Source organism: Pecten maximus, chromosome 16, assembly GCF_902652985.1.
Source record: "Pecten maximus chromosome 16, xPecMax1.1, whole genome shotgun sequence".
Taxonomy (NCBI): Eukaryota; Metazoa; Mollusca; class Bivalvia; order Pectinida; family Pectinidae; genus Pecten; species Pecten maximus.
In genome coordinates this window covers 23,934,158-23,995,196 of record NC_047030.1, presented here as the reverse complement: position 1 = coordinate 23,995,196, position 61,039 = coordinate 23,934,158, and the positions used below count along the sequence as shown (strand labels likewise).

The following is a 61,039-nucleotide window of genomic DNA, read 5'->3' as shown; positions in this document are numbered from 1 at the left end:
GTAGTTTTGATATAAAATAACTCAAAACAAACAAATGGAGATTGCACAAGTATTTACTCTTCTGTTAGCCCAGGAAATATGGAGGTGGAAGGACACAGGAGTTACATCATAGTAAATGTGAAATGTATATTTTGCTTTCAAAATGTCAAACGTCAACTTAAGCAGTTTGGAAAGATGTCGTTTTGATGATTATGGGGGATTTATTGTCACCATTCTGGACCCTTGCTGACTCGGTGTTTCAATTGACCTGGCGGATTTATTTCGTTGTGTTAATTTTCTTGGAGGGAGGGTACAAAAAATTCAGTGTGTTCACTTTGTAGATGTTTCTTTAAACTTACCATACTAAAAATTGGGACAGGTAAAAAAACATTGATACGAGTATTTGTGGATCATAAGTGTGTTATCTGTTATTGAAGTTCCACTTTTTTGTAGATTTTATTTTCAAACTACATTAACGAAAAGCCTGTATTTTTATGGCTTTCTCCATGTATTTTAGATTTTGTTTTCATATTCTTATACACGAAGATATATTTTGAATTTAGATCAATTTTGTTGCAAATAATACACAAAAGGATTGGACGAAAGTTATCACAACTTGTCAATGTCCTCTCAGTAATATAGTAAAACTATACGTATGGAAAATTAAAAATGGGCTAATAATAAACAACATATAATTATTCTATCTTAGTATCTTAAACAGAGGAGAAAAAGAAAAGGAAGAGGGAGAGATATATTGTAAGAAAGAAAAATACTTGTAAGTGAATAAAGATAATAAGATAACGGGCTGGAAGATGATATTATGAATATTTAACATGTATATTGAACATTACACGTTCTTATATAAATCTTTCGCTATCAACAATTTTGGAACATGTTTACAGATAGCCTCGTTTGATTCTAAATCTAAGGTATTATCACCATACATAATACTTTCATATGTAATATAGTTCTATACCACGATAGATATGTAAATAAATACATAATTTTCTCTTCAGTTAAACTGTTATGAGAACCAAACATAACAAACTGAATGGATTGCAGAATTCAATAGATTCTCATCTCATACTGCAGGATTGGAAAAAAAAGCAACACGAACAAACATTTGCCGGATGCAGCCCTTAAAGGGCACTGTAACCCCCGAGGGGGTCATCATAGCTATTTCACATTTATTTTGCAGGTTTGGGTCGACGCCTCGACACAAATTATGTGGTCCTATTCCATAGGAATCGGAGCGCTGACTGCTCTGGGCAGCTACAACAAATTTCATCATAACTCTTACAGGCACTGTATTGTGTAGCTTACATGCTTGCTCGCGATATTTATCGTATTGTAGAACACAGTTGTTTCCATACTATTTCTAACTTGATATTTTCTCATATAGATATCTTAATAGGTTCACATTCCCTTTTATCTGAATATTCCACGTTACTAGTATAAAATCATTGTTAGTTTCCTAACATAAAAGGCAGTACCCGTTGAAATTTTAATGTACTTTTTCACCCGCCGCCATCATCATCATAAGTTTATCTAGTCCATCCTCTGTCGTCCGTCGTCCGTCCCTAAAACGAATTGCTATTTTTGAGAAATACTGGAAGGATATTTCGCAAACATCATTGATAGGTTCATCTTGATTCTTATTTATGGCCGTTCACTTTTGAGACCTATCCGGAAAAATAGTATGGCTGACAAGCAGCCTTATTGGATTTTGGCAGTTTAAGATTTTTATCGCTATTTCCTGAGAATATTGAGGATATTTCTGAAACGTTATGTGTAGGTTCCCGTCACTCCGTTTGTATGCTCATTTGATTATGAGATTGATCAGAGAAACAAATCGCCATATTAGAATTGATTAATGTCAGTCATTATTTCACAGAATTAAGTTCTTGATAGTTTTTTCTCAGATTTGCTATGAACATGCAGGTTCCAATTGCTTTCAAAATAGTTAAGAGAAATGGTGATATGAGAAAAAGAAAGAATATATCAGTCTTGCATAGTTACAATAAAGATCATTCAATGGTGGGCGCCATGATCCCTTTGGGATCTCTTGTTTCGTAGACGTTTTTCTATTTCAGAAATCAAACTGGGACCATGTAGATGACCACTCAAGTCACTGATACGATAATTAATTGGTCATCCATGATTTTTATAGATGTATTCTAAATGTTTTTTTTATTCCAGACAAGAAAATAAAAATTTTGGACTGTATTTTAAGATGTGATTTCGCTTATTTACAGGGACGTTACAATATTTGCTCTGATAAACTCCGGGACCAGTATCTTCGCGGGGTTCCTGATCTTTACCATTCTCGGACACATGGCGTTCCTTCAGGACACGACTGTAGATAAAGTAGCGTCGTCTGGTGAGTGTGATATACTTTACTATGGTTCGAACAGAAATGTATCACAGGGACTTGGCACGAAAAAACAACACACTCTTCATATATATGTGCATTATAATACATATATATGGTTCGTGGGTTGGGAATATTATTACAAAGTCCGTGTGTTAAATGCCACAGGGACTTGACACGATTTCCCGACACACGGTCCATAATTAATACACACATATATGTACTGGATTTGAAAATCGTGCCAAATCCCTGTGTTGCATACCACCTGATAAACCTGTTTAATGTGATTTTCTGTTATTGATATATTTGAATGGTCTGTTTTAGTTGTTCGGAACAGTAGTGTTTTATGGGTACATAAATAAATGGTTTTATCTATGACTTCTAGTTCCCATTGTCGACAACAGCCTTTCGGAATTTATTAGGAATTTCCGCCGTTATATGAATTCGACGTCAAGCCATGCTTGATTCCCGAATTATTCTACAGAATGACGGAAAAACCAGAGGATCTCGAAAAAAACATTGACGTGTAATTGTTCTTTGATTTTATTGACTTTTGACAACCCATTTCCGGCATGAAACACTTTTTCCTATTGGCTAAATAGATAAATTACTCTTGTCCATATGAACAATATGGCACAGTGCTGTTGACCGTCTGAGACTGCAGCCATGTAATTTTATAGTTAAAAACCCTATATCACAATGCTTGCAATTACTAAATGTATTTCAAATATATTCATAATCCTTAAATACCATGTTAAATGTAATTCATTTCGTAATGATACAAGCAATGAACTTTGTACTTTCTTGCAGGTCCCGGATTGGCGTTCATTGCCTACCCTAAAGCCGTGTCCCTCATGCCTGCAGCTCCCGTGTGGTCAACTCTATTCTTTATCATGTTGATATTTCTAGGAATCGACAGCCAGGTACTAAAAATATGAATTATTTTGTGAATAACAAAGCTGTCTTCCTTTAATTTACCAACACAACAAACAACAGTTTTGTCAATTCGGCTGTTAAATCACGCGCATGGTTATATTTACGCAAACAACTATCACCGTCATATCAGGTCAAGGGTCATCACAGTGCGATACAGACATACATATCCCAAACCGAGGGTAGATATATATATAGAATAAAATATCAAACTCTAATGTCGTGAATTGATATCGTTCTGTCGACACAATGGAGAAACTACCTTTCTTAGAAAAGTTTAATTTAGTTAAGTATTGTTTAACGTCCTAATATCAGCTAAAGTCGGTCCTTGTGTGCGAGATGCATGCGTGAAGCGCATGTATGTGTGCGTGAGTGCGTGCGCACGTGCCTCAATGAAGCATTCTGCCGAAGACATGCATCAGCAGCGGAAACCTCACCCCGTAGCATTATACTAACAACAGGCAAATCAGTCGTCTTACTCCTAAAATACTGACCGTTAAGCCAAAATAACAACTATTTTTATAGACTCTGCTATGTCTTGACAAGGGGACAGAACTCAAATCCTTCATCATCGGCGCGAACGGTCAACTAAATGCCAAATGTAAGGCATAGTAAGGGGAGACATTAGGAAGAAGAAAATTCGTTTAGAAGGAAAATACTCCAAGGTTGCCTCTTACTACCATTCAGTGGATAGCCAGCACAATTCGTATGCCCTCCGTGTAGAGCATTTCTTATAAAAGTTCATCTCGGTAGCAAATGCCTGTTGTTATTGTGACATCGATATCAAAACAGCTGTGGCGTATGAATTTTGAGAGAAAATGATGATGTTTTCTAATAACATAGTAACAGTTTTTAACCAATGACACAAACTTAAAACATATCAATAAATTAAAGTGTGAGAGAAATCTATATCCGAAGCGCTCCTTTCATTCTCGTGTAAGTAAGAACAATATGGTGTACAATGCCTATGCCCTGGTATGTATGTCCGATACAGCTACGTTACATACAAAACATTTTAAATTTTCGTCGGAATTAGGTGGAAATATGTCAATCAACTGTTGTGTTCTAAAGATATATGTCGACAAATTTAAAATCATAATAAGATAATTTCTGGTAAAACTAGCTTAATAAAAAATTTTGATGCTGTATACTCTTGGTCTCTTCCTACTTGCCTCCTTAAAAGAATGTACACACATAGGTTTTAAAGTAAAGGAGAAATGAGATTTTCACTAATTAAATGGTTCACCTAAACTGGGCGCCGGAGTTTGGAGCCGTTTTGTATTTTTGATAACACTACATCAGGTTGTTGTGGACATTCCGCAGATAATCCATTTTATATCAGCATTGATGTCCCTTTTTTTAGTTTCATTGGGGTATGAAAAAAATTGCCTTTGAAACAAAATAATAATTGACATCAGCGCTTATAATTAATTTTTGAAATTGATTTTCGAAATTAAATCTTGTTTTATGTACAATTGAACTGATCTTATAACGGATTATTTTTCACAAATCAATACGCAATGTCAATGGCCGTATTGTGACGTCACATATTTCGCGCCATTTTTTTTTTTTTTTTCATAGAGGTATGAAAAAAAAGTTCTCAACCAATCAGAAAGCCGCATTCTGCGTACAAACACTGGGCAATTAACTATTGAATATTGATATCATATATATGTATTTCTTTCTCATTCAAAAGCTACTAATATTATTTAAACAATAAGGTATCTCACTGCACTCGTTGTTTATTTCAGTTTGTACAGATGGAAGGGTTCATCACTGCGATTGTTGATCAGTATGCGCATGTGCTAAGACGGGGATACCGGAAGGAGCTGTTCATTGCACTAGTGTGCTTTGTATCATTCCTTGTAGGGTTGAGCATGGTGTCAGAGGTATGATCCATTTCTATCACTCATACAAAAGCTTCTTTAATAAATAACTTTTATCATTACAGTTGAGTCTGTCCAATCGACCATTTTTATTAGGCGACCCTCTGTTCTAAGAGACCATTTCAATTCCTCCTGAGCGTTTTCACTATATATTTTAACTCTGTTAAACGACCATCTGACAACTCGACCACAAACCGCCTGTGATGACAATAACTCTATACTAAGCGACCAGAAGTCTCCAAAATATCTTCCATTACCATGTTTGCCTTGATAACACGAAGTAGTTTTACTTATTTCTGAAAAAGACATGGAGAGGAGACGAAGAGACGTTCTAGAATTTTGAGGATTTTCAGACGTTTTGACTTGAGTGGTCGCTTAATACAGATTCGACTTTATTTTGAGGAATTTTGAGACTTCATAAATATTCACATAATATCTACACAGAGGTAGAACATGATAAATCTGGTCTCAATTACATGAATATCCCTTAACTTACGGAAACTGCTTATCATGAATTTTCCCATAGGAAATCCTTTCAGAATTTAAGTTCCATCGCTAAGATTTCCCCTTAAATCCAAATCATGATTTCCTCTAGAACATTTTAAGTTTGGAGTTTCCTGAAGTCTTGGGATATTTATGACACCGGGATCAGATCACCTTGACACTAATCTTATCAAAACAATATATATAAAAAAAAAATCTTGCTTTTTTTTAATTTCAGGGAGGGATGTATGTTTTCCAAATATTTGATTATTATTCTGGAAATCGGGTAATGCTTCTCGTTGCGTTCTCGGAATGTGCAGCAATAGCCTGGATTTACGGTGAGTTTGTTGAATATACTCGACTATCATGTTATTTATTAAAATTTACATTAGGTTCAACAGTTTCCCATTACCTCAATGTTAATGCGGGTTGCATTTATTATCCTATAGATGCAGTTAAGATTACATGACGGGACTGTTGCACCATTTTGATCAACTTAACGATTTGTTCGCACACTGTGCTTTGTATGAATCAAGCGCAGCGATGATTCCGATAGCGAAGAATCATGTTATTATGACGTCATTTTGGTGATATGTTGATCTTCATCGCGACAATGCTTTGTACTAGGTGTCAGATGGTTTCCGAATAGATCCCAGAAACGACTTTGATTTGAGGATGCTTTAGTTTCAAAAGAACATACAGTCAATGAGGGAATCAATGAAAAAAAAGACAATTTTTTTAACGAAAGTTAGAATTCAACACATGTTAATGTAAATATTACTTAACGGGCGCCATTATATTTATCTGTCACACAGATAATATTGCAATTGACAATAAATGCAATCTAATGAGCGTTTATAAGAAACTAATTTCAGATCTAGAGTTATTCTGTCCCCAATACATAAGTATGCTGCATTGGACAATTCTATTGTTATATTTTAGGTATTGTGCTATAAAATAGACTAGTATTTTGTGTCAATCACGAATGTTCCGTCCATCGGTTGATTCTGCAATTTACTGCTTACCACCTTCCGTTCATCAACCAATTATGTATTCTGTAAAACGTGTGGATTGATTTTATCCAATGTTGTTCCAGGAATCAATCGATTCTACGACAACGTCGAGATGATGTTTGGATGGCGTATCAGTCGGTATATGTGGGTAGCGTGGACGATTCTTTCACCAACGTTTTGCGCAGTAAGTGACAATCTGAATTTGTTTTGCATCTTTCATCAACGTTTGTGCAGTTGTGTGTTGTCATTCTTATCAATGTGTGTGAAAGAGTGTTTGGTATCATTCATCACTTTTTGTGCAGGAGTGTTTGGAAATTTTCTTTAATGTTGGAGCAGGAGCGTCAGGAAACTTTCCTCAATGTTCCTGCAGGAATGCTTGGAAATTTTCGTTAAAGTTCGAACAGGAATGTTTTGAAACATTCGTCAATTTTCCTGTAGGAATGTGTGGAAACTTTCGTCAATGTTCCTGCAGGAATGTTTGGAAACTTTCATTAATGTTTATGCAAGAATGTTTGGTAAATTTCATCAATGTTTGTACAGGAATATTTAATCAATTTCACCACAATTCTGTACAGGAATGTTTTGTGACTTTCGTCACAGCTAGCACAGGAATGTTTGGTGAATTATATCAAAGTTTCTACAGGAATGTTTGCTAACTTTCATTAAAGGCTTTACAGCAATTTTGCAATCTTTCGGTAATTTTTTCTTGATGTATCTGTTCAGGTTTTGCATCAAATATCTGATAATTTTCCCCTATTACTAGGGTGATAGGAATTGAAATAACCGTTTGTCATTATGCTTTATTCATAAACATCTGTATGCCATAGTTACATATCAACTACTTAATTCATACAAGTAGGCATAATTGTGCTTCTGTTGTACATACAGCATGATATGAGAACTGATACAAACAACTGCATTATTGCATATCAACTACATATGAGCAAGGAAAAAAGAACAGATAACTCTGTAATGCCTTCTCAACTATTGTCTAGAGCGCCACTAATTTTCTGAAAATGTGTGAATTGTATATTGCGAGCACTGCAACATTTTTATACAGCATCGTGCAGTTCAAGGTTGTACAAACGTTGTTAAGGAACACAGTCATGATTACAAAACCTGATAGTCAGCAAAGTTTCTGCTATAAACAGAATTTATTGCATGTTCGTTGCTTTATCAGCACAGTGTTACACTCAGAAATTGGCCGCCTTGTAAAATGTGTCTACCTGTTTTATGTGGTTTTTTTTCCTCATCAGTACGGTGACACACCCAGAATGTCACCACCATACAAAATATATATTTACCTAATTTAGATGTTTTTCTCTCAGCACGATAACAAACCCAGAAATTTTACCACCATTTTAAATTGTGTGTCTACCTTTTTGCAGGTGTTTTTCCTCATCAGTACGGTGACGTATTCAGAACTGGATTACAAGCGGCCGCTGACCACGTACCATTACCCTAACTGGGCTGTGGCTATCGGCTGGATAATGGCGATGTCCTCCACTATCTGGGTGCCAGCTCTCATAATTCACAAATTCATAAAATATGGATTTTCTTTGAAGGTATGTCGGATAACTCGATATATATTTCTTATTGTCCTTTTTCATGTAGTTCATTTATTTATTTATTTCCTCCTCTTTATGGTGAGGAAAATATATTATAAAACAAATTTGTACTGTAACATGCGGGTATGTAGAACTAATACATACATTAGAATCAACATGTTGTCCTCGTTCATTGTATTTATTTATTATGTATTTATCATTTGTTTCTTTCCTCCACTTTTCGGATGATGAAACTATATTATGAAACAAATGTGTACTATAACATGCGGGTATGTAGAACTAATACATATCTTAGAATTAAACATGTTATCCTTTTTCATTGTATTTATTCATTTATTTATTTACTTATTTATTTCCTCCTCTTTTCGGATTATGAAAATATATTATGAAACGAATTTGTACTGTAGCATGCGGATATGTAGAACCTATACATATGTTAAAATTAAGCATGTCAGTATTTAATTGTACATGTACAGTCTACTTACCTACGTCACTCTAAACGTCAAACAAATGTTTAATCCATTTCGTTACAGACATTTAAGCTGATGCTTGTCCCAGCTGGTCTCAAGGACCATCAACTTAGACCGGAAGACAGAGGAGAAAAATCGATGCATTGCTTACAGAATGGATTGAATTGAAGACTTAATTGTCCTTAATTTCTACAGTAATCAAATAAACCATTAACTGTTTGTGTATCATTGTAAACAAAGTGTTGATATTAACAGATGAATTTAGCAATATTTAATGGAATATTAAAGGGTTGCCTCGAACCCCTGTTTGTTCAACAATGCTTACGTTTCGATCGTAGCCTAAGTAAGCCTTTTATAGTACTTATAAATTATATTATTCCTACGCTAATAAGTCTGGTGCAAGATTGGTCTTTGTGGCTAGACTCCTATGATTCGTATTATCTCCTCCGGTCAGCCCTATTTTACATACTCATTATTGTACCTGAACATCTGATATCTCTCGCACAGCATTACCTGTGACGTCTGATGTATATCGTACTATTATATATACTCATATAACATATTTCTTATTCCATTGTGTATCTTATAACAAATAAAAGAAGTTTAATGAATGTATGTTGAATTGTTTTCGGTGTGATGAATCATGAATTATTTTAAGATTCTGACAGCTGTCACGGGAAATGTGCGTCTGTTAATTTAGTTTGAGAGAGAGAGAGACACAGAGACACAGAGAGAGAGAGAGAGAGAGAGAGAGAGAGAGAGAGAGAGAGAGAGAGACAGAGAGAGAGAGACAGAGAGAGAGACAGAGAGAGAGACAGAGACAGAGAGAGAGACAGAGAGAGTGAGAGACAGAGAGAGAGACAGAGACAGAGAGAGAGAGAGTGAGAGACAGAGAGAGAGACAGAGAGAGAGAGAGAGAGAGACAGAGAGAGACAGAGAGAGAGAGAGAGAGTGAGAGACAGAGAGAGAGTGAGAGAGAGAGACAGAGAGAGAGAGGGGGAGAGAGACACAGAGAGAGACAGAGAGAGAGAGGGGGAGAGAGACACAGAGAGAGACAGAGACAGAGAGAGAGAGAGACAGAGAGAGAGACAGAGACAGACAGACAGACAGACAGACAGACACAGAGACACACAGACGGAGAGACACACAGGGAGAGAGAGAGAGAGAGAGGGGGGGGGTAAGGTATGCAATTTAATGAGGTCGATTGGCACATACATTGATTAAACACCAGCTTAATTACTTCCATAAAACAATCAATTGTAAGATTATGTTGATGAGATTATAACGGAAACTCTAATACTAATTTCTAAGACAGACAATTGCGGGCCGTCCTATATCTATTGTGACGTCATAGATTATTTTCGACGTCACATTAGTGTTATTACAGATTGTCTCGCGCTATTTTTAACATGGCCGTATTACATTTGGAAACAGGCCAGTTATGTGATAAATGACTTCCATTTGCATGGCGGGTGTCGCCGATAATGCAGAAGAAATTCCGGAACACCTGGTTTTAGTCTCTTTCAAGAGTTTATGCATGTTCATTTATTTCTTATATTTACCTCGTTTTTTGTTCTCATTTGTGGATTAGAATGGCATAATTGATGATATGAAGGTATATAGCCCATTGTCCTTCTAGAACACCTGTTGTTGTCTCGATGAATTGTTCAAAAGACACAAGATATCAGCATTTCCAAAAATAAATTCGGGGTTAGATTTAGAGTTAATCAAACTGCAACATAACGTTGTTTCGTCCTATTAGGACTTTTCGGTGATGCTAAGGGAGGCAATTAAAAACGAAAAACTGGCTGACAGAAATGCTTTAATCATAGCATTTACGCGGCGTTAGAGGAATTTTGTTATCAAGAAAAGTGTGCTTCTGAAAGTGAATCTAAGTTTATAGTGTTCTTGCTAACCCTTCGCTATTGCATTTTTTTACTTTGATATCAGTCCAGATTAGGGCCTTTTTTGTGATGTTGTCTCTTTTCACTGCCTCTTCGGTGTTATTTTGGTGTCTCCCCAGTTTAAGGTTTGCACTTCCTAGCTTAGATGTCTCCCCAGTCGATGATGTCCTGATGTCAGTGTTGTTGTTGTTGTTGTTGTTGTTGTTGTAATATTCGGTCTTGTTTCCTTCCTGCCTGCATTTCGGTTCCGAGATTTTCCTTCCGATTCGGACGTATGGTACATGTATGTCATTCTTATTATAGTTAGGTTATAGAAACAATTCTTTTGTAGATGTTTGTAAATAATTATTTCTATACATAAAAGTTTTTAACGTTTTAATACACCTCAAAGATACAAATCTTTTCTTTCAAAATCCTAAATGTTGCAGCATTATTTCATTCATGCCAAGGAATTAATTCAAATATCTTTATGTATTCTAAACAAAGGAATTTTGTTTCGATTTCATGGCCTTATTCACATTATAAATGGACCATTGAAATTAAATATACATAGGTTAAAGTTGCAATCTTGAATGTTTTTCTGATTTAATTAAAACAACTTCCTCTGTGTAATAGAATGAAAATTTATTGCAGAAAACTCACAATTGCGTTTCACATTGCGATTGAGTAGGCATAGTATATTCACAGACCTACTGATCTACATCTTTTGTCCAGAAGGAGCAGATACGAGTGTAACACCTCTGAAAGCACAGATAATTTCTGTCTCCGTCGCAGGAAATGGCAGATATATGTTTGTATAATGGACACCGCGGGACACATCGATTTATGTTAGATGCACATGATAGATACACGTATTGTATAATTGTTTACCACGGTTGGACCGCACAGACAGCTGGAATTGAATACCCGTGATAGATATTGTTAACCACGCCTTGATAGTCACCGACACCGCGGAAAGACAAAAAAAAAGATAGATTCCCATATTTATTTTTATAAATGGACAGCATTATAACATCTGCAAATACATCGATAAGGGCAATTGCGAATACTCCTATGTGTGACAGATATATGTATTCAATAAAGATACACCGAGGAATGGTGCCTGCTGATTCACCGAGGAATGGCATCAGCGGATACACAGAGAAAGTCAACAGTGGAAGAACCGAGGAAATACACCTGTTGACACATAGATGAATGAAACCTGTGGATACACCAAGAAATGGCGCCTGCGGATATACCGAGGAATGACATCAGTGGATACACCGAGGAACGACATCAGTGGATACACCGAGGAATGACATCAGCGGATACACCGAGAAATGACATCAGCGAATACACAGAGGAATGACATCAGTGGGTACACCGAGGAATGATATCAGCGAATACACAGAGAAATGACACCTGCGGATATACCGAGGAATGACATCTGCAGATACACCGAGAAATGACATCAGTGGATACACAGAGGAATGGTGCCTGCTGATTCACCGAGGAATGACATCAGCGGATACACAGAGGAATGATATCAGAGGATACACCGAGGAATGACATCAGCGGATACACCGAGGAATTACATCAGCGGATACACCGAGAAATGACATCAGTGGATACACCGAGGAATGACACCTGCGAATACACCGAGGAATGATATCAGTGGATACACCGAGAAATGACATCAGTGGATACACCGAGGAATGACACCTGCGAATACACCGAGGAATGATATCAGTGGATACTCCGAGGAATGACATCAGTGGATACACCGAGGAATTACATCAGCGGATACACCGAGGAATGACACCTGCGAATACACCGAGGAATGACATCAGTGGATACACCGATAAATTACATCAGCGGATACACAGAGGAATGACATCTGTGGATACACCGAGGAATGACGTCAGTGGATACACCGAGGAATGACATCAGTGGATACACCGAGAAATGACATCTGCGGATACACCGAGGAATGACATCTGCGAATACACCGAGGAATTACATCAGCGGATACACCGAGGAATGACATCTGCGAATACACCGAGGAATGACATCTGCGAATACACGAGGAATGATATCAGCGGATACACCGAGAAATGACATCAGTGGGTACACCGAGGAATGACATCAGCGAATACACAGAGGAATGATATCAGCGGATACACCGAGAAATGACATCAGTGGATACACCGCGGAATTACACCTGCGGATACACCGAGGAATTACATCTGCGGATACACCGATAATGAAACCTGTGGTTACCCCCGAAGAATAAAACTTGTGGATACCCCAAGGACTGGCACATGCAAATAAACATAGCAAGGAAACCCTCGGATACATCGATAAGTGGTAGATATAATTCATAAAGAGTCGGCTGTTGTTACACCGATGAAGGTAACTGCTGATACACCGATGACTGACCTTGGCAGATTATGACAAAAACCCGCTTTTCTATTTTTCTATAAATGGGTATGTATAAATGAAGGAAAGCATATAAATGAAGAGATATATTTATTTCTGTTTATTGATAAGTGCTTAAGCTATGTGTGGATGAGCATGAATGTTTATGATTAATGCTTAATTCAATTGAGTATTTTTGTAGATGTTAGGATGTTGTATATGTTCAGAAGATGTATTATGTGTCTGTTTTTGTGGAACAAGTATTTGAGTCTGTGTCATGTATGTATGTGCGTTTGTGTTTGTGGGGTGGGACACTGATATGCTTCTGTCTTTGGGGGATGTGTATGTGTACGTCTGTGTTTTTGAAACATTATGTGTGTCTGTTTTTTATTTTTTTTTTAGGAGATGGGTAAGATTGTCTGTAGTGTTTGGACGAGATGTATCTTTATGGTTTTGGCATATGTATGTATACACGCGTACCTTGGTGTTTTAGGGAATGAGTTGGTTTGTCTGTAGTGTTTGGACGAGATGTATCTTTATGGTTTTGGTATATGTATGTACACAAGCGTACATCGTTGTTTTGTAGGATGGGTAGACTTTTTCTGTATTGTTTGGACCATAAGTCTATAAGCGAACGCGTGTTCCGTACAAAGAAAACAGCTAATACACAAAACTACTCTTCGTTTCCTCTCGACTGTGTTACGTCCTCCTCAGATCAGCCAATGTTTTCTGCCCTTTGTCCTTAGATCTAAGCTGGTGTTCCTTCAGACCCATCGGTACAAGCATTAGCCGTAAAGTCTATAATGAAACGAATGGCCGGTTTAGACATATTGAAATTCCAAATATATTACTTCCTTTCAAAGGATGATTTTTACTGGATGCACAAAGTATTACAATTTCTTCAGAAACGGTTTAAAAGTGATAGAATAAACATCAGAAATAGAAATACTGGCAACAGAAATGTGTTTGTAACAAATTAAAGAACCAAATCTTCCTCTTTTTAAAATTGTATTTCAAATATAATTAAAAAGAAGGAAATTTACTTCGAATTAGCAAATTATACAATTATTAAAATGCAATTAAAGAGGAGAAATATTGTTTTTTTCTATTTCGAATAAGCGAATTATACGGTTTAAATACAATTAAAGAGGAAGAAGGTTTTTTATTTCGAATTTGCGAATTTAACTGTTGAAAGAGAAGTAGTTATTTATGTTTTTCTATTAAAGAATAATACGTTTTGGGCACAATTGAAGAATACATTTAAATCTTGTTTAATCATCGTAATATGAGTTGAGGACAAGTTTTGATAATTGCATCGCAAAAGAATATGTACAGTACCTCCATGCTAAACCCATATTTGAAGAATTTGTGTAGAATGAGAGCTGGAATCCAGACAGCCGATGACATGGCCATTATCCAGCCAATCGCTACAGCCCAGCCTGGGTACTGGTAGGTCAAAGTTGTCCGCTTATAGTCCAGCTCAGAGTAGGTCACTATACTTATTAGGAAAAACACCTACAAAAAATATGGATCATATACATGTTGTGAGGAAGGCGAATTGCTATTCGGTAGGCGATAAACTGTTCTGATGTGCCGTTACGTTGTGTGACACGTTTAATGTCTTATCAGTTTCCTGAACAGGTTCGAAATATGCACACGTTTCTCTTGTTCCTTTTAGTTGCATATTATCCAAGACACAAAACTGCCTGGATAATTAGGCTAATGCATCCCTTTCTCTTTATTTAGCATCCATCTTGGTCATATTCATTTATCTTTCAAACGTTCTGGGCTTGAACAAATTTTGCTGATATCACTATAGAAACATCAGTACTAGCGTTGTATTGTTTAGTTTGAGTACTGTATTGGTTTAGTATGGTATTGTTTAGTTTGGGTACTGTATTGGTTTAGTATGGTATTGTTTAGTTTGAGTACTGTATTGGTTTAGTATGGTATTGTTTAGTTTGAGTACTGTATTGGTTTACGGTTCATCGACAATTAGAGTCAACCAACGCCAAATCAGAAGGACGTTTACTGAAAGAAGCACACCAAAAGCAAACTAAAATGTTTCAAGGGAAAAATCTAAAAACACTGATATCATACGAACTAGTTGCAAAATACATTGTATTTTATAGTATAGTTCTTTTGCACGTCAATTATTAAATACGTGTGTCGTATGTATAATACTTCAAAAGATAAAGTACCTCAATTTTATAATTTGAAGTGTCATTTGATAGAGAGTTTAAAAGTCAGAATGATCACCAATGTAGCGTTGCTATTTATGTTACTTACTATACAGAACATTGGTGTCAGAACTGTCCACGCCAGCCACATATAGCGATTGATACGGTTGCCGAGCATCATTTCAATGTTGTCGTATATTCGATTAACACCTGAATAATAAATTATTTTGTATGTAAGTAAAATATGTAATACTTATACCTCCAATGTTATTGATAATGGAAGACGTTATTCTGTCAATGGAAACGCCGTTGCAATAATTATACTCTTCAATACATTGATATAACAACATTTAAACATATATCGTCAATGGCTGTAATATATCAACCTTCATGACGTCACATTATACTGTTCGTAGGGTTGATAAACCGAAATACAAAAATGCATTAAATGTCTATCAATTACAAATTTATATCAACAATAATATACAGAAAGAAATGCCAAAGCAACATGAACATTAATTCAATATCACAAAACCACACCGCTCTAAGGTATATATATTAATCATTTTTTATAAATACTACAACGACATCTCAATTACTCATAATGTATTCACCATGAATTCAAATCACATCAACAAATGAATTACTCACCGGAGTTACTCACGTGAATTACTCACCATATATTCAAATGCCATCAACATAAACAATACTCACCATATATCCATGCCACGGCAACACATTCAGCAAAGGCCACCAACAGGATTACCCGATTACCGGAGTAATAATCAAATATTTGAAACACGTACATCCCTCCCTGGAACACATGTATACATAATTATAGCTTTTAGGAGATCGATGCCATCAAAGCAGCCAGGGTCAGACGAGGACGGGGTATACATCATATACACCAATGAAACGAATTAAACTGTTATGTCGACACGTATTATTGACAATGTGGGTGAATAATCTTAAGTAAGGCGAACGTCTCGTATCCATAAAGTTATTTAAATTGAATCCGTAACAGCCGTTATTATGTTCAATTCAATAAGTTTTAATCTAAATAGGATATTGTATTAAATACATATAGTTAGTATGCTTGGCAACTGTTCTTTGTATTAAAGCAGTGGATATATTTCGGTAAAGTACGTAAATTCTTTAGGTAGTATCCTGTTGAGGGCCGCGATATGGCTGAGAAACGGGCCGATCTGTGCTGTCCTGGTTGTGTTCTTGGTCAAGACAATTTACCCTAGTTGGTCTGGATGGCGTTCGACGTGATGCTAAGAACCTAAAGTTATTATAAATCAAATGAACGAAAAGTCAAAAGTCTTAAAATAAAATTAACGATATTTACCTCTGCAATCATAGATAGACCAATGAGAAAAGAGACTGCACACACGATAGCTATAAATATCTCCTTCCGGTATCCTCTTCTAAGAATGTGGGCGTACTGATCTACGACGGCAGTGATGAAGCCTTCCATTTGTACAAACTAAAAATAAAAATAACAAAATGAATGCCTTATCAATAATTGCCTACCCTAAAATTGGAAACATAAGTCTGTGAAAGCGACTTTGAAAGGCTACTGGTCAACAATTTATGGAATGAAATAAATTCATATGTAAACATACTTCTTGTTTCATTTTTTCACATACAATTCATCAACTAATTTTAATGAAACTAAAAGAGTTTATAGGTGAGTTATCTCCCTTCAAATGCATCTATAATGATACAGTGATATGACTTTTAGCATCCAACCATTGTGTTGGCGAGTAGCCTGACAAATGTCTACAAGTCAAGTACATTAAAAGTGTCAAACAAATTGTTGTTAACCAGAAAAAATGTTCTTGCTCTTTACCGATGTCAATTTTATTATTCGTAAAATATTTGAAAAGACCCGTAATGAAATCACTGCGCCATTTAGAATGTTTGTATGGAAAATATTTGGTTTGTTTTAGGGTTGTTTTATTTTTGATAAATTTCTAACAACTTAATTGTCTTTGTTCTTTTGATAAGTTTTCTTTTGCGAGTATTTCTTTATTTTGTGTTTAAAAGTATTCCAGTGATTTTGTTGGCCCTGGTGGAAGCGCACGAAGGACCTGGTGTGGGAGGAACCGAATGCGTCAGGAAACCTCCACTTTGTTGAAAGGAGAGTGTGTTACCAGTGTAAATAGACGACACAATCTCTGTGTAATAAAACGACTGTTGAGTGTTCCGGCTCGAATAAAGTAATAGCATGAAATCACACTACAAGTCAAAGGCGAATGTTTTCAATAGAGAATCACTTATTTCTTCGCAATGTTTCTTTATTTCAAAACAATGAGTGTAATGGTTCTGATAATAAACTAGGTGTTTGCATTTCCTTTTCAAAAAGTACCATGTCATGGAAAATTTCACGAAAACGTTTATCCATAGTAAGCACAAAAACTAACAGCAGAGTAATTAAAACGATATAACAACTGAGAGCGTTTGAATGTTGTGCCCAGCAAAGAATGCTGACAAAAACGCTCAATTTGGCGAAGTGAAATCTACCTTAACGTTATCAACAAACTAGCTTGGTGACTGGTACGCGTTTCCATGTCCCAGAGTATGTTTATTAATACTGAATATTGAATTAAAGAGTTGCTCATATGTTTAACACGATATAATATTCTCACAGAAAAGAGTGTTGAGCGATTAAGAAATGTGAAGCTATAGACAACATCCTGGTTCTCAATAGAAGGATGAAACTTAACCCAAAACTGACTTTGACTTGCATTGCGCATGTCCCGATAAAGCAGACAATATTAATCCCTCCTAACCACCCCTCTTCTTGTACATTTTAAACGCTTCCATGCAAATGAATATTTTGTTCAAATCTTGCCGTTGTTTTATCGATTTTGAGCAAGAATCACGGCTTCGTTTTCATGTCGTTATTTTCGCTTTGGCTTGTTTTTGTTGTCGTGGCTTTGTTTTTAACTTAATATGGTGTTAATTAATGACCATGCGAAATCATTAAGGATCATTACCCATCATATTTTATTTGAAGACAATGAAAGAATCTTCGTATGATTCATGTAATTATAGTTTAAAATGTTGATAGTTTGGAAACCTAAAAATTGTATATTTCTGGCTGGTCAACTTGGAAAGAAGTATATGTATGACCATTGTGATTAAATCAATCTCTTGGAAAATCCGCTGATAAATATAGCTAGACTGAGATTATCATTACACCTTGGGTAATTAATACAGAAGCCAAGGTCAATACAACAGTTGAACCTACATTTACAGCGTGTAAAACAAGAACTGTATGTATCAAAAATGTTTGAAAATGATAAACTGGTGTTTTATTCAAAGTTGAATCTGAAGCCATAAAACTTATATCTTGATAATCAATCTAAAAACTCAGGAAAATATTTTTCCTGGTAATAGGTATTTGCATAAATTGCCCAAAGGAGCATCAACAAAAATCTATTCTTTGTTGAAATGTATGAAGTGGTTCTAAAAAGTAATTTCCTTCAACATAAGTTTAAAAGAACAAAAAAAATATCATGCTAATCAACATTGAAACGATAATCTTGAAAAAGATTATTTTATTGTCTCAAAAGCTTATGGAATTCCGAAAGTAAGAATGTGTCGTTAGAATTGACATGTGAAAGAGGTCAAGGACAATTCTTCAAGAGAAAACAGATACATTGCAACAACAATACAAAATAACACAATACAAAAAGGTAAGGTATCGCTTGAGATTGATGATGGCTTCTCAGTTCATGCATACGATGACAGTTTGTATAAAGATGATCAAGAATGTAAATTATGCCAAAAATAAAACTGCCTTGTTTCACGCAAACTTCAGAGCAAATTTGTCTGCTTAATATGCATACATCTTGATAAACCACTATCAATAAATACATTCAAAGAACATGACAATTAAATCAATAACATTACTTGATAACGAGTCTACCTTTTCCCTCGGTTCAGTTTAAACTGAGTCATGAAGACTTCCGGTTCCGGATCATCCGTCTGTGTATCTGTTATCAATGTGTTGTACATAAGGACTTTACAAACCCTCTTTTTTATTATTGGCTCCTCCCTGCCGACCTGTCAATAACTCTTACAATACAGTAGATCATAGAGGCTCCGTCAAACATAGCCTCGGGCTTACCTGGTCCGAGATGTCGAGTAAAACTCTCTACAATAGGTAGCAAACAACGATCAGATGGAATGACCCTGGGTGATATTTTTGCACAGTAAAAAAATCCCCCTCTAAAGGCTTGTATCAAAATTTGGTGTTAGATAAACATAATGTATCTTTATAAGTCTCGAAAGTTGTTCCTCTACACATCAAAAACTGGTTTGACGGGAAATAAAATACCCCTTCTGTCATCATTCCATACATTTAATTTTGTAAAACATTGCTCATTCCACGAGATATGTATACGTATGCTTAGATTTGAGTAGATTTTTTTCCGTGAAGCTAATTTAAGACTGACTTTTGGGGATTCTGTCCTAAAATAGTCACGTTTTCGGTTTAAAATCAAGTCTTTTTGCAATTTAGCATATATTTTTGTTTTATATTTCCAAAATGACTTTCGCAATAGGTCTTCAATTTGACGAAAATGTGTTATAGTGACAAGTTGCATGTCTCTTATACAATAGGAATAGACATTACTTGATTATTACATAATTATGTATATGTATCATTTGCACAGCGAAACTGCTGCGTAGGAATTTCCCAAACAGTTTTTACATTCTCCGAAATAAGACTAATTTACTGTGGCCCGCGGGCAGTAGTATTGTAATGATGTCCACAACTCAGGTCACGTGATATCTATGTTTTGCAATTATGTCGTTCTATAGCAAAAACATTAGATGTCGTCAATTGTTAACATATAACACATCAAAGATGTACCCGTTACTCTATCCACTTTGATTACGTTAAAATCAATAATTAATAATCGTAAGTAACTTATTAATTATTTGTATCAAAACGGTGTGAAATATTGTATACTGAAATAAATGTGTAGTAAGTCTGGAAATCCTGTATTTGGTTTGTGTACAGGTAAGTTGGTTTGCCTGCGTAAAGAAAAAGGGAAGTTTATGAATGCGATATCATGAAAGAGCATGTCACAGGACAACATCCTAGAATGAAACGGTGAAGTTTAAGGCAAGATTATTAATATAAATAACTTAAATATACCTGAAATAAATTCAATAATTGCACACCCATCATGTCTAAAATTGATACACTTTATATATCTTATATATCATTTCATATCAACCAAAAACAATACACATTTCAACGTATTGTCGTAACAAAAGTTATCGCTATTCATAAACTGCTAAACTGCATTATAGATAACAACGTTATATAGTTTTTGTTGATATCTATGACTGCCCTCTAAAAGGCTGACAAGACGTACAGACACATACGTGGAAAATTATCCAAGTATTTATTAAAGAATGTAATCAATATTGAAATATATTTGGGTCATTTTATAAGAGAATTTAGTTAGATAGAGAGAGACAGACAGACAGAAAAACAGAAAGACAGACAGACAGAAAGACGAGAGGAATACAAAGTATGTAGGAACAGATAAAACATATTCACAAAAGATACACAAAAGGACAGAAACAAATTACACATTTAAAGATGATAATGTGAAGTTCAATGCTAATAACTTCATTATAAAGTTTTAATACTATGTGATATGGTTGGTAAATATTAAGATATATGTGTAGGATATACATTTCAGCTTATCAAATAAGCATGGGTGATACAGTGGTTTATTTTCAATATATTGACCAAATACTTTTTATATCTGACAAATATGTGGGAGGTGAAGGAAGGGTATTGATATAATAAATGAGGGGGTTAAATAGGGCTACGTTTAATCAATTATCAAAAAGTATTGTGAATTTAATAAAAGTTTGAATCTACTGTGTTACACGTTGATCAAAGTAGTTCATAGAAAGAGATCAGGAAATACATGCGAGGTCTTTTTTCAGTACATTAAGTTGATCTATATTGGACAAAGAACTGGTGTAGGCAGGATGATTCTTCACTCTTGAATAAAACATTACCTGACTATCAATTCCCAAGAAGATGATCATGATGAAGAAGAGAGCCGACCAGACAGGAGCCCCTGGCATCATAGACACGGCCTTAGGGTAGGCGATGAAGGCGAGACCAGGACCTGAACACGTATAAAATTAAATCCATGTCTAAATAAGTATACAAATGAATCATGGCCTAAATAAATACGAAGTGAATCTAGCCCTAAATAATTAAAAATATAATCCATCCCTAAATAATTAAAAATAGAATAGTGAGAATAATTCTGAGCTTTAGTTATTTTACAAAAAAAAAAAAAAAAAAAACAAGTTATAACGTCGTGCTAGTGGTATTGCTGTGGGAGGAAACCAAAGCTGTCGGGCAGGTGACCCCTGTACCTTTTCACGTCTGATAGGGAAATATCGGTTTACAGAGTTTATTGTTGTGAACCTTGGGAATATTTTTATTTTTGTGATCCTGGAGAATGTATTCTAAAATTGTGAGTCATGGGAATACTTTTAATGCTGTGAACCATGGGAATACATGTTAATGTTGTGAACCATGGGAATACTTTTAATGCTGTGAACCATGGGAATACTTTTAATGCTGTGAACCATTGGAATACTTTTAATGTTGTGAACCATGGGAGTACTTTTAATGCTGTCAACCATGGAAATACTTTTAATGCTGTGAACCACGGGAATACTTTTAATGTTGTGAACCATGGGAATACTTTTAATGCTGTGAGTCATGGGAATACTTTTAATGCTGTGAACCATGGGAATACTTTTAATGTTGTGAACCATGGGAATACATTTTAATGTTGTGAACCATGGGAATACTTTTAATGCTGTGAACCATGGGAATACTTTTAATGCTGTGAACCATGGGAATACTTTTAATGCTGTGAACCATGGGAATACTTTTAATGTTGTGAACCATGGGAATACTTTTAATGCTGTGAACCATGGGAATACTTTTAATGCTGTGAACCATGGAAATACTTTTAATGCTGTGAACAATGGGAATACTTTTAATGCTGTGAACCATGGGAATACTTTTAATGTTGTGAACCATGGGAATACTTTTAATGCTGTGAGTCATGGGAATACTTTTAATGCTGTGAACCATGGGAATACTTTTAAAGTTGTGAACCATGGGAATACTTTTAATGTTGTGAACCATGGAAATACTTTTAATGCTGTGAACCATGGGAATACTTTTAATGCTGTGAACCATGGGAATACTTTTAATGCTGTGAACCATGGAAATACTTTTAATGCTGTGAGTCATGGGAATACTTTCAATGCTGTGAACCATGGGAATACTTTTAATGTTGTGAACCATGGGAATACTTTTAATGTTGTGAACCATGGGAATACTTTTAATGCTGTGAACCATGGGAATACTTTTAATGTTGTGAACCATGGAAATACTTTTAATGCTGTAAACCATGGGAATACTTTTAATGTTGTGAACCATGGGAATACTTTTAATGCTGTGAACCATGGAAATACTTTTAATGCTGTGAACCATGGAAATACTTTTAATGCTGTGAACCATGGGAATACTTTTAATGCTGTGAACTATGGGAATACTTTTAATGTTGTGAACCATGGGAATACTTTTAATGCTGTGAACCATGGGAATACTTTTAATGTTGTGAACCATGGGAATACATTTTAATGTTGTGAACCATGGGAATACATTTTAATGTTGATCACCAAACATGAAATACATTCTAATTTTATGAACCATGGGAATACATTTTAATGTTGTGCACCATACATGAAATACATTCTAATGTTGTGAACCATGAGAATACATTTTAATGTTGTGAACCATGGAAATACATTTTAATGCTGTGAATCATGGGAATTCATTTTAATGCTGTGAATCATGGGAATTCATTTTAATGTTGTGAACCATGGGAATACATTTTAATGTTGTGCACCATACATGAAATACATTCTAATGTTGTGAACCATGAGAATACATTTTAATGTTGTGAACCATGGAAATACATTTTAATGCAGGGCAATTGCGAAACATTATCTATCACAAAGTGTCAAATAACAAGTAGGTAACATAGAATATATGTAAATGTTTGACTCCTGTGACGCATACGTCAATTTATCACTCAAAACAAATATGTCAGCAGGCCTTTTACCACTACTCCCAGGCCCTGCTATACGATAAACGTTTGGATTTTGTATTTGGTTATTTATAAATATATGTATTTGGATCTTATTATGCAATCCTTTTGTGTCATTCTTAGACCATGAATTAACTGCATAGCACAACGCTTTATAACAAACAGGAATCAAATATACATATTAATGTCCTAATGTTTCAGATATACACTTATTCACACCTATTTGATATGCATAATCTTTTCCCTCGGATCTTTATGACAGGCAAAGTTCAAAAGGCTTTTCCACGCCGTTGGGTTTGATACTATTATTAGAATAATGTGTATAAGGGTTTATTTGTTAATTTACCTTGTATAAAATGCAACAATACGTTGAATATCATGTAAACATATTGAAAATAGTAAATTGACATTTTTCTTTCCAATCAAACCAAATAGAGTCTATCATTCTGTAATACTCCATTTCGTGAAATAAATTTAATAACAAGAGTTCTGATATATTTCAGTCAATTTGACCCATTTAGGGCCCGCCCATCAGCCTCTGGGGTCAGTCAAGGCCAATATGGGAATACCATTGAAATACCGCCCCTGATGTAAATTCTAATCCAGATATTCCCAATGCTAAAACAACAAATGATGCTCAAAAACGTAATTTCCCTTTAAAACCTAAAGTAAAGTTAACCTCTTCCCAAGTGGGAAACGTGAGACTCTGAGATCATAAAATTTCCAATATTGGAAAAGCACCTGATGTTCCTTCCATCTATGAAGAGTATTTGTGTCTACCGTAGCCAAGAAGACTTTTAAAACTTTCATTCATTCTATCCCTTTAGAAGGTTCCTGTCAAATTTTATTGAAAATAGTTCAGGTGTTTCTGAGGAAAAGAAGTCTAAAGTGCAAATTGTTTACGGACTGACGATGCACGAGCACGGACAAGGGCGATTGCAACAGGTCACTTGCGCCTAAAGTCTCAGGTGAGTGACTTTCAAAACATCGAGTCACTACTTGGATGCGCCATCATGCAAAATAAATCAAATCAAACTAAAAAAAAGCATCGAGCCTCTCAATCTGTAATAACCAATGATGTACCAAATAGACTTTACCAAAGTTAAAGTCTGTTAGCTACTTCCTTACATTGCTGTTTTATCCAGTGGTTGTAAATACATTTACAAAGGTAAATAACTTATATTGGACACTTAGTGATGTATTAATTACATAAGCAATATCAAAAAGATATCTCACCAGAATCAATGCGTGTTACAATACATCATTTAAATTACTACATTTCCTATTCATCTTTTGTGTGGGTGTTCTTTGCTTTTTTTTTTTTTTTTTTTCTTCAGAAATCAATTAACAGTAATTATAGGCTCAAAATGGCGTCCACAGCAAGTCAATGAAAAGTGCGATGCATGACAATTAAATCATATTAAACCAGTGTTAACGTGGATATTTGATCAAATTGGAGCCTGTATGAGAGGTATCTTTATTACGAAAGGCACGGCCTTACAATACGGCAGTAAGCTGTCTCTGATTGAAGAAAGGATGTGACGTCACAGCTATATGATTATTTTGATCAGCAGTTTCGAGTTTCTAGATGCAGCCGCTTGATATCACCAAGCTTGTGAATCTTATCTACATCAGTGCATACATTTCGTATTTCATCTTGCATTGTCATTGTTATATTTTTATCAAAAATACACTTTTTATGTAATCCATACATAAAAATAATTTCTCAAAGAAAATTGCGGATATAAGCAGAAATACGATATTGTACGTCACAGACATTAAACGGTAAACAAATATGCATAAAAGTTTAAAAGTCAATTAAAAATAGGATAGCTATCTAAATGAAAGCATGTGAAAAGGAAATAAGATACTTATGTCCATAGTCGTAATACAACACATTTGTGAAAAAATTAAAATGTGTCTTTACCATTTCGTGTTTATTTTATAAATACTCCTAAAAGAGACAAAAAATGACTTATCAGATTTATAGAGGTACAATACGGATATACGTCAAACAGGTAACACGACTTTCTGAACACGTCACAGTTAGCGCGGCATTCACACTGGTGGTGTAAACGTTTACCTGAGGCAGCGACCTTGTCCACTGTTGTGTCTTGTAAAAAGGCCATGTGACCCAGAATGGTGAAGATGAGGAAACCGGCAAATATACTGGTACCAGAGTTAATGAAGGCGAAGATTGTGACGTCCCTATAACACAACGTAAACTCATGATGTAACTAGCAGTTGTCATGTCATTAGCATATAACATACTTACAAAGTATAAGGTAAACTAGCAGTTGTAATAACACGAATATAACATACTTATCAAGCATGATGTAGCTGACAGTTGTCATATCACTGGTTTATCTTATACGGTATGATGTAACTATGGGGTTGTCATGTCCCTAATATAACATACTTATAAGGTATGGTGTAACTAGGCGGTTGTCATGCTACTAATATAACATACTTATAAGGTATGATGTAACTGACAGTTGTCATGTCACTAATATAACAGACTTATAAGGTATGATGTAACTAGGCGGTTGTCATGTCACTAATATAACATACTTATAAGGTATGATGTAACTGACAGTTGCCATGTCCCTAATATAACATACTTATAAGGTATGGTGTAACTGACAGTTGTCATGTTACTACTATAACATACTTATAAGGTATGATGCAACTTAGCAGTTGTCGAGTCACTAATATAACACACTTATAGCATATGAAGTAACTGACAGCTGTCATGTCACTAACATACTTATAAGGAATAATGTAACTAAGCAGTTGTCATGTTACTAATATAACATACTTATAAGGTATGAAGTAACTGACAGTTGTCATGTCACTAATATAACATACTTATAAGGTATGATATAACTAGGCGGTTGTCATGTCACTAATATAACAAACATGTACTTATAAGGTATGATGTAACTAGGCGGCTGTCATGTCCCTAATATAACATATTTATAAGGTATGATGTAACTTTCAGTTGTCATGTCCCTAATATAACATACTTATAGAGTATGGCGTAATTAGGCGGCTGTCATATCGCCGCTATAATATATAAATGCATATTTTCTTAATAGACGAGTGTTTAAGATTATATATGACATCTTATGATGTAATCAGGCGATTGTGAACTCTCTATAATTATGATTAGAGAATATTATATCATTTAAAATTAGAAAAAAAAAATCGTACCTGTAGGAGTTATGACTAAACTTATTGTAACTGCCTAGAGCGGTCAGCGCGCCGTTACCTATAGAATAGGACCACATGATTTGTGTCGAGGCATCAATCCATACCTAAAAATAGAAACCTCTCCAATAAAATATCAATACACAACAAAGGGAAGACAAAAGAACAAAAACTGCTTTTAAATTATTATAGAAAAGACAAAGAAGATATCAGTTAAGACACAGTAGAGCAAACATGAATCAAACTGCACACAGCTGTTTCGTCCTTCTAGGACCCGTCGGTGATGTTTAACAAAAACAAAAACAAAAACAAAACAAAAAGTCACAGGCCGAAATAAATGACCCAAATCTGTAAAGGTAGCTATAAAATATATACATCCCGTTTATTAAAATGTGTTTAATCCTTATAAAACATCATGTTGTTCAGGAGGAATTAAGCTGTGATATGTATAACTAATATATTTCCTCATACATATAGATATATTGTATAATATACGTGTACGTATAGGACCATTACTATCGTTACAAATTAATCAAATATGAAAAGAAAGATTTGTAGGGAAACGCTTGAACACGCGCATGGAAAAACAATATATCTCTCCAACAGGTATCCGCCTTCTGCTTCAGTATCCACACGCCCAAAACAAGCTTAACTGATACTAGTAATACGTCTATACTGTAAACCAACTTATTTTCGCGTGCGATTAATTTTCGCGTATGTCGAGGTCAATTAAAATTCGCGAAAATAAATCGCCGCGAAATAGACTAAATCACAGATACTGAAGGACTTTTATGACTGAAAATCTCGTGATTAAATCACCACAAAAAGTCGTTATGCATGAAAACGCGAAATGGAGTCGCGCGAAAATAAGATGGTTTACAGTAGGATTGAGTTTAGGTTTTAATGAAGTGCGTATCTTTTCATCCCCCCCCCCCCCCCCCCCCCCCTTTTTTTTTTTTTACCAAGGCGTGAATAAAAAAGTGATAATGTTTTCCCTTCACGCTGTACGCGGATGACACCAAATTACTATCAGAAACTGCTAATGATTTGCAAAAGCAGCTAAATATATTTTTGAAATATTCTAAATTTTGGCATCTTAAAGTAAATACCAGCAAAACCAAAATAATGATTTCATCAAACAACTGTACAAAAAAGGTGTTAAAGCCATGTATGGTGCTATTGTTAAATGTAGAAATGATCATTCGTCTATAGATTGTCAACATATTTGATAAAGCTATCAAACCTATTGTTTTATATTGATGTGAAGTTTGGGGGTTTTGTAACTATAAACGTATTACATCTGCACCTAAAAAAATTTAAACATATTCTTAATTTTGAAACTCTACGCCCAACTTTATGATATATATAAATCTTAGACGGTACCCACTTGGTATTAATGAATGATTGGATTTGGGGCTTAATTGACAAAAAAAACTAATCAGAATAAGCTAAGCAACACGCTATTAACAATTGCGTCATATTATAACTCGTCTTGGTTGAAATATGTGAAAAATGTATTTGAGGAATGTAGCTAATTAGATATATCTAATAGTCAAGATTTTTTAAGTATAAATTGGCTGAAGAGTACAATATTTCATAAACTTAAGGCATTTTTTTAGCCAACTGGAGAAATGAAATTTTTCTTCAATTATAGAATCTACAAGTCTGAACTCTGTTTAGAGAATTATTTACTAGAACTCCCTCTAAAATTACCCAAAGTAAACTGTAAATTTAGAACAGGTAATACCAAAATATCAATCGAAAGTGGTATATGGTCAAACATACCACGTAAAAATAGAATTTGGACTTTATGTAATTTAAGAGAAATAGGCGTCCAATTTCATTATTTATTTAACTGTGATCAACAACTTATACTCAAAAGCAGACGGAAATATATGTCTAGATATTATTATGATAGACCAAATACATATTAATTTAATACATTATTCAATTACGTAACTCAAAATGAAATGATTTCATTGGCTAAATTCATTATTGATAAAAATGAGATAATAAATTCACAATACTGATGTCCATCCTGTGTTACTATGCATATTGTTATCCATTTGTTAACATTAATCTTCTCTGCACAGTACTGTTTACGAGAATAAACAATTGTCATTGATAATTAACCACTCGCGATAATTGATCCTGATCTGCTGATATTGCTATTAACATTCTTTCCTCGAGATGGCTGTTTTGATATACAACACCTATATAAAGTTTATATAATTGGGTGTTCTCCCTAGAACTTTCTACAACTTATCCTTCACCCTAGCCCCGACATCTGTGTGAAGTACAGGTGTTTGTTTCTGATTAAAACCAAGTGTCGAATAAAGAAGCGAAGATTGCCCAAGGTAGAACGCTATATAATGCGTTAAAGTGAGGGATATGTATACATGTCACATTAAGTTACAAATAACGTCGAAAAAAACTATTTCTTAAATTAGATGACAGTGTGTTTTTCATACGACATACCTCCATGTCACCAAGTTTAGCAAGGTCAGGCTTGAGATAATAGATGACTCCATCAACAGCCCCCTCTAGCATAGAGTTGCGTATGAGTAGCGCGAGCATAAAGAAGTACGGGGCAGTCGCTGTGACGTACATCACCTGTAAAATATTAATTTCATAAAGTGAAAACTGACATTATGTATTATAATGAAAAATGTCTTTTTTTGTTGTTTTGTGCACCGTTTGCCTGAAATTAAAAAAAGAATCTTTGCAAATAGTTTCGGGACATGATGTTTGATGATGGTTAGATTGTGAAATAAAAGAATACAGAAAATAGAAAAGGAATTGAAATTTTAGCAACTATGTCTTTGATAGCACAAATGTATCTATAAGAGTGTTTATTACCTTATTGGAAATATGATTCTCTGGGATATGTCTTCGAGAATTACATTTTTGCTATGAAAGCCTACACTGCAGGACTCTGTATGATAAGTCAATTTAAAGGCTGCAGACAAACTGTAAATTCTTGATTTGGTTTGTTTGGTTTGTTTTTGTTTAACGTCCTATTAACAGCCAGGGTCATTTAAGGACGTGCCAGGTTTAGGAGGTGGAGGAAAGCCGGAGTACCCGGAGAAAAACCACCGGCCTACGATCAGTACCTGGCAACTGCCCAACGTAAGTTTCGAACTCGCAACCCAGAGGTGGAGGGCTAGTGATAAAGTGTCGGTACATCTTAACCACTCGGCCACCGCGATATTCGTCGTGTTACTATTTATTTATGATAAGTAATTCGTGTATATATTAAAGTTTTAATATGAATTTCGGTGTTACGTCATATACATATTTTAAAAGACTTGAAGTGTTGCTTTTGAAACACAAACACCGATGACATATGCAAAACAACGTCTAGGTAAGTCAGATGAAACTGCGGTATGTTATATCATCAGTATTCAGAAAGCATTGCGTATCTTTAATACATGCAAAATTAGTGTCGCAAATGTCAGCCAGTCCAGCTACTGTATCTTCGACTATAAACATATGCCATTTTGATGAATATATTGTTCCCTTGTGCGACATGAAATAAGACATGTTCTATTACCATTGGTGTGCCTGGTGGTACCGTTGTCATCACCCGTTTAGAGAACGTGATATTGGCCAGATTTGACCTGAAATTGGCCGGATTTGACCTGATAACTGCCGGATTTGACCAGATTGACTCGCCGGGTGGCCTCAATGAAACAGACAGACGCCTTTCCGAAAGAAACACGTGATCTTGTGATCTTAAAAGGGCCGTCTTGTAAATCATTTTGTTCATTTTTTCCTCATGTGTTTAAGATTTCGTTTCACACTTCAATATTCCTATCTTGCTTTAGATCAGAACAACAATACCAGGATGTATATCAAACGTATATGGCAGGTTAAGAACAACCAACAACTGATCAACAAAATTTTCAAGAAAATTAGTTATATGTTTATATGTTTTGAAAATTTTATTTGTAAACTTACACGGGCCTCATCAAATGTGCCACACTGACGTCAGGCAACGTATACGAACAAAATGTGCCACACTAACGTCAGGCAACGTATACGAACAAAATGTGCCACACTGACGTCAGGCAACGTATACGAACAAAATGTGCCACACTGACGTCAGGCAACGTATACGAACAAAATGTGCCACACTGACGTCAGGCAACGTATACGAACAAAATGTGCCACACTGACGTCAGGCAACGTATACGAACAAAATGTGTCACACTGACGTCAGGCAACGTATACGAACAAAATGTGCCACAACGGCGTCAGTCAAAGTATTTGAACAAAATGTGCATAACGGCGGCAAACCGCAAATATAACACAACACAGTAAAACCCATATCACATAATCACCAATGATGTCTGCTTATTATGATTGTCACGTGACTGTTAAGTATACATAGTAAATATATCTGTCAAACCTTGAGTGACGTGACTAGATAACATTGTTAGTTATATAGTTATCGATGAAACTTCAAACGCGGTCGCTGGTTTCGTGGTACTATAAACCACGGGGTATGTTTAGAAAACATCAGGATTATAGACAGCAACATGGACAAAGTCTCATTGGTACGTCTTAAAGATTAGAGTTATAAATTCAAAGTATTTCCTGTTCCAGACAACAGTTTTTCTCTTATAACTGTCGAATTGTTATTATCTACCAATGTAAAACATCTGTACCTTTATATCAAAAATACCAACCGCTCTGAAAATATTGTTTATCTTTGTTGTTGTTGTTGTTGTTGTTGTTGTTGTTGTACTCACCTTACCGGAAGTTCGGATTCCTTTACAGATGCAAACATAAACGATCACCCAGGCCAAGAGCAGACATAGAGCGAGATCCCATCTCACTATACCCATCTGATCAATTCCGCTCGAGAGACCTAGAACTTTTCTCCTGCAACGCACAAATACCCCATAAACAAAAATAAATCGAATTATAAAAAAAATGCTAATATCGTAGAATCCATGTACACTAAATCTGAAAAAGCTGTGTGAAGTTGGCTCAACATTGAACATATGACAAACGAAATACAAAATTTGAAAGTTGTGCCAGATCGACATACCATATTCAACACTCAGAAATGAAAATCTGAATGTCGTATTTCGGGCTGTAAGCAACATCCAAATTCTGAATGTTAAATACCGTATGTCGAGCTGGAACACCATTCAAATTCGGATGTTGAATGTTGAGCCAACCTCAAACAACTACGCGTATTTTAAACAATATTCGTGTTTAAATATCATACTTACTCCCAAAACTCATTGACTGGGTCAATCCTGATTACTGTCGAGTACGTCATATTAACTGTTGAATTTGTCAAAGATGCCAGGACAGTAGAACCAGTGATGTTGCTGTCGACACCAGTAACATTGACAACTGTCCTGTTGACAGCATTGAAGTCGTAGCAATGTTCCGTATTCCACTCGTGGCCACACGACTTCCAGGGAAGCTCGGAGGTGAAGGAGGAAAACACGTAGTACAGGGCCCAGCAGATGATCACGTTATAGTAACAGTTGAGGAAGAACACAATTGTGGTGGTGGTCCCTCCAAGTCCTATAAAACATACCGGACATTGGGTCAACAAGACAGCTATCAAGTCTACTCATAAGATAATTTTTAATTACTTTTTTGTTTGTTTTTTGTTTTATTTTTTTCTTTTCTTTAGTTTTTTTTTTTTTTTTTTTTTGAAAATACCCAAACTATATTTTTCTAAGAGTTCTAAATGCATGAGATATATTTATACCATTTAACCTGTAATATATCCATTTCATAACCTTTCTGCAAAGGCAGGAAATTCATTGCAAGGTATTTAATGCTCTATTATAGATATGATATAATATATTCAGATTGAAAAGAAATGATCTATCATTGTCAGTTAAGCATTGTTTAGAGCTTTTGAAAATATCAACACTTGCAGTCTATGACATTGCTTTATATAAAATAATTCGGTCGTTGTTTCAGGGTCATTTTATCCCAAATCTTCGTACAACCAAGTATGTTGAATCCAGTGATACATAGCCATTGTGTTTTAATCATTTGTCTGTACAGACCAGACTATTGTTTATAAACATACATTCATTGTATTGACAAAATGACAAAAACATGTGGTTGTCACATTTTTAGGGAAATAAATTTTAACACAAATAAGTAGCCTGTTATGACCCGATCAACACACAGCTGTGTTACAGAAACTTGGTTAGCTGAAACTTGGGATCTGAATCAACAGTATTAATTATATAACGATCAAATATAGAACAAGATCAATGTTCAGATTATGTTAATTGAACAGTATTAATTATAAAGCGATTTAATATAGAACAAAATTAATGTTCAGATTATGTGTAAATGAACAGTGTTAATTATATAGCGATTAAATATAGAACAATACCAATGTTCAGATTATGTTAATTGAACAGTATTAATTATAAAGCGATTAACTATAGAACAAGATCAATGTTCAGATGCATGACACATTTTATGATTGAACAGTGTTCATAATATACCGATAAAAATAGAACAAGAACATTTCTTCTTCTTCGACCGCCTGAAATACTGACGAATGTTTGCTGCACCCTATAACTTAAACAAAACACCTTTCACGTTGTGCTAGCATTACATTTGTTTCTATAGCTGGATTTCTAGAAGGCGATTCGATATGCAATGTTTCATCTTTCTCCTTCTGAACAAATGTTGTCTCCCCTGACGCTGCCTTACTTTTTAACCTTTGAAACGGCCGTTCACCTCTGCGAGGAAAGGTAATGGTTGTTCGTCCACGACATGACACGACGAATTTAAAATGGTACTATCTCCATGCTTGACATTTAATATTGCAAAGGATGCATTCGGAACCTATCTGACCTACTGTATCAGCTTGATTGACTTGGAGACATAAATCATGTCAATGCGCCTGCGGCAAGGCATTTCAGTGAAACATAAAGTGGCCATTATATTGGCCCAAGAAGGTCCCGTCCTCAAATGTATCGATAGGATGTAACAGCCCACGAACTATATCAAACTAAAGTTTATGTTTGTTTTTATCTTATTCTTCCCTTTTTGTATGACATTTATGATTTTGTCCTCGTGTCCATTCGCCCTTATGAATATGTTCTATTTATAAAAGTTGGCCACTTATTTTTTCTAAAATACCAGAACACGTACCAAAACCATACGATTTCTGAAAGTATTACATATAGTTTGTCTAAAAATAAATTGATCATGATTTTTTGTCAAGGGACAAAAACTTCAAAAAGCGATTATAGTTTAACTTGTTGATTTGTAAAGTATTTTTTGTATATGTTAGCTGGTTGCTTTGCCTACCCTGCAAAAGTGGACAAATGTTCCATGCCTTGAAGCCGCTGACCCCCATGAACTGACCAACGGTCACCTCCAGGAAAAAGAGAGGAACGCCGGCGACGACCACACATATTAGGTAAGGGATGAGAAATGCACCTGTGAAGGTAAAACAAGCATGTATTAATTTCCATATATAATTTGAAGAATGTTATTCTCACATCTTGGTGACAGCGGATGTGTCATTGGCCACATTTACGATCTACATATATAAGTTTATATACATTAATTATATTCTATACATTGTGAGAGGTGACTTTAGTGAATTTAAAAAAATAATATATATATATTTATGTATAAAGTTTCTCTAAAGCCTAATTAATGTTGTGAGATATGATTTTCCAACAGTATACTGCTGAAAGGCAATTTTATTACATTTTTACCTGTGAAATATCAAAAATTATTTATTCTATAAAAGTGATATTTTTCACTAGTGAAAAATATCACTTTTGCTGATTTGACCAATCAAATTAATGATTAGAAAATACCAAAATAATTGACCAATCAGAAAGCCCGACATATATGTCAGCACCTGGACAGGGGGAACTACTTTTTTAGGGAACTGTAGGCCTAGTTAGCATACGGGGTAGGTTTTTCGTTGATAAAAAATGTAATAAACAGAATATCTAACGGTGTCTTCAGTAATACCAAATATATTTCACTCGTGTGGCTAATATTTTGATATTTTTCACTCGTGCTGCGCACTCGTGAAAAATATCAAAATATTAGCCCTACTCGTGAAATATATTTGGTATTACTGAAGACACTGTTAGATATCCTCTATGTATTGTATATCATCCCTGTTTTCAATGTCGTCATATACATTTATACTGTATAGGGTTACTATATCTATATCTACGCTCAATAAATATTGGCGAAAATACACACACATATAACAAGACGTTGTTGTGTGAACTGAATATCCATTAACTACTTTCGCCTTTGAAAACCACAAAAACTGGCCTCGGGAAATACAACAACTATACAGATTTTTGGGTTGTTTTTTTTTTCATATAGATGTCACTTTAAAAAGGAACGACCAAAGAGATCATGTAGTCCAACTTTATGTCGTTAAGATGAAAACCCCCAGGACAAGTCAATAACCGGCTACAGCAGGTCATTAACGGTGACAGAAAAGTAGAACTAACAAAAAACTGTCGCGTCGCTTATGCGATTCCGAACATTAAACCTGCGACATACAAACTCATTGCCGGCAATGACATGCGTTATGAATAGATAGTGGAAAACAAAACAAAAATAAACATCACTAACACACAGAAAAAACTCAGACGAAAACACATCCAGTAAAGGCAATTGGCCAAAAGGGTAAACTTTACAACGCTCACTCAAGTCATGGTATTGACCTTCAGATCAAAGAACGTCATAAAGAACTTAATGTCTTAATCAAATGAAAACATGACGAAATGTTTAATATATTGGACAGTGTGTAGGTCATTAACTGTCAAATCACAGGAAAGCATTGTTTATCAATTACTGTCTGATGTACAAGAGTTTGTTCACCAATTACTGTCTGACAAACAGGAGTGCATACAGAAAATGATTATCAAGTGATGATTTTGAAGGTGTATATTGAGATTCCTTCCATAGGAAAACCCTGATGAAAGTGGCGATTTTATTTTTAAGCATAGAAAGTGTATTTACAATTCATTGCAACAAAATTTGAATAGTTTGTCAATATCCTTTGTATAGTCACAACATCTAACAAACAATACCGCCTTCCAGGTCAGAAGATACCGGGGATCCATTGGTGCCTACAGAGTTGAAATATTAGTGTGGCTGCCTGCACAGATTGTAACATTTACAGGGGCGGCTGTAGTGAATTAACGCGGCCTATCCTGTCCCTCTGGCTACAACAGGCTACTGGTGTAATACCTTTGGGAAAGGTGATGGGGAACTGGTGGTAATGGCTTCTATGCAGTTTCACACGTATGCTTAATCTGTTCTCCCATGATTGATAGTACAGCAATTTTGTTAAAGCATATTTTCCAAACAAAACAAAAAAAACAAAACAAAAAACAAACAAAACAAAAACAAAAAACAAAACAAAAACCAAAAGTTGAATAAAGATTCAAATACTGTACAAAAATTCCTGAGACGATCTGGCTTGATACGAATTACAAAGTCAATCAAAATCACTGAATTTTGAATCAACCTTATTCATACTTTTAAAAGTCCAATAATACGTTTTGGATATACATTGTATAACAAACGGTTTCCTTTGGTCCAGTGGAATTCGTAATGGTTTTACAATTTTACTTTATATTATCATCAGTTATTTTGGAATATATCAATCAATCAATCAATCAATCAATCAATCAATCAATTTGTTTATCTAAATGTCAAATATCACATTTTTTTTTAAAGATAAATGAAACCAATCACAAATTCCAATCCAGAGAACAGATGATTGGGACAGTCCCTACATATCAAACTCTCTGCTATCGTACTGTTATATATACATAATGATTATCGGATTAAAAGATATTAAAACAACACTATCACTCCCAGTGTTTTATATAGATATTTGTTAGCTATTTTACCTTTAACAAAGAACTAAGTTAAAAAAAATTATCAACCGGATATTTGCCAGCTTCAGGTTACTGTTGGTGTAATTGATTTGTTTATATAATGTTGGTGTAATTGATATGTGTATGTAATGTTGGTGTAATTGATATGTTAATGTAATGTTGGTGTAATTGATATGTGTATGTTATGTTGGTGTAATTGATATGTGTATGTTATGTTGGTGTAATTGATATGTGTATGTTATGTTGGTGTAATTGATATGTGTATGTAATGTTGGTGTAATTGATATGTGTATGTTATGTTGGTGTAATTGATATGTTAATGTAATGTTGGTGTAATTGATATGTTAATGTTATGTTGGTGTAATTGATATGTGTATGTAATGTTGGTGTAATTGATATGTGTATGGTAATTGTTGGTGTAATTGTTTATGTTAATGTTACGTTCGGTGTACTTGATATTGTTGTATAATAATGCTGGTTGACTTGATATGTGTATATAATGTTGGTGTATTGATATTGTTATGTCAAGTTTTGGTTGCTAATTGACATGCTGTATGTTAATGTTGGTTTCATTGATATGTTAGTGTAATGTGTTGGTGTAATTGATATTGGTGTATGTAATGTTGGTAGTTGTAATTGATTATATGTATGTTATGTTGGTGTAATTGATATGTGTATGTAATGTTGGTGTAATTGATATATGTTATGTTATGTTGGTGTAATTGATATGTGTATGTAATGTTGGTGTAATTGATATGTTAATGTTATGTTGGTGTAATTGATATGTGTATGTTATGTTGGTGTAATTGATATGTTATGTTATGTTGGTGTAATTGATATGTTAATGTTATGTTGGTGTAATTGATATGTGTATGTTATGTTGGTGTAATTGATATGTGTATGTTATGTTGGTGTAATTGATATGTGTATGTTATGTTGGTGTAATTGATATGTGTATATAATGTTGGTGTAATTGATATGTGTATATAATGTTGGTGTAATTGATATGTGTATGTTATGTTGGTGTAATTGATATGTGTATGTTATGTCGGTGTAATTGATATATGTATGTAATGTTGGTGTAATTGATATGTGTATGATATGTTGGTGTAATTGATATATGTATGTAATGTTGGTGTAATTGATATGTGTATATAATGTTGGTGTAATGGACATGTGTATGTTATGTTATGTCGGTGTAATTGATATGTGTATGTTATGTTGGTGTAATTGATATATGTATGTTATGTTGGTGTAATTGATATGTGTATGTTATGTTGGTGTAATTGATATGTGTATGTTATGTTGGTGTAATTGATATGTGTATGTTATGTTGGTGTAATTGATATGTGTATGTTATGTTGGTGTAATTGATATGTGTATGTTATGTCGGTGTAATTGATATGTGTATGTTATGTTGGTGTAATTGATATGTGTATGATATGTTGGTGTAATTGATATATGTATGTAATGTTGGTGTAATTGATATGTGTATGATATGTCGGTGTAATTAATATGTGTATGTTATGTTGGTGTAATTGATATGTGTATGATATGTTGGTGTAATTGATATGTGTATGTTATGTTGGTGTAATTGATATGTGTATGTTATGTTAGTGTAATTGATATGTTATGTAATGTTGGTGTAATTGATATGTCTATGTTATGTTGGTGTAATTGACATGTGTATGTTATGTTGGTGTAATTGATATATGTATGTAATGTTGGTGTAATTGATATGTGTATGATATGTTGGTGTAATTGATATGTGTATGTTATGTCGGTGTAATTGATATGTGCATGTTTTGTTGGTGTAATTGATATGTGTATGTTATGTTGGTGTAATTGATATGTGTATGTTATGTTGGTGTAATTGATATGTGTATGTTATGTTGGTGTAATTGATATGTGTATGCAATGTTGGTGTAATTGATATGTATATGTTATGTTGGTGTAATTGATATGTGTATGTTATGTTGGTGTAATTGATATGTTAATGTAATGTTGGTGTAATTGATATGTTAATGTAATGTTGGTGTAATTGATATGTGTATGTAATGTTGGTGTAATTGATATGTGTATGTAATGTTGGTGTAATTGATATGTGTATGTTATATTGGTGTAATTGATATGTGTATGTAATGTTGGTGTAATTGATATGTGTATGTTATGTTGGTGTAATTGATATGTGTATGTTATGTTGGTGTAATTGATATGTTAATGTAATGTTGGTGTAATTGATATGTTAATGTAATGTTGGTGTAATTGATATGTGTATGTTATGTTGGTGTAATTGATATGTGTATGTCCCAGTTAGGTGTCCTTGCTCTGTTTCTGTTCTCTTGGTGTCCTTGCTCTGTCTGTTCTAGTTGTGTCTGGCTCTGTGTCTGTTCTGTTGGTGTCCTTCTTACCGCGTGTCTGTTATGTTGTGTCCTTGCTCTGTGATCTGTTTCTTTTAGGTGTACTATGATCTGTTCCTGTCCTGTTGGTGTCCTTGCCTGTACTGTCATGTTGTAATAATTGGGAAATATTGGATGTTACTGTTTGGTTCCTTGATTTGTGTATGCCTATGTTGGTGTAATTGATATTTTCTGTACGTTGGTGTAATTGATCTGTGTCATGTATGTCGGTTTATTGGATAGTGTATGTATGTTGGTGTAAATTGATATTTGTAACTGTTATTTTGGTGTAATTGACATGTTAATGTTATGTTGGTGTAATTGATATGTGTATGTAACGTTGGTATAATTGATATGTGTATGCTATGTTGGTGTAATTGATATGTGTATGTTATGTTGGTGTAATTGATATGTTAATGTAATGTTGGTGTAATTAATATGTGTATATTATGTTGGTGTAATTGATATGTGTATGTTATGTTGGTGTAATTGATATGTGTATGTTATGTTGGTGTAATTGATATGTGTATGTTATGTTGGTGTAATTGATATGTTAATGTAATGTTATTGTAATTGATATGTGTATGTTATGTCGGTGTAATTGACATGTTAGTGGAATGTTGGTATAATTGATATGTGTATGTTATGTTGGTGTAATTGATATGTGTATGTTATGTTGGTGTAATTGATATGTGTATGTTATGTTGGTGTAATTGATATGTGTATGTTATGTTGGTGTAATTGATATGTGTATGTAATGTTGGTGTAATTGACATGTTAATGTAATGTTGGTGTAATTGATATGTGTATGTTATGTCGGTGTAATTGATATGTGTATGTTATGTTGGTGTAATTGATATGTGTATGTTATGTGGTGTAATTGATATGTATGTTATGTTGGTGTAATTGATATGTGTATGTTATGTTGGTGTAATTGATATGTTATGTATGTTGGTGTAATTGATATGTGTATGTTATGTTGGTGTAATTGATATGTGTATGTTATGTTGGTGTAATTGATATGTGTATGTTATGTTGGTGTAATTGATATGTGTATGTTATGTTGGTGTAATTGATATGTTAATGTCATGTTGTTTTATTTGATATGTGTATGTTATGTTGGTGTAATTGATATGTGTATGTTATGTTGGTGTAATTGTTATGTGTATGTTATGTTGGTATAATTGATATGTGTATGTTATGTTGGTGTAATTGATATGTGTATGTTATGTTGGTATAATTGATATGTTAATGTCATGTTATTTTATTTGATATGTGTATGTTATGTTGGTGTAATTGATATGTGTATGTTATGTTGGTGTAATTGATATGTGTATGTTATGTTGGTGTAATTGATATGTGTATGTTATGTTGGTGTAATTGATATGTGTATGTTATGTTGGTATAATTGATATGTTAATGTCATATTGTTTTATTTGATATGTGTATGTTATGTTGGTGTAATTGATATGTTAATGTCATGTTGTTTTATTTGATATGTGTATGTTATGTTGGTGTAATTGATATGTGTATGTTATGTTGGTGTAATTGATATGTGTATGTTATGTTGGTGTAATTGATATGTGTATGATATGTTGGTGTAATTGATATGTGTATGTTATGTTGGTGTAATTGATATGTGTATGTTATGTTGGTGTAATTGATATGTGTATGTTATGTTGGTATAATTGATATGTGTATGTTATGTTGGTGTAATTGATATGTTAAAGTCATGTTGTTTTATTTGATATGTGTATGTTATGTTGGTGTAATTGTTATGTGTATGTTATGTTGGTATAATTGATATGTGTATGTTATGTTGGTGTAATTGATATGTGTATGTTATATTGGTGTAATTGATATGTGTATGTTATGTTGGTGTAATTGTTATGTGTATGTTATGTTGGTGTAATTGATATGTGTATGTTATGTTGGTATAATTGATATGTGTATGTTATGTTGGTGTAATTGATATGTGTATGTTATGTTGGTATAATTGATATGTGTATGTTATGTTGGTGTAATTGATATGTGTATGTTATGTTGGTATAATTGATATGTGTATGTTATGTTGGTGTAATTGATATGTGTATGTTATGTTGGTATACTTGATATGTGTATGTTATGTTGGTTTGTTAATTGATATGTGTATGTTATGTTGGTGTAATTGATTCTTATGTATGTTACTGTCGGTGTAATTGATATGTGTATGTTTATGTTGGTGTAATTGATATGTGTATGTTTATGTCTGGTGTAATTGATATGTGTATGTTATGTTGGTGTAATTGTATTGATATGGTATGTTACTGTGCGGTTCTAATTGATATGTGTATGTTATGTTGGTGTAATTGATATGTGTATGTTATGTCGGTGTAATTGATATGTGTATGTTATGTTGGTGTAATTGATATGTTAATGTCATGTTGTTTTATTTGATATGTGTATGTTATGTTGGTGTAATTGATATGTGTATGTTATGTTGGTATAATTGATATGTGTATGTTATGTTGGTGTAATTGATATGTGTATGTTATGTTGGTATAATTGATATGTTAATGTCATGTTGTTTTATTTGATATGTGTATGTTATGTTGGTGTAATTGATATGTGTATGTTATGTTGGTGTAATTGATATGTGTATGTTATGTTGGTATAATTGATATGTGTATGTTATGTTGGTGTAATTGATATGTGTATGTTATGTTGGTATAATTGATATGTTAATGTCATGTTGTTTTATTTGATATGTGTATGTTATGTTGGTATAATTGATATGTGTATGTTATGTTGGTGTAATTGATATGTGTATGTTATATTGGTATAATTGATATGTGCATGTTTTGTTGGTGTAATTGATATGTGTATGTTATGTTGGTGTAATTGATATGTGTATGTTATGTTGGTGTAATTGATATGTGTATGATATGTTGGTGTAATTGATATGTGTATGTTATGTTGGTGTAATTGATATGTGTATGATATGTTGGTGTAATTGATATGTGTATGTTATGTTGGTATAATTGATATGTGTATGTTATGTTGGTGTAATTGATATGTGTATGTTATGTTGGTATAATTGATATGTGTATGTTATGTTGGTGTAATTGATATGTGTATGTTATGTTGGTGTAATTGATATGTGTATGATATGTTGGTGTAATTGATATGTGTATGTTATGTTGGTATAATTGATATGTGTATGTTATGTTGGTGTAATTGATATGTGTATGTTATGTTGGTATAATTGATATGTGTATGTTATGTTGGTGTAATTGATATGTTAAAGTCATGTTGTTTTATTTGATATGTGTATGTTATGTTGGTGTAATTGATATGTGTATGTTATGTTGGTGTAATGGATATGTGTATGTTATGTCGGTGTAATTGACATATGTATGCTATGTTGGTGTAATTGATATGTTTATGATATGTTGGTGTAATTGATATGTTAATGTAATGTTGGTGTAATTGATATGTGTATGTTATGTTGGTGTAATTGATATGTGTATGTTATGTTGGTGTAATTGATATGTGTACGTTATGTTGGTGTAATTGATATGTGTATGTAATGTTGGTGTAATTAATATGTGTATGTTATGTTGGTGTAATTGATATGTGTATGTAATGTTGGTGTAATTGATATGTGTATGATATGTTGGTGTAATTGATATGTGTATGATATGTTGGTGTAATTGATATGTTAATGTTATGTTGGTGTAATTGATATGTTATGTAATGTTGGTGTAATTGATATGTGTATGTTATATTGTTGTAATTGATATGTTAATGTTATGTTGGTGTAATTGATATGTTAATGTAATGTTGGTGTAATTGATATGTGTATGTAATGTTGGTGTAATTGACATGTGTATGTTATGTTGGTGTAATTGTTACGTTTATGTAATGTTGGTGTAATCCATATGATTATTTTATATCAATGTTATTGATACGTTAGCTTCGCTGTAGTCTGTAAAATGTAAATAATAGGGATGATAATGTGTTTAACGACATACTATCCGATAATACGGAGAACACTCTACTGATTACACAGTGACATGCACACGTGTCGGCCACGTGCAATAACATGCACGTCCGTGACTCTCTCATTAAATGCCCACTGTAGACAAAATGGCACCGATTCCCTTTAGTCCAGGCTCTATGATCGGCCAGATGTTTAAAACTGCTTTGATGAAATAATTCAATATAACAAACATTGTTTTATAAAACTACAACACGGAGCAAAAATTTGAAATAGTGTTAGTTTTACATGTTTATTCAAACCGCTTATAACAAAACACATCTGCTTCATAACATAGATTTTTGACAGCTAGTTTCTATATTTAGTCTACGTATATGTGTGTATTTGCTATTCTGTTAGGTTCGTGGTCATAAGGTAATGTTTGTATCTTCAATTTAGTGTATCTTACTACGATATCAAATTATAATAAATTTTCTTACAGCTATTTTATATATATTCAACCAACATATATATATATATAAACATGATATATATTTGTACAAGCGACTTCGTACATGGTTATATTTTACCTTATACCTATTGTATATACTTTTTACTATATGCATTTTTTCAATTGTTACATTAAACTAGTAGATGACATTGTATTAACTATCAATAGTTAGTGTAAGCATGTAAGCTGGTTTCTATTTTAGATTCGTGCGTGTAAAATTTTCAATCTGAAATATCTTCTAGAGCAACTATGATAAATTCCGTTACTACCTGGTAAATACATGCTTAGCTGTGGTATTTCACATAATAATTCTTTTTATGGGTTATCAATCATTTCGCTACAAGCCATAACATAATTATACAATTTATATCCGATTCCAATCTTGTGTTGCTAGGTCTGCTTAACGCTAGTTGATATTAAACACAGGTTAGAAAACGGATTATAGTTCAAAGACAAATATCAAATATATTTATAAATGATTTAATATGAATACAAATAGTGCATTATTGAGAAATTAAATCGTATCGTGAGACTTACCACCGCCGTTTTTATAGCAGAGATACGGGAAGCGCCACACGTTACCGAATCCTACCGAGAATCCAACACAAGCCAGGAGAAAATCGATACGTGTAGACCATGTCTCCCGCTTGTTCAGACCTTTTTCCGAGTCATCTCCACTGTCGAAGAAAACCTTCCCTTCCTCTTCAAATTTCTCGGTGCCATTCTCTGTTTTCTTCATGGTGATACCTTCCAGCTACAGGTACGAGCCAGAAATGAATGAATGTGCTATATACACACACCAGTCGTAAGGTTGTAGTTAGAGGGTCGCGAGGGGAACTCTTATGACTCCAGCGTTCTACGTACACCTAGCCGCCTAACCGATATAACACGCTCCTCATTCCCGGACAGAACCTGTCATTTAAAAAAATCCAGCTCAGCCAGTCATAAATTAAATGTTACACACAAAAAGAAAAAAAAATGCTTGCGCTTCATCTCGCATTTTATATGCATTTCAAAAGGTTTATATTTACCGTCATTTCATAGTTTCATTGTAGACTTTATCCTCGAGCTCCAATTCGCTGTCAGAAGGCCATAGGACAAGATATTACTGTAAATTGTTTGTATTTTTTTTTCACGGTTCGTACAACCACATGTAATTAAGACATATCGTTAGACAGTTATTTGCAAACATTTTTGTGACCATGTTCAATCCATGTCAGCCGTCATATTAAAACTATAACTGCAAAACATGAATCTGCTTTGTTTTTGTTTAACGTCCTATTAACAGCCAAGGTCATTTAAGGACGTGCCAGGTTTAGGAGGTGGAGGAAAGCCGGAGTACCCGAACTCGCAACCCAGAGGTGGAGGGCTAGTGATAAAGTGTCGGGACACTTTAACCACTCGGCAACCGCGGTCCCTACACATGCAAAACATGAACATCACCGTGAACCCATTAAAGAAAATATTTACATACCATGTTAATCAGATACTGCTACAGTGATGTATTCTTAAAATTTGCATTACATGTTATTTTGAGAGCGTACAACAATTCACACTTCGAAGTGTATTGACATATTATTTGGACATGGTAGTGCACCATTGTACGTAATACCATCAAATTATCTATCATGATACAGACATGTACAAGGGATGCATTGGCCAATGTCATATATTGTGATATATATAGAGTATATACCGGATTACAAACACAACTACGTAATATACTGTGAATCACTTGGATTTCGCGAATACTTTATTTCGCAAACTTTCCTCTTCCGACATATTCGCAAATACATAATTTTGCGAACGCTGATTTAGAAATTACTTTAAATTTGCGAATGATGAGCTTTTAGAGTAATGGTGGATCTGCAAGACTCCTATATAGGTAACCGATAGTTTGACCGCCATCCTGGCGTTAGTTTCTCCAGTCACGTATTAACGCGAAAATACATCCCATGCGAAATTTAAGTGATTTACAGTAGGTGGTTAGGCATTCTAAGACTCTTCAGTGGAGCTGGTGACCAAATCTAGTCGGATTGTGATATTTTATACTTAAAGATACGGAATAAATAGAATTTAGATTACCAATAACTCTAAAGAACATTTAATTAATCTTTTAACATTTAAGTAAGTATTTCAAAATATCATAACCCATTCCAAACTTAGAAACGCCTTCGTTCTTCTGTTATGATGAAAGATTTGCCCCATGAAAGGTGACTGGTAATATACGAGTATTAACTATACTGAAACGTATTTCAAAAGCTGGTGACACTCTACAGCTGTGATACAAAGTATGTACGTGCATAGTTACATGTCTGACATACAAAGTGCTTGTGGCAAATAGTAAAAGATTTATTGATGAAATACGTTGCCCTTGACAACAGCTCGGCTATATCGCTGCTAACTTAATAGTGATAAATATATTTACTGTAAACCACTTATTTTCGCGGAGATTAATTCTGCGTTTCCATGCTTCACGACTTTTTCGCGATGATTTAATTTCGCGATTTCGGTCATAAAAGGTCTAGTGTGCTTCTCATTGAACTGTTACGCGCCGATTAATTTTCGCGAATTTTATCGCCAGTGAAATATGCTAAAATTAATCGCACGCGAAAATATGTTGGTTTACACTAATATAATGTATTCACCACAAAACGTTCTGATTGACCAAAATTCACTGCAACTAATTGTGAAACCAACAAAAAACAAAAACAAAAACAAACCAACAAAACCACAAAAAAAGCTTTTTAAGCATAAATCAATGATTCCCAAATTTACCCAATTTCGATATCACACCCATAATCTATATACTGAGATGTCTATACATGTCCTACAATGCAACTATATACCAGGCTTGACTGAAATGGCACTGGTACGTTTTTGAGTAACTGAGCTAAATCAGCAGATACCCCAATTTCAAAGTCACTGGACCATAAAATATGGATGATATTCCATAACTGAAAGGTGTATTGAGATGTCGACTATGCAATTCATCTATATACCAAGTTTGACTAATGTTGGACTAAAACTTCTGAGCAACTGGTTTAAACGCGAAACTTTAAAGTGAAATGCTGATGACGACGTTACTAAAACACGCCATAGTCTCGCTTATTCCTCTTTTCGTGACAGACGAGACAAAAAGAATGCATATATTCCAAACAAGAATTTATATAAGCTTAAAGTATATTTCCTTTCCCAATAAAGTTATAACAACATTGGATAGCATGGAATAATTTAATCAAACTGAATTACGAGAAAACAAGTCTTAATCGATTTTCACCATAATTACTAAGTAGTTCAACGATAATGAAGTTTTAATGATAATGATATTTTCTATGAAAGACAAAGAAAAAACTAAAATGTAAAACATAAATGCCCCCGATGCTACTAACACCCCGAGACACAGTTTGGTGAGGATCACATCAGCAGTTCCTGAGAATAGCTAGTTACATTGCATCAGGATGGGACGGGACGGAACGGGACGGATATGGGTAACACTATATGCCCCCCCCCCCCCCCCCCCCCCCCCCCCCCTTTCCATTTCATGGCGGATATGCATACAAATCTTAATGTATACATATCGGATATATTATAAGATAAAGGTATTGGAAATAAAGGTAGGTAACTGTAGAATGATTTACACGCGCCAACTACACACAATTTAACTTTACTCTGTATTTTGGAAACAAATCAATACTGACACTACAGAAGGCTAGCATTCAAGCTTACCACGGATTCAGATAACAGGTTTAAATATCCTTACCTTCCTTATAAGGAAAAAGTTACTTGTATACTAATTTATTTTGTCAAATCTAAGCGTGTCTGACTGAGGTCTGCGCCATTCATGATTATGTAACCTACCCATAAATATCCACCCTGTGCTACCCGATCGCGGATGTTGGTTACCTGTGTATGTCTGTTTTGATGCAAATACAAACAGTAGGTTAAAGTTGGGGTTGTGGGTGAGGGGTACCAAGAGAGGGAGCTGGCGGGTGTAAAGGGCTTTAGTTGGGAACGCGATTGAGATGATAGAAAAGGGCTAGAGGAAGAATCATAACTATTCATGTTAGTAGTCTGATAATTCCGGAGAAGTGTTGGGACCAGGATAAGAAAGTTTTTGGGAGGTGAGTGAGAAACTGAGAGTGACAGACCGGGAAGGGATAGAAAAGCGTGTAAGACTATAGAATTGAGAGAACGAAAAAGTACGGCAGCCTAAAGAGACATCTTGATTTTTATTAATGTTTACTTAATTATGACAAGATAGGTTTATAATGAAATAATTAGCTTGTTATAACGAGATGAGCTTTCTAGGGTACATTGGTAACAGAGGCACATTGGTAACAGGCTCGCTTTTCACCTGGGCGACAGGGGTTCGATTCCCCGACCGGACCTTAAAAGGTATGGGATCGTCTGCCCGACTACATGGATTTCCCCGGGTACTCCGATTTTCCCCCACACCTAATTCCCTCGCATACCTCCATCCGGGCAGCGGGGACACTCGCACAAGAAGTATCGTATTCATGAACCACTTCCGGTAATCTGATTGATTCCGTTGAAAATGGTTTCGAGAAATCGGACCAATCAGAAATGTCGTTTTATAAGGTTTTGGTGTGTTTGGTAAGATCGCAGACCATGGCGATACATGGATGCAGCCATAAATGTATCGTTTCCAGGCGAAGAAGAAATCCATCAATAAGAAGAATGTTGATTGGTCGATGAAAATACATAAAATGTATGAATATTCATGTCAATCCGAAGGTTTTCTAGTGAAACGTAGAGAATAGACGATGGGTATAAAACAGTATGACGGGTTTAATGGACATTAGGACAGGTTTCCTCTGGATTTCCTTAGCATTAGAGTACAGTCCTAGAATGAGTGCATGTTATATGTTAATCTGTGTTAAACCCGCGTATGATTTGTCGACTGACACTATGCTGAGTACTATCATATATCATTACATTTCATTATACCTGTTAGTCACCTGGCAAAAAAATGAAACACCTACTGGAGAGTAAAGCTACTAACAAGGGATAACAACATGTATCACATTAATGATGGCACGTGCAACAACATAATTATGACTGTGTGACGCTAAGACTTATGGCACGAGATTGCCTCGGTAGTGTATATGTACTGTGGAGTCGAAATTCGTTTATTTTCTAGGTATCCGTTTTGTAGTGAACGAGAACTAACACTCGTTTCCATGTCACATTGAGCTCGTTCATTCATTTGACATCACAATTACATAAATACTCATTGTGTTTTAAATCATTGAAGTCGTTTGATAAATTCAATATGACATGGACAAGAATAGCATATCCTTTAATAGAGCAATTTAACACAACCACTTATGACGCTTAGAATTGACTAAACAAGCCCTTTCATCTGGTCACGAGTTCAACATCCACAGTTTAGACACTTTAATTAGCTAACTAAAACCCCTCACCTCTCTCCTGAACACGAGTAAACATCCACAGTTCAGACAATATATTTGGCTAACTAAAACCCCTCACCTCTCTCCTGAACACGAGTTAACATCCACTGTTTAGACGCTATAATTGGCTAACTAAAACCCCTCACCTCTCACCTGAACACGAGTAAACATCCATAGTTCAGACAATATATTTGGCTAACTAAAACCCTCACCTCTCACCTGAACACGAGTAAACATCCACAGTTCAGACAATATATTTGGCTAACTAAAACCCTCACCTCTCTCTTGAACACGAGTAAACATCCACAGTTCAGACACTATATTTGGCTAACTAAAACCCCTCACCTCTCACCTGAACACGAGTAAACATCCACAGTTCAGACGCTGTAATTGGCTAACTAAAAAACCCCACCTCTCTCTTGAACACGAGTAAACATCCACAGTTCAGACACTATATTTGGCTAACTAAAGCCCCTCACCTTTCACCTGAACACGAGCAAACATCCACTGTTTGGACACTATATTTGGCTAACAAAATCCCACCTCTCACCTGAACACGAGCAAACATCCACAGTTCAGACACTATATTTGGCTAACTAAAACCTTTCACCTCTCTCTTGAACACGAGTAAACATCCACAGTTCAGACGCTGTAATTGGCTAACTAAAGCCCCTCACCTCTCACCTGAACACGAGTAAACATCCACAGTTCAGACACTATATTTGGCTAACTAAAGCCCCTCACCTTTCACCTGAACACGAGCAAACATCCACTGTTTGGACACTATATTTGGCTAACAAATCCCCTCACCTCTCTCTTGAACACGGGTAAACATCCACAGTTCAGACACTATATTTGGCTAACTAAAACCTTTCACCTCTCACCTGAACACGAGTGTAACATCCACAGTTCAGACACTATATTTGGCTAACTAAAACTCTTCACCTCTCTCTTGAGCACGAGTAAACATCCACAGTTCAGACACTATATTTGGCTAACTAAAACCCCTCACCTCTCACCTGAACACGAGTAAACATCCACTGTTTAGACGCTTTGGAATATGTACTTAGTAGTTTATCCATATCAAACGGAATAGGCGAGTATTCGGCATAATTAGAATGAGAACAGTGGACATGCTCTGAATCTACCATCTTTGAGTAACGTATTACGAATTTTTCCCTTTAGGGCCTCATCAATTGTAACAGTCCTCAATATGAAAGACATCCCGAACAATAGTACTATTATTTAGAACATAAAACAGTAGATATTTATATCTGCTGGTTTTCGGAGATGCAGTTTGAGGAAATTCATGGATAATATTATGATCGATGTCATCATCTGTTTCTGTGTTCGATATAAATTCATTGAATGATGATATGCCTAGTTGATTCATTGTGAACACCGCGGTTGTCATTTAGACAACCTGGCATTACCTGTAATGACCTAGAATAACATGGCGGTTGACGTCAATGAAGGAGAAGACCAGAAGGCACACAAGAGCCTCATTGTAGTCTGCCTTGTGCATAGTAATTATTTCAGCGTGAAATGTTTGAGGAGAAAAAACAACTATGGATAAAATAACAAAACCGGAATCCGAGCGAACCGGGAGATCTTGTTCAACAAGTAAGTTTACAGTAGCGTTTGCCCATCTTAAGTCAAACAAGACTGGGTCAATCGCCGGTCAATCGACGGCGACCAGGTACTGCAATAATTTAGAATTCAGTGGTAAAATAATCAGCATACTGTTTGATGACGTATAGAGTATATAATAATGATAATAAGCGCCTCCCCCTAAGTTCCCACCGTGTCACCCGGTCAACCAGAACGCCCGTAGGCGTTTTACACATAAATGATTACCGTCACTGTCTCGTGGTTTACATAACTAATAAATCAGCAGGTTAGAGTTGTCCTCAAGGTCACGTGATGTGACCCCGACGAACTGACTTAGTCTGCAATGTCTAGTTTATCATTATATTTCACTTGTAACCTGCAAAGGAGTTAGAATTAATGTGGAACAAGTTTATAAACGAATCCAAATAGATTATTTTATTTATTTTGTTTTCACCTCTGCTATGGAATAGTACATTGGCCACAGTACAGTTTTATAAATCAAGAATACTATTGTCTAAAATAGTTTTATAAATAAAGAATATTATTGTCCAAAATAGTTTAATCAATTAAGAATATTATTGTCCAAAATAGTTTTATAAATCAAGAATGTTATTGTAGAAATCAAGAATACCATTGTCTAAAACAGTGTTATAAATAAAGAATATTATTGTCCAAAATAGTTTAATCAATCAAGAATATTAATGTCCAAAATAGTTTTATAAATCAAGAATGTTATTGTCCAAAATAGCATTATATTGATCAAGAATACTATTGTCCAAAGTAGCTTTATAAATCAAGAATATTATTGTCCAAATTAGCTTTAAAAATGAAGAATATTATCGTCCAAAATAGTTTTATTAAACAAGAATATTATTGTAGAATATTGTTATCCAAAACAGCTTTATAAATCAAGAATATTATTGTCCAAAACAGCTTTATAAATCAAGAATATTATTGTCCAAAATAGCGTTATAAATAAACAATACTACAGTCTGAAATATCTCAAGCGAAAGTTGAATATAGTTTTGGAATGGAATTGCTTCATTTACCCAGAAGACTGCTACTGTCCGCAGTATTTTATCCGGAAATATTTTGCTGTGGTTTGCTTTATTATTTCTTGTAATTATACAGGAAGTTTCTTGTTGATTCGAGAATGATGCACAAAAAAAAAAACTAAAAAAAAACCCAACAAATTATGTGCGTAGGATACCTGAACATGCACCAGATTGCAGGCAGATAGCTGTACAAGATTATACATAGATAGTTGCGCAAGTGGCATTGTTCGCGCTCGTTCTAACAGAATATCGCTCATTATAAATGTACTGGATTAATCTATTTACACAACACTACTTTACAGTGTTAATGTACATGTATACAACAACATACATACATACTTGTTTTTGTTTTTATCACCGCCAAAAAAACATCACAACAATGTCTCGACATGTCACAGTTAACCTACCACGGCAGGCTATATCGCCGCACCTGTTTTAGCTAACGATTCAGATAGCACCAGATATTTTATGCGGGCGAATACTACCAGTTGTTCAACATATAAAGCAGTTTATTATGTGTACGTCCGAACCGTAAACGACTATTATAGTACACATCAAAATCAATATCACATTTGTTAGTTAATTTTTAGACAAATTAGTTAAACCTAACACGGGTTAGTTAATCTTTACACAGGTTAGTTAAACCTTACACAGGTTAGTTAATCTTTACACAGGTTAGTTAATCTTTACATATCATTGATCAACCGTATTTGATAAACTTTACAAATGTTAGTAAATCTTTATACATGTTTGAAAAACTTTACACATGTTTGATAAACTCAACACATGTAGTTTAGCTTAACAATTTAAAAAAAAATACACATGTTATATAAACTTAACACATTTTAGCTAAACTTCACTGATTTTCAATCATAAATTTAAAATTTACACACGTTAGTTAACTTAACAAATTTCAGATAAACTTTACGCATGTTAATTGTACTTAACACATGTTAGCTAAATTTTACCCATTTCAATTACTTTACACGTTTTATTAAAACTTCACACATTTTTGTTTAACTTTGCACATTTCAGATACTTTACAAATTTTAGTTAAAAGATTTAATCAAACTGTACATACTCACAATGAAATAAACTTTTTCTGTATCACACATTCTTGTGAATATAGCATATTTAATAGATATTACATTGTCTTCTTACATATTTTAATCGAAATCACAGCCATGTTGATATCACAACTTTTAATCTGTACTTCATATTCTTCTAAAACATTTAGTCAAATACTGTATTACACATTCCTTTGAGCATTAAAAATATTTATCAAAATGCACATTCTAGTTAATATAACATATTTTTATTCAATATACATCTTATAAAACAACACTGTTTCTTTTCATTCTTAGATATTCAAGATTTTAATATTCATATCGACATTACACATAAATCTTATCAACAGTCGGCAATAATGTTGCCAATTCTAATAATCATCATATTCAGCATGATTTACCCCAGTAACCAGGACACGTGTGTGGCAATATTTGTTTACATTCCCCAATCCCGTTGCTGTTACAAACGGGGTCCGCCATAGACGTTTGATTGACACGTGTATGAGCATCTGTTTCTTATTATTCCACCATCGTAGTAATTAACCTACCGACGCCCTGACAGGTAATACACACGTGATATATCCCTGTCAGGTAATACATACGTGATATATCCCTGTCAGGTAATACATACGTGATATATCCCTGTCAGGTAATACACACGTGATATATCCCTGTCAGGTAGTACACACGTGATATATCCCTGTCAGGTAATACATACGTGATATATCCCTGTACAGGTAATACATACGTGATATATCCCTGTACAGGTAATACATCCTGTGATATATCTCTGTCAGGTAATACAGACTTGATATATCCCTGTCAGGTAATACACACGTGATATATCCCTGGCAGGTAATACATACGTGATACCTGTCAGGTAATACATACGTGATATATCCCTGTCAGGTAATACACACGTGATATATCCCTGGCAGGTAATACATACGTGATATATACCTGTCAGGTAATATACACACGTGATATATCCCTGTCAGGTAATATATACGTGATATATCCCTGTCAGGTAATACATACGTGATATATCCTGTCAGGTAATACATACGTGATATATCCCTGTCAGGTAATACATACGTGATATATCCCTGTCAGGTAATACACACGTGATATATCCCTGTCAGGTGATACACACGTGATATATCCCTGTCAGGTAACACATACGTGGTATATCCCTGTCAGGTAATAACCACGTGATATATCCCTGTCAGGTAATACATACGTGATATATCCCTGTCAGGTAATACACACGTGATATATCCCTGTCAGGTAATACATACATGATATCCCTGTCAGGTAATACATACGTGATATATCCCTGTCAGGTAATACATACGTGATATATCCCTGTCAGGTAATACATACGTGATATATCCCTGTCAGGTAATACATCCGTGATATATCCCTGTCAGGCAATACACACGTGATATATCCCTGTCAGGTAATACATACGTGATATATCCCTGTCAGGTAATACATACGTGATATATCCCTGTCAGGTAATATATACGTGATATATCCCTGTCAGGTAATACATACGTGATATACCCCTGTCAGGTAATACACACGTGATATATCCCTGTCAGGTAATACATACGTGATATATCCCTGTCAGGTAATACACACGTGATATATCCCTGTCAGGTAAAACATACGTGATATATCCCTGTCAGGTAATACATCCGTGATATATCTCTGTCAGGTAATACACACTTGATATATCCCTGTCAGGTAATACACACGTGATATATCCCTGTCAGGTAATGCATACGTGATATATCCCTGTCAGGTAAAACATACGTGATATATCCCTGTCAGGTAATACTTACGTGATATATCACTGTCAGGTGATACACACGTGATATATCCCCGACAGGTAATACACACGTGATAGATCCCTGTCAGGTAATACATACGTGATATATCCCCGACAGGTAATACATCCGTGATATATCCCTGTCAGGTAATACATACGTGATATATCCCTGTCAGGTAATACACACGTGGTATATCCCTGTCAGGTAATACACACGTTATATATCCCTGTCAGGTAATACATACGTGATATATCCCTGACAGGTAATACATACGTGATATATCCCTGTCAGGTAATACACATGTGATATATCTCTGTCAGGTAATACAGACTTGATATATCCCTGTCAGGTAATACACACGTGATATATCCCTGGCAGGTAATACATACGTGATATATCCCTGTCAGGTAATACACACGTGATATATCCCTGGCAGGTAATACATACGTGATACCTGTCAGGTAATACATACGTGATATATCCCTGTCAGGTAATACACACGTGATATATCCCTGGCAGGTAATACATACGTGATACCTGTCAGGTAATACATACGTGATATATCCCTGTCAGGTAATACACACGTGATATATCCCTGGCAGGTAATACATACGTGATATATACCTGTCAGGTAATATACACACGTGATATATCCCTGTCAGGTAATATATACGTGATATATCCCTGTCAGGTAATACATACGTGATATATCCTGTCAGGTAATACATACGTGATATATCCCTGTCAGGTAATACATACGTGATATATCCCTGTCAGGTAATACACACGTGATATATCCCTGTCAGGTGATACACACGTGATATATCCCTGTCAGGTAACACATACGTGATATATCCCTGTCAGGTAATAACCACGTGATATATCCCTGTCAGGTAATACATACGTGATATATCCCTGTCAGGTAATACACACGTGATATATCCCTGTCAGGTAATACATACATGATATCCCTGTCAGGTAATACATACGTGATATATCCCTGTCAGGTAATACATACGTGATATATCCCTGTCAGGTAATATATACGTGATATATCCCTGTCAGGTAATACATCCGTGATATATCCCTGTCAGGTAATACACACGTGATATATCCCTGTCAGGTAATACATACGTGATATATCCCTGTCAGGTAATACATACGTGATATATCCCTGTCAGGTAATATATACGTGATATACCCCTGTCAGGTAATACACACGTGATATATCCCTGTCAGGTAATACATACGTGATATATCCCTGTCAGGTAATACACACGTGATATATCCCTGTCGGGTAAAACATACGTGATATATCCCTGTCAGGTAATACATCCGTGATATATCTCTGTCAGGTGATACACACTTGATATATCCCTGTCAGGTAATACACACGTGATATATCCCTGTCAGGTAACACACACGTGATATATCCTTGTCAGGTAAAACATACGTGATATATCCCTGTCAGGTAATACATCCGTGATATATCTCTGTCAGGTAATACACACTTGATATATCCCTGTCAGGTAATACACACGTGATATATCCCTGTCAGGTAATACATACGTGATATATCCCTGTCAGGTAATACATCCGTGATATATCTCTGTCAGGTAATACACACGTGATATATCTCTGTCAGGTAATACACACTTGATATATCCCTGTCAGGTAATACACACGTGATATATCCCTGTCAGGTAAGACATACGTGATGTATCCCTGTCAGGTAATACACACGTGATATATCCCTGTCAGGTAATAAATACGTCATATATATCCCTGTCAGGTAATACATCCGTGATATATCTCTGTCAGTTAATACATACGTGATACCTGTCAGTGATACACACGTGATATATCCCTGTCAGGTATTACACACGTGATATATCCCTGTCAGGTAATACATACGTGATATATCCCTGTCAGTTAATACATACGTGATACCTGTCAGTGATACACACGTGATATATCCCTGTCAGGTAATATGTAGGTGATATATCCCTGTCAGGTAATACACACGTCATATATCCCTTTCAGGTAATACACATGTGATATATCTCTGTCAGGTAATACAGACTTGATATATCCCTGTCAGGTAATACACACGTGATATATCCCTGGCAGGTAATACATACGTGATATATCCCTGTCAGGTAATACACACGTGATATATCCCTGGCAGGTAATACATACGTGATACCTGTCAGGTAATACATACGTGATATATCCCTGTCAGGTAATACACACGTGATATATCCCTGACAGGTAATACATACGTGATATATACCTGTCAGGTAATATACACACGTGATATATCCCTGTCAGGTAATAACCACGTGATATATCCCTGTCAGGTAATACATACGTGATATATCCCTGTCAGGTAATACACACGTGATATATCCCTGTCAGGTAATACATACATGATATCCCTGTCAGGTAATACATACGTGATATATCCCTGTCAGGTAATACATACGTGATATATCCCTGTCAGGTAATATATACGTGATATATCCCTGTCAGGTAATACATCCGTGATATATCCCTGTCAGGTAATACACACGTGATATATCCCTGTCAGGTAATATATACGTGATATATCCCTGTCAGGTAATACATCCGTGATATATCCCTGTCAGGTAATACACACGTGATATATCCCTGTCAGGTAATACATACGTGATATATCCCTGTCAGGTAATACATACGTGATATATCCCTGTCAGGTAATATATACGTGATATACCCCTGTCAGGTAATACACACGTGATATATCCCTGTCAGGTAATACATACGTGATATATCCCTGTCAGGTAATACACACGTGATATATCCCTGTCAGGTAAAACATACGTGATATATCCCTGTCAGGTAATACATCCGTGATATATCTCTGTCAGGTAATACACACTTGATATATCCCTGTCAGGTAATACACACGTGATATATCCCTGTCAGGTAATACACACGTGATATATCCCTGTCAGGTAAAACATACGTGATATATCCCTGTCAGGTAATACATCCGTGATATATCTCTGTCAGGTTATACACACTTGATATATCCCTGTCAGGTAATACACACGTGATATATCCCTGTCAGGTAATACATACGTGATATATCCCTGTCAGGTAATACATCCGTGATATATCTCTGTCAGGTAATACACACTTGATATATCCCTGTCAGGTAATACACACGTGATATATCCCTGTCAGGTAAGACATACGTGATGTATCCCTGTCAGGTAATACACACGTGATATATCCCTGTCAGGTAATACATACGTGATATATCCCTGTCAGTTAATACATACGTGATACCTGTCAGTGATACACACGTGATATATCCCTTTCAGGTAATACTTACGTGATATATCACTGTCAGGTGATACACACGTGATATATCCCTGTCAGGTAATACATACGTGATATATCCCTGTCAGGTAATACACACGTGATATATCCCTGTCAGGTAATACACACGTGATATATCCCCGCCAGGTAATACATACGTGATATATCCCTGTCAGGTAATACTTACGTGATATATCACTGTCAGGTGATACACACGTGATATATCTCTGTCAGGTAATACACACTTGATATATCCCTGTCAGGTAATACACACGTGATATATCCCTGTCAGGTAATGCATACGTGATATATCCTTGTCAGGTAATACACACGTGATATATCACTGTCAGGTAATACACACGTGATATATCCCTGTCAGGTAATACATACGTGATATATCCCTGTCAGGTAAGACATACGTGATATATATCCCTGTCAGGTAATACACACGTGATATATCCCTGTCAGGTAATATGTAGGTGATATATCCCTGTCAGGTAATACACACGTGATATATCCCTTTCAGGTAATACTTACGTGATATATCACTGTCAGGTGATACACACGTGATATATCCCTGTCAGGTAATACATACGTGATATATCCCTGTCAGGTAATACACACGTGATATATCCCTGTCAGGTAATACACACGTGATATATCCCTGCCAGGTAATACATACGTGATATATCCCTGTCAGGTAATACTTACGTGATATATCACTGTCAGGTGATACACACGTGATATATCTCTGTCAGGTAATACACACTTGATATATCCCTGTCAGGTAATACACACGTGATATATCCCTGTCAGGTAATGCATACGTGATATATCCTTGTCAGGTAATACACACGTGATATATCACTGTCAGGTAATACACACGTGATATATCCCTGTCAGGTAATACATACGTGATATATCCCTGTCAGGTAATACATACGTGATATATCCCTGTCAGGTAATACATCCGTGATATATCTCTGTCAGGTAATACACACTTGATATATCCCTGTCAGGTAATACACACGTGATATATCTCTGTCAGGTATTACACACGTGATAAATCCTTGTCATGTAATACACACGTGATATATCTCTGTCAGGTAATACACACTTGATATATCCCTGTCAGGTAATACACACGTGATATATCCCTGTCAGGTAAGACATACGTGATATATCCCTGTCAGGTAATACACACGTGATATATCCCTGTCAGGTAATACATACGTGATATATCCCTGTCAGGTAATACATCCGTGATATATCTCTGTCAGGTAATACACACTTGGTATATCCCTGTCAGGTAATACACACGTGATATATCCCTGTCAGGTATTACACACGTGATATATCCCTGTCAGGTAATACATACGTGATATATCCCTGTCAGTTAATACATACGTGATACCTGTCAGTGATACACACGTGATATATCCCTGTCAGGTAATATGTAGGTGATATATCCCTGTCAGGTAATACACACGTGATATATCCCTTTCAGGTAATACTTACGTGATATATCACTGTCAGGTGATACACACGTGATATATCCCTGTCAGGTAATACATACGTGATATATCCCTGTCAGGTAATACACACGTGATATATCCCTGTCAGGTAATACACACGTGATATATCCCTGCCAGGTAATACATACGTGATATATCCCTGTCAGGTAATACACACGTGATATATCCCTGTCAGGTAATACATACGTGATAGCCTATGATAGCCTATATCCTGTCAGGTAATACATACGTGATATATCCCTGTCAGGTAAAACATACGTGATATATCCCTGCCATGTACTATGTAGGTGATATATCCCTGTCAGGTAATACATACGTGATATATCCTGTCAGGTAATACACACGTGATATATCCCTGTCAGGTAATACATACGTGATATATCCCTGTCAGGTAATACACACGTGATATATCCCTGTCAGGTAATACACACGTGATATATCGTTGTCAATACAATGGCTGGTCAGTCAGATAGATACACATGCATATACAATCTTAAAATTTTGTTGTTTTTTTCCTACCGGATAAATCTCTTTAAAGTGACACATTTTGTCGTTGAAGTTGAGCGCTTTCCCAAGTGAAGAAGGCTACGTTTTATTATACATGCTTACAGTGAAATGAGTCAGATGGCATTATCAGCCCTCAATTTGACTCTGCACTGTACTTTATATTGTGTTGATATCAGAGACCCATACACCATGATATACGTCTCCGGATGATATATATTTAACACCAATATTCCTCAATATTAAAGCGTCACAAGAATTTGAGGAAAGTTTATTAACTAAGATTTTCTTCACAATGAAAATTGATATTAAGTAATGTTTTAAGTTTGATCAATCATTCTCGGGATCCATCCCTACCCCTCGAGTAATGATAAACAACGGGGTGTGCGATGGTGGAACATTATCACTGCAATGACCGACCTACGATCAAGGGGAAATAACTCGTGCTTATTTCTTTGCAAACGTCCCTGGTTTCAATTTATTATGCTACGATTTCTTCAGTCGGATATTAGGTTTGGGGAGCAAGTTTGTTTGTTTGCTGTTTTTATTCTATCCAAAATATAACCTTAATATACGTTACATAAGACTAACTTCTAAGCAGACCGTGTTCTCATATAACAAAACCACACACACCCCACCCTGAAATATATTTATGACAGGATCAATTAAGCTAAAGAGAAGTTCTCTCGAGCTGAGCAGGATATTGCGGTGGTATCTTCATGGAATAACTTTCTCCAAACCAATTTCGTTATGTCGAATGACATTTACATTTGACCCTTGTTTTTGAAAATTAATATGGTTTATTTACCCTCATGTGTAAATAGAACAAGTAAAGGACAGTTTTATCATCTTCGTATGGTGTGCTTTTTTCCTAATCGTGCCAAAGGTAATTCTGTAAATTCAACCTTAGTCACATTGACTTTTAAAACCCGTTTCTGAAATCAGTATAGGGTTCCTTCCTCAGCTAACCCTCTCCAATAGTGGCGTAGTTTTCGCTTGATCTATTTTTCATCGGAAACAGAAGCCGAAGACAGAGATGCCTGGAACTTCCTTGAAGGCAATATTAATATTCTTTATTTAGCTGATCCTACGATTGGCTGTGTGTCGCACATTGATGGACATTTATGAAATCAGGAAGTTGTGAACAAAATCGATATAATTCTGTGGTGTGTGCGACTGCATTTTTGCTTTAGATTTACAATTATCCAACCAACGTATGCCTGGCCATTTTTATTTCAAAATTGCCAATCATCCATTATAATGATTCATCGTCGACTGCTGCTGTGATTG

General features: G+C 35.0%; 2 protein-coding genes across 2 annotated transcripts; one reads left to right on the top strand and one right to left on the bottom strand.

The window, feature by feature from the left end:
• The first annotated feature begins 351 nt into the window (after window positions 1-351).
• LOC117314618 (sodium- and chloride-dependent taurine transporter-like) lies at window positions 352-9,316 on the top strand. The gene is made up of 8 exons (XM_033868688.1): window positions 352-1,281; window positions 2,235-2,359; window positions 3,161-3,273; window positions 5,035-5,172; window positions 5,891-5,990; window positions 6,749-6,849; window positions 8,054-8,230; window positions 8,767-9,316. Exons 1-8 carry the CDS (start codon window positions 1,205-1,207, stop codon window positions 8,869-8,871), a joined length of 936 nt encoding a protein of 311 aa, XP_033724579.1. The 5' UTR covers window positions 352-1,204; the 3' UTR covers window positions 8,872-9,316.
• Window positions 9,317-13,098: 3,782 nt separating this feature from the next.
• LOC117344601 (sodium- and chloride-dependent taurine transporter-like) lies at window positions 13,099-44,139 on the bottom strand. The gene is made up of 13 exons (XM_033907408.1): window positions 43,879-44,139; window positions 33,892-34,023; window positions 31,824-32,127; window positions 31,335-31,467; window positions 29,059-29,193; window positions 26,584-26,687; window positions 25,454-25,578; window positions 21,245-21,357; window positions 16,536-16,673; window positions 15,899-15,998; window positions 15,294-15,394; window positions 14,343-14,519; window positions 13,099-13,802 (listed from the first exon to the last, which is right to left on the bottom strand). Exons 1-13 carry the CDS (start codon window positions 44,078-44,080, stop codon window positions 13,704-13,706), a joined length of 1,863 nt encoding a protein of 620 aa, XP_033763299.1. The 5' UTR covers window positions 44,081-44,139; the 3' UTR covers window positions 13,099-13,703.
• Window positions 44,140-61,039: the final 16,900 nt, after the last annotated feature.

Excerpts from the sequence above, each read along its gene's own strand:
- LOC117314618 (XM_033868688.1), top strand. The coding sequence starts at position 1,205 with ATGTGGTCCTATTCCATAGGAATCGGAGCGCTGACTGCTCTGGGCAGC. Across the intron at positions 3,274-5,034 it reads TTCTAGGAATCGACAGCCAG|TTTGTACAGATGGAAGGGTT; the intron begins GTACTAAAAATA and ends TGTTTATTTCAG. Across the intron at positions 5,991-6,748 it reads AGCAATAGCCTGGATTTACG|GAATCAATCGATTCTACGAC; the intron begins GTGAGTTTGTTG and ends ATGTTGTTCCAG.
- LOC117344601 (XM_033907408.1), bottom strand. The coding sequence starts at position 44,080 with ATGAAGAAAACAGAGAATGGCACCGAGAAATTTGAAGAGGAAGGGAAG. Across the intron at positions 21,358-25,453 it reads GGACAAGGTCGCTGCCTCAG|GTCCTGGTCTCGCCTTCATC; the intron begins GTAAACGTTTAC and ends ATACGTGTTCAG. Across the intron at positions 15,395-15,898 it reads TGCCGTGGCATGGATATATG|GTGTTAATCGAATATACGAC; the intron begins GTGAGTATTGTT and ends TTTATTATTCAG.